Source organism: Pinus tabuliformis, chromosome J, assembly GCF_031772625.1.
Source record: "Pinus tabuliformis cultivar Carrire ecotype Pingquan chromosome J, CPIR1, whole genome shotgun sequence".
In the NCBI taxonomy this organism is placed as follows: Eukaryota; Viridiplantae; Streptophyta; class Pinopsida; order Pinales; family Pinaceae; genus Pinus; species Pinus tabuliformis.
The window spans coordinates 1,062,213,727-1,062,285,815 of NC_142295.1; the positions used below are offsets into that span (position 1 = coordinate 1,062,213,727).

At 28.6% G+C, this 72,089-nt stretch overlaps 2 protein-coding genes across 2 annotated transcripts; both read left to right on the forward strand.

Annotated features, from left to right (window-relative positions):
* Positions 1-39,753: 39,753 nt before the first annotated feature.
* On the forward strand, positions 39,754-40,275 carry LOC149230622 (uncharacterized). The gene has a single exon (XM_089381362.1). It carries the CDS (start codon positions 39,754-39,756, stop codon positions 40,273-40,275), a length of 522 nt encoding a protein of 173 aa, XP_089237488.1.
* Positions 40,276-50,498: 10,223 nt separating this feature from the next.
* On the forward strand, positions 50,499-51,164 carry LOC149230623 (uncharacterized). Its single transcript, XM_089381363.1, has one exon. It carries the CDS (start codon positions 50,499-50,501, stop codon positions 51,162-51,164), a length of 666 nt encoding a protein of 221 aa, XP_089237489.1.
* Positions 51,165-72,089: the final 20,925 nt, after the last annotated feature.

Genomic DNA, 72,089 nt, shown 5'->3' on the forward strand with positions numbered 1-72,089 from the left:
ATTCTTATTCTATGGATATTTTATTCGAAATTTATTTATTTTAATTCGGGTTTTCATTTGGATTATTTTTTAGAAATATATCTCATTGAACATGTGTGAATCTATGTGTATCTTTTATTAGAAATTTATTTATTTTAAATCGGGTTTTCATTTGGTTTATTTTCTATGAATGTATCTCATTGAACATGTGTGACACTATGTGGATCTTTTATTAGAAATTTATTTATTTTAAATCAGGTTTTCATTTGGTTTATTTTCTATAAATGTACGTCATTGAACATGTGTGACTCTATGGAGGAATATTTTCTTGGTTATTTATTTTACCGTCAATCATATTTGCGTAAAGAGATTTAGGCAATTTTTTGTAAACAACACTCGAACACTTGATGTTGAGTAATATTTATTTAAATATTTTAAAATGAATATATTACAAATATTTCATAATTATATGGATTCCGTTTCAATGAACTCTTTGTTGTTGCCATTTTACATTTGTTTTGGAATTAGTCTTTTTTTAACAATTTTTTTTCCTTTCCACTAAAACTTTATAAGCAACACAAGGTAATTTATTGTGTAGGTGAACAAACCTAGATCTATCTTAAATCCAAATCATATATTTTTACGCACAACACTCCTTAATAGATTCAGATTGAGAGAATGCATTGATGTCTTCTAACATCTAATGTTAATTTATATAACTATTAGAATGTTAAGGGTGTTGAATATAATTTTTTTTTTTTATCACATAAAATCGTACAAATAATATGATAAATATTGCTACATAGAAATAGATATTCCTCATATTTGTTTTCCCCACAACATTAGATAGTGAGCAAAATGCAAAAATTGTTACAAAATTCTAGATAATATTGTTTAAATATATATTTTATTGTTTTACAATTATAAATTCTAAAATACTCATGAAATTTTGATTTGAGTAAATGATCAAAATTATAATTCAAATAACAACATAAATAACTAACTAACAATATATTTTCTTTACCCGACCTTCATAAAAACGTTAAAAATGTATATGTTAATTGTTTTAGAGAAGAGGCATAAAATAAAAGGTTTTGTTTGGTATTATATTAGTTTATACTAATATAAATATATTTGAACAAAAAAATTATCCTTTAAAGATAGGGGAGCAATTTAATTTGTCTGTGGACATTTCAACTAAACTAGATCTATGACTAGTTGAAAACAACAGAGTGACAATTAGCTTTCATTACCTCAAACAATCCCTACATTGCACAATGTGGACCAAGATCCATGTTTAAATCTCTATTCATCCCTCTACATTTTTATTCGTTACAGATACATATATGATTGATATAATCTTCCCCCATTCAACTTCTATTGCTAGCAGGTAGATATTTCTTGAAAACACATAACTAATGGCCTCTAAGTTCAAAGATCTAGAGTTTACTATAAGTTTTACATCACTCATAAGTTTGTGTGTTTTTTTACACTTGATGGAATCAAGCATAGTAGTATACATGAAAGCACTAGTTAATAAGGTGATAGTTCCCCAAATAATTTTTAAGAACTTTTCTACGTTTTTTTCTATATCTTAACGAGGATCTTATATATTTTCAATGACGGTATATCTTCTTTATATCCATAGCTCTATGAATATGGAACTATATAAAATAGTGTTACAATTCATGGATTCAAATTGTCACATGTAGATAAAGGTTGGAAAAAACATCTTTCGGACAGAGACAAACAATATCCTTAAGAGAATACTTAAATCTAGGATCCATTACTTACACTTCTCCATTATACAGGGGATGTAGAGCACCAATCATGCAATCATTAGATTTAGAAATTAAAACTTAAAAACAAAAATAAATAATATATCTTCTATTATGCTTATCCCAAACAACTAATTCCAAACATCTAATTCATGACAACCAATTCCTAGAAGCAAGTTCATTATTAATAAAAATTTACAATACAAAAAATTAAAATTATTAATATAGTAATAACATGAATTAAATAATGATAATGATTTGTATAATAGTAAAACATAAAGCATAAATAGTGTTACAAAATAGTGTTACAATTCATGGATTCAAATCGTCACATGTAGATAAAGGTTGGAAAAAGTATGTCACGGACACGGACAAATAATATAGTAATAACATGAATTAAATAACGATAATGATTAGTACAATAGTAAAACATAAAACATAAATAGTGTTACAATTCGTGGATTCAAATCATCACATGTAGATAAAGGTTGGAAAAAGCATGTTACGGAGAGAGACAAACAATATAGTAATAACATGAATTAAATAATGATAATGCTTATTATAATAGTAAAACATAAAACATAAATAGTGTTACAAAATAGTGTTACAATTCATGGATTCAAATCGTCACATGTAGATAAAGGTTGGAAAAAACATGTTACGGACAGAAACAAACAATATAGTAATAACATGAATTAAATAATGATAATGATTAGTATAATAGTAAAACATAAAACATATATAGTGTTACAAAATAGTGTTACAATTCATGGATTCAAATCGTCACATGTAGATAAAGGTTGGAAAAAACACGTTACGAACAGAGACAAACAATATAGTAATAACATGAATTAAAATTATTAATATAGTAATAACATGAATTAAATAATGATAATGATTTAGTATAATAGTAAAAAATAAAACATAAATAGTGTTACAAGATAGTGTTACAATTCATGGATTCAAATTGTCACATGTAGATAAAGGTTGGAAAAAACATGTTATGGACAGAGACAAACAATTTAGTAATAACGTGAATTAAAATTATTAATATAGTAGTAACATGAATTACATAATGATAATGATTAGTATAATAGTGTTACAATTCATGGATTCAAATCGTCGCATGTAGATAAAGGCTCGAAAAAACATGTTACGGACAGAGACAAACAATATAGTAATAACATGAATTAAAATTATTAATATAGTAATAACATGAATTAAATAATGATAGTGATTAGTATAATAGTGTTACAAAATAGTGTTACAATTCATGGATTCAAATCATCACATGTAGATAAAGGTTGGAAAAAAAATGTTACAGACAGAGACAAACAATATAGTAATAACATGAATTAAAATTATTAATATAGTAATAACATGAATTAAATAATAATAATGATTAGTATAACAATGTTACAAAATAGTGTTCCTCGGATGAGAAATCTTCTAACTCCCATGCTTTCCATCCTTGAAAACCTCATTCCATCCATTATCTTGTCATTGGGCAAGTCTAATGTTCGGTCCATTATCTTGTCATTGGGAAAGTCTTACGCTGGGTCACACCATGGACGAATTATATTTCATTACCTTTTTTGTTTTACAAATGGAGTTACATTTTTTTTTACAAATGGAGTATGTATTTGGGGCCTTGTTACAACATTCATTAAATAGTTTCTCCATTATTAGTTTTACTTTAGTTTGTTTAACCCTGCCATTTTTAATATGAAATATTGTAGGGAAACAAATCTAAAATTCTCTTATTGTCTCTTGTATAGATATTAAAAAAGTATTTTGTGAATATGATTAATTTTTTATTTTCTATAATCATATATATATATATATATTTATCATTATAAAGCTCATTTAATTGAGTTTATGGTGAAATATAGATTTTGCGTGTAATGTAATATTAATTTATTAATTAATTTATGTTATTTATTTATTTATTTTTGTGAATATCTCTCCTTTTAAGTATGAAAATGTACATTTATTTAATATATATTTAAATAATGTATTATTATTGTTTTATAGAAAATACTCATGTTATAATGTATTTTTTTTAAATTGCTAGAATGTATATCTCTATTTTTAATTTTTTAATTTGCACTTCAAATATCATAATGGGGTGTAATTATTATATTAATATTTTAAAACATATTTCAAGTTTATAATGTCTACAAAATTGTATATTATGACTATATATGTTTGTTAAAAGAATTAGTTTCACTTAATGCTAAGTAACCTTAAGTCAAGTCAAGTTTATAAATTAGATTTAAGTTTTTAGGCTTTTAGGATTACAAGTGAGACGGGGGGTGGTGATGGTGACATAGAGGGATAGCAGGAGAGGAGAGAATTAGAAAGCGAGTGACGAGAATGTGAGAGACTGGGATATAGATTTTATGATGTTATGTTAAGATAAGGAGAGAGTAAGGGGGGAGAGAGAATGAGAAAGAGGGGAGAGAGTTAGGGGAAGAGAGAATGAGAAAGAGGATGAGAGGTAAAAAGATTGAGAGAGAGAGGATAGAGAAAGGGGGAGAGAAAGTGGGAAAGACAAAGAGAGGGAGATGGGGAGAGAGAGATGGGGCGGTATTGAGAGAGGAGGGTGGATATTGAGAGAGAGGGGGAGAGAGAGAAAGAATGAGAGAGGGGGAGAATGAGAGACAGAGGGAGAGAGTAGGAAATTGAGGGAGACTGAGGGAGGAGGAGGGGGGGGAGAGAGGGAAAGGAGAGAGAGGGAAAGAAATACTTAAAATGTAGAGAGTGGGGAGAGAGAGGCAGTGAGAGTGAATGTGAGAGAGAGAGAAAAAAGAGTGACGTAGAGAGATCGAGTGAGGGAAAGAGAGAAAAGGAGAGAGGGATGGAGAGAGGGAATTAGAGAGAGGGTGGAGACAGAATGAGAGAGGGAGTGGAAAAGAGAGAGTGGGAAAAGGAGAGAAGGGCAGAGAGGGGAAGAGTTTTACAAAGAGAGAGAGTGAGGAGGATATAATGTCAGCGAGTGTATGTGAAAGAGCCATTTTGAGAGTGAGAAAGACAAATATTGGGAGATAATGAGAGAGGGAGATACGAAGAGTGAGGGAGAGAAAGTGAGAAATAGAGAAAGAGGGAGAGAGAGGGGGGGGATGCAAGAGAGAGAATGATACAAGGGGGGAGGGAGGAGGAGGTAGAAAGGGAGTGAGGGTGAGAGATGAAGAAAGAGAGGGGAAGAGAGAGTAAGAGAGAGTAAGGGAGAGAATGAGATGGTCATATATTGATAGAGACAAAGATAGAGAATGATTGAGAAACAATGTGAGAGAGAGAGATAACAAGAGTTAGAGGGAGTAAGAGAGAGAAAGATAGAGGGACGGAGGGATGGAATGAGGGAGGTTCTATTTTGACCCTTAAATTTTTTTTCACAATATGCATACACATTTTTAATTTATTTATCATTTGAAGAAATATTCTCATTGGAATTTATTGCAAAATGGATTTTTTCAACTAGCATCTCTCATCTTTGCTCATGAATATCTATTGCCTAAGTTCCATTGGGAGAACCATGAATTTATGCTAAAACCTTTAGAGCATTGAATCTTTAAAACTTGTGTTGTTTTCCACATAGATTTTTCACAGATAACGAAGTGGATAAGGGGGTTGTATTTTTTTTTAATAGATCATTGAAAATTTTAAATGAGAAGGAAAACAAATATGGGGTTTCATTTGATTCATTTGATGCTAATTCGAGTGTTTTTGCATTTAATTTTCATTGAGAATTACTTCCCATGATTTTATTTTGATAGCATGTATGACTACGATAGGAAAATTTTCTATATATTATATTATTGTTTTACATTGTTTAAATAGATTCTTAATAATTTTAAATTAGAAGGGGAAAAGTTAGGGTTTTATTTAATTTATTTGTTTATATATATATATATATATATATATATTAATTTCACTGTATATAGGAAACATGGCCCTTTTACGAGATATATAGATTTTTATTTAAAAAAATATTGTGTGAATACCAATTGATCTATTTTATGTAAATTTATATCAGTAAATATATCTTTGGAAAAGGAATGGTCTAACTTGGTTAATGATTCTGTAGGTCATATATATGACTATACACCATGAAATGCTTATTCTGTGGATCTTTTATTAGAAATTTATTTATTTTAAATCAGGTTTTCATTTGGTTTATTTTCTATAAATGTATCTCATTGAACATCTATGACTCTATGGAGGAATATTTTTTTGGTTATTTATTTTATCCTCAATCATATTTGTGTAAATAGATTTAGGCCATTTTTGTAAACAAAACTGGAAGACGACTTGATGTGTAGTAATATTTATTTAAATATTTTAAAATGAATATATTACAAATATTTCCTAATTATATGGATTCCCTTTCAATGAAGTGTTTGTTTTTGCCATTTTACATTCGTTTTGGAATTTGTCTTTTTTTAAACAACTTTTTTTTCCTTTCAACCAAAACATTGTAGGCAACACAAGGTAATTTATTGTGTAGGTGAACAAACCTAGATCTATCTTAAATCCAATTCAAAAGGTGTAACCAATTTATTAGCATAATAGATTCTGATTGAGAGAATGCATTGATGTCTTTTGACATCTAATATTAAATTATATAACTATGACGATGTTAAGGGTGTTGAATATAATTTTTTTTTATCACATAAAATCATACAAATAATATGATAAATATTACTACATAGAAATATATATTCCTCATATTTTTCCCCACAACATTAGATGGTGACCAAAATGCAAAAACTATTACAAAATTCTAGATAATATTGTTTAGTTCTAAATAACCTTGATAAATGTTTAAATCTATATTTTATTGTTTTACAATTATAAATTCTAAAATACTCATGAATTTTCAATTTAAGTAAATGATCAAAATTATAATTCAAATAACGACATAAATAACTAAGAAGATATTTTTTTACCTGATCTTCATAAAAAAGAATTAAAATTGTAGATGTTAATTGTTTTGGAGGAGAGGCATCAAGTAAAAGGTTTTGTTTGGCATTATATTATTTTATACTAATATAAATATATTTGAGCAAAAAAAACATCCTTTAAAGATAGGGGAGCAATTTAATTTGTATGTCGACATTTCAACTAAACTAGATCTATGACTAGTTGAAAACAACAGAGTGACAATTAGTTTTCATTACCTCAAACAATCCCTACATTGCACAATCTAGACCAAGATCCATGTTTGACTCTACATTTTTATCCATTACAGATAGATATATGATTGGTATAATCTCACCCCCTTCAACTTCTATTGCTAGTGTGTGGATATTTCTTTGAAACACATAAATAGTGGCCTCTAAGTTCAAAGATCTAGAGTTTCCGATAAGTTTGAAATCACTCATAAGCTTGTGTGTTTTTTTACTCTTGATGGAATCAAGCATAGTAGTATACATGAAAGAACTAGTTAATAAGGTGATAGCTCGCAAAACAATTTTTAAGAACTTTTCTATATCTTTTTTCTATATCTTAACGAGGATCTTATATATTTTCAATGATAGTATATCTTCTTTATATCCATAGCTTTATGAATATGAAACTATACAAAATAGTGTTACAATTAATGGATTCAAATCGTCACATGTAGATAAAGTTTAGAAAAAACATGTTTCGGACAGAGACAAACAATATCCTTGAGAGAATACTTAAATCTAGCATCCATTACTTACACTTCTCCCTTATACAGGGGATGTAGAGCACCAATCATGCAATCAATAGAATTTAATATTTAATTCCATTTATTGATATTATATTTTGGGATGTTTTTATAAAAAAATAGTTGAAAGATTGTTGATCTCAATTTTTCTCTCAATGTTACATTTGTCCATACTGCAATGCTTAATAACAACATAAATGAAACTAGAAACTAGTCGTTTCCTATATATGATAGATGCTCGTTAGTCTATATCTTGGTTTAATAAGAGTGCAAGGGAATTTTTATTTTTATTTTAGTGCTATATTTTTATAAACTTCCAACAAAACGTGATTAGTCTCCAACAATATTTCTTTAAAAAATTCTTAAAAACATAAATTTAATTTATAAATTTTATAAGAATGGTAATGTGATTGCAGAAATTATTTTCAAATTATCTTGTTTTAATTATAATTTATTTGAAATTTTGAATCCAATTCTATCCACTAACTTTAGAAACGTATATATATGAATCCAAATATTATTTACAACTATAAATTATATATTGAGAATGCATGATTCTTTAACTATTTTATACCAATCTAACTCGGAGTTGCATATAATAAGTCAATCCATATATGTATATTACTTGTTTTTAAGTACTTATAATTTTTTTTTTTTTGTATGTTTTCAAATTTATAGTAAAATATCATAGAAAACATTTCATCGTTTATTTTCTTATCATTCTCTAATCCAAATAGTGTTTTTCACAAATTTAGCACCCTCATTCCATTTTGTTGTTCGGTCATTAAAATTTTCCGCATGTATCATTCTTTATAAACTAGTGATCTCTCTTGCATGGATATAGATGTTTTTTTCTTTTTTTGTTAATTTAATAACTTTCATTATATCATAAGTGCTCACCCATACCATATTTGTTGGCCAGTAGGTAATTATCAAAAAATATAATGAATTACCAAAAAAAAAAATTACTAGAACCAAGAAGACACATTATATTAGAAGACCTTCAAGAACATGATGTAGCTTACTATCATTACAAATCATATGAATTTATAGGGGCAAGATGCTACAATCTAGATTGTAGTGATGGAGGAGGCCTAATGTCACAGTAGATGTGCTTAAAAGTGATCCAATTTATGTTATAAGAGCTATTGTCCCCTTTTCATGCTATGAAAACAATCAAGCATATGTGAATGGTTTCTTTCCAAATCATTCATCAAAATAATAGTTGTATTCTTCTCTTCAAATTGGTCATTATTGAGATTCTCCATAGGATTGTTGATATGTCTCAATTTACCAATAAGGTTGTATTGGGATGAACTAAGTCCTAGCCTCCAAGGATGCAGGTTGGAATTGGGCCCAGGGTCTCACGATGCCCCGAACCTCCCTCAAAGTAATATTTATTGTTGAACCCTCTCTGGAATTCCACTTCTATATCTACCTCATTAATAAAGCATTGCACTCCAAGCAATATAACAATACTTCCTACAAACCAAAAAACTATTGCCACAAAAACAAACATCAATACACCTAGATATAATACCCCCATAACCCAAATGTGTATATCAAAGAAATATACAAGGTGTCAGGGCTAAGATTCACAACCTGAGAGGATAACCACACCCAATCCTCCATCAAAACCTCGATAAACCTTTAAAATAAGGACGACCCTATGTATTCTAGTTCACCCACTACTAGAATTCACCCCATCACAAAAAATAAACTCTGAGCTAATCCAAAGCCTCGTAAACAACCATAATATCGATCAAGAAAATGAAAGAGTGAATGTTCATGGGTAATTAAGAATACGGCTAAGACTAGTTAATTATTGTAGTTCCTAGACCCCATAAAGACTAACACGGAGTTGATGACATCAACACATAGATAATGAACCTAGATTAGTGATGTATAAACAATTTACATACTCCTCTATGCCAAATACATCCTCGCACATCTCATTGTTTCTCTACTATGTAACATTTGACTAAGAGCATTATTTTTTCTACCATTTAGCATTGTAAAACTGCAAGGAAATTTCTTTTAAAGAGCTAAAGGGGTGCTTTGATTAGACAAGATGGGAATGATCCTAGACTTTCCCTATACCATGTCAACTTGATTAGTGTAAAACCTCATAGAAGTCATTATAGAAGGTAAAATCTCCCATATTAATGCTCAGTTGATCCCCAATTCAAGCACACAATGCCAGAGGTGCCATGCATGAACAAACATAGCTACTACCACCTCCATCATCTTTTTGTAATTAATAAAAATTCCTCTCACCAGTTAGCATAAATTCACATGTTCTTGCATAGTTTTGGGGTCACAAGCCACCAATCATTAATTATAATTAAGGTCAAATTAATGGCATGGACCTCCTTGAGTCTCACTTCGTGATGTTTTTTCAACCCCAATGGGAGGCTATAGATGTTTGTTACTTGAATGTCTATTTTTATCTTAATTATTGATTTAAATATACACCATATTAAGGGGAGCACCTATTGGGAAAAATTGGAATGAGGAATGTGACATGTAAGCAGATGGTGGAGATTTAAAACACATTTGACATTTTTTATCTACATCGTACTTATTTAATTTTTAGTATTTCTATGTAATCCATTATTATGAAGGTATACTCTCGTAACTAATTGTATGTTAATTTTTTATTTTAATGTATTTGCATGATAGTGGGATGGATTACATTTATACATTGAAAACAACATTGATTGCATGGTGGTATGGATTGAACGATGGAAAAAAACAATTTATGGTAACTTATCATGGCTTATCATGGCATGGTGTGCCTACATTGGTTAATGAAGTTGAACGTGAGAGGGATACCAATAATACAAAGAAACAAATTGATTTATAAAATGACTTAAAAAATAAATAGGATGGCATATCCCCCCATACTATTTGGTTTTTTTAATACTATATTGGTTTATTTTGTGTGTCTTTTCTCAATTTCCATATATTCTAGTTATAAATATTTTTATGAATTGAGAATTCTCTTTTTACATCTGTGATATTACGTAATTGAAACACTATGAGTCTATGTGGTGTAATGGCCACAAATTCCATGACAAAAGGTTAGATGAAAAGATGAAAACTTCTAATATTGGGAATTTCAAAGAATTTCAGATTACTAATGTTTCCTTTAGAAGTGATATATATCAAGAAGTATCTCAAAATAGATACTAGTATTTGCAAGATATACTTGAGTGTGACTTAAAATCCTTCAAAACGTTTTTGTTCGATGTTAAAAGGTAAAAGTTACAAATGAATGAATGTGATATGAGTAGAATTTTTGTTGAAAATGCTAATGGACTTACCATGGTTAATACAATGAATATTAATATTCCATGTGGTGTTGGTAGTTCATATCATTGTTTTTCCCCAACCCCCATTCACATCACTCTCAATTTCCAAATACCCAATTTCTCTACTATAAATCATAAAATAGGTGCAATCCTTAGAAGTGCAACACATAATTTTAGAAAACAAGGGTACACTTCAAATTACAACATGAATTAGGATAAAATACAATTCCTTAGACATTCTAAGTTATTACAATATTTATTTCTAGTGCACCCAAGAAGAGATGATATATCTCATTCCAAATCCTAGCTAGAGAATTTACAATATACAATTTATGGGCAACAATATTGTAGGTTATTAAGGAATCTCACTAAGCTATCCTAGGTGCATCAAAGGCTCCACTACAAGCTAGAATAACACAAATAATTTCATAGTTGGAAAATTTTCTTTCATAAAATGAGTCTTAAAGGATATTTAGCTAAACTTGCATGACACAATCTCCATTAGCCTCAAATGTTGCAGTTATTTTATAAGGATTTATCTCACGAACCTTAGTTCTTGCAACATGTCAGTTCTAGTGCTCTAATACTTCTATAAATTTTATCTCACACAAACCCTTGTGCCCATAGTCTAGATAATCTATAACCCTTTTATCACAAAAGAAAAGGATTACAATATGATAACAACAAGAAGACATGGATTATCTAGTGACTACGTTCCAAGAATGAGGACACTCTCCTCATTTTATAAGGTATGTGAGTTATGCCGACAATATGAAATGGACCAAGTGCACAAAAACCTAATATAATTTATTAGGGTATATCCACATTAATGGTAGTTTATCGAATTTTTACATGCATCATGTAGTGATTGGAATCCACCTCCAAAGTGGTGGGGTCTCGAAGATAAAGCTCCACATTTCAATCCCTCCTCATTAGATGGCTTTTTACTCTCTAAAAAAGGCTCCAACATTTAATGCTCCTCAACATGTCCTAATTTGAAACAAACTCCATGCATTACACTCTACATGCAATAAAACCTCAATACAACCACTCAACATCTTAGACTATCACATGTGCTTGTGGTGTTCGTAAGGGGAAGTGCCTTTACTCCTAGTGCATGTTAATATAATGTAGATGACAATGAAACATATGATATCTTCCCAAATCTAGATGGGTTTAGGGCCAAAATCCACCTCTACAAGTATAAGGAAAATATAAATCTACAGTAAGATATCTAAATGTTTGCAACCAAAATAGTCTAGCATATAACAAAGGTATTAAGGTTTCATGATTAACTCCACATAACATTAATTTTACCATTAACATAGTTTAAACACTTTGATAGAAACACAAAATATAATACTTCTTCTCAATGAGGAAAATATTTTTAGGAAAAAGAGTATTCTCCATCTAAATATCCATTGCACTTTCTTTTGAAATTTTTTAGCTAGAATACTTCTGAAATAAATACATAATGACCTGCAAAGAACCATATCCCCAACACCACTCCACATTAAGGGACCACAATAGACCACTTCTAAAATATTTGAATGCTCACTGATGGAATAATTCCATGAAATATGGTTAACATATATCGCAAGAGGCATACATAGCCTCATAAATATTTTGGATGCTCTTAGATGTTCAATTAAATATTCAATGTTTAAATCATCCATATTTGTATCTTCTACGATTAAATAAAGGGTAAAGTTGTAACCTTTAGTCATCTTTCAATTTGTGGGTATATATCTAACCCATATTTTACATCCATATCATATTTTTTCACAACCACCTTCTCACTCCCCTAAGTAACCAAAGTAATTTCTCGTGATCTTGAGGACCATGCATCCTAATCAAAATTCACATATTCATTCACTATAATCCTTTGCTTTTCTTGATTGTGGATCTTGTAAGTTTTAGAAGTCACAATATATGCAACAAAAAGATTGTTGATACTCGAGGATTCCTACTTATCCTCTTTTGCATAGGAACATGAATATATAATAGACATTGAAATACACGGAAATATGATACATTTGGTTTCATACCAATGGATTCCTTCTCTAGCTTTTTTTCTTTATTTCATGGAAAACTATTCAAAGTATAAATTATGGAGGAAACCTAGCATCTAATCCTGTGTTATTTTAGTGAAAGATTGTATGGATTTGTGTGTCATAGTTTGACTATTTATAGTAGTACCCTTTCCAATATGTGCATGGTTCCTATGCATTGGACTTTGGAAAAGGGAATGCTTATTGCATGCAAAAATATGTTCTTCATATGCACGAAAAGTAGAAGTATTTTGTATGATTTCTTGGAAAGAGATGTGTCACTACATGCGTAAAAGAATAACTACCCTACCTAACCCTACCATCTCCGTCTCATTTTTTGTTTGCTTTGATGGTTATATAGATATCTCCTTCGTTACCTCCACTCCTTTTTAGCTATCACTTCAACTCAGAAAAAATTCATCATTCTACCTTTAAATTCTTCAGGACTATGTGTAAAAAATTTCAAGGGAAACCATAAAGTATAATATGAATTTCATTCTAATAAGATCCATGCAAGCAGTCATGATATGACCTTCATGGAATATTCATAAATTTTTCAAAATATAATTGAAGAACAAAGGTTGTATACTTTATGACTCTATGGAGAAAACCCCTCTAACCCTAAGATGTAAAAATTATTTTAAACCAAACATGCAGGGCATGACATTTTCTATGTCATGGCAGTAAGCATGCCATACTAGCACCTTTACAAATTTAACCTAGAAAAAAATAAGGTCACTTAGAACCTCAATAATTCTTATTAGAGTGTCAGAAGGATGCTAAAGATGATGAACATGAAACCCTTGAACCAAGATGGAATTTTGAAATGCCTATATACCTACAAGAAATTATTGCAAGATAATTAGTAAACATATTCTCTTGTGACTACATAAAGGAATGAAGAAAAACATATATTTTTTGAGGGATTTTGGTTATACCTTTAAGAAGAATGTAGAAGAAGGACACACTACCCATGTGACCACCTGATAGAGGATTAGAGATAAGGTTATAGAGAAAAGAGAAATGAAAACACTTAATTTGTAGTGATAACAACTGAGGGTTTGAGGTTTTACCTTGCAGCTCCATTGGAAACACTTAAATATTACTTCCGTTAGTAATGGTTGTAGTAACTGTGGAAAAAGATTGAATCATGCAACCCTCCTTCCAAAAAGAGAACTTGAGAGTCATATCAATGCATAGAAAAAGGATTAGGAATGCAACAAAAGTAATCGCTAATAAAAATGCAGCAATAAATTAAACATTATGGACAAGTAATTACCAGAAGTTGAATTTCGACACTCAGAATACAAAATTGCAGAAAGTGGATGTTAAAATCTTAATGAAAACCTACTCGCAAGAACTATTGAAGAATTTAATGGTTGCCATCCAAGCAAATGGAAAGTGAGATAGAGATGATAGGGTTGGGTAGGGTAGTTACCATAACCTCCTCACCATAAAATCCATACTATCCAATATGAAGAAGTAATGTTGATCGCCAAATGATACGAGATCCTGAAAGGAGGTAGATCTGTTATTTCAATAACCCTCCTCAAAAATAAAAGCCTCCCATAGCTAGACTCAACATGATATTTGTCATTAATCAAGAGAGCCAACAAGTGGGATTCATGTATAAGGACTTCAAAACCTGTGACATATATGTTTATATGTGTTGAGTGATAGATAGACCACATGTAACAAGAAAAATTCCACAACAAAGTGTTATATAAATCAACGTTATATTATGTATTTTCCCATCAAAATGGCGTGTCATATATTCACTCAAAATGTGATTAGGTGCTCAAAAAATTTCATAAGTGTTTAAATTTCAAAGGTTCAAACGCATAAATTTCAAAGGTTGTAAAGTATCAGCTTAGTTGTCTGGTTGAATAAGAACAATATAGAAAACACTTGTTGTAAGCGAGGCATGAATACTTTCAAGTGGGGTATTGCAAAAAATAAATATATATATATATATATATATATATATATATATATATATAGTATATTCATGTGAAGAAGGAAAGTCTTATGACTAAATAGGGAAAATGATACAAAAACTAAGGGTTAGGTGTACCTGTGTTCGTATTTATAATTACAATTACTTAAAGTATGTTTTAAGTGACTTAACTTAAAGGTTGAATGATAACTATGGTTTGAGAGAGTTGTTAAAAGAAAATATTAAATTAAAAAAAAAAGAAAAGAAATTTGAGCAATGTGTGAGATTTCAATCTCTTTATTTTTTTACAGTTATTCTATGAGAAAAGTTGGGATGTCGCAATTTTTATCGGGTGTCTTTTATTTTTAAGTAAAACAATAAAATCTATTTTACATTTTATTATAGAAAGATATTTCTAATACATTTTATGTTTAATAAAATTAAAAATTAATATATACAATATACCAATATTGAGATTATTAATATAATAATAATATAACTTAACAAATAATTATTATTAGTTAAAAGAAAATATTAAATATGTGTCAATGTGTAATTTTTTAAATGTTTATAATATATAATTTAACATCTTAACTTTTTAATTTTATATGATAAATTAAATTTAAAATAAGTTTACAATTTTTGAAAAAAAAACACTCAAATTTGAAAACCAAAACACTAAATGCATAAATTCCAACCAATAAAATTAATATAAATTAAATAGACATTTAAGTAAGTATATATTTACTTTTAGAAAATAAAAAAATGTTATGAAAACAAAAAATAAAAATAAAAAGATAACAGTGAGAAAATGAAGAATGCACAAAAGCGAATGGGCTAGGATTTTGAAAGCCTTCTAAGTAGCCGCAGATACAAATATTACAATACGTTATGTGGGTTTAACACTTTTTTAAAGGCTATAACATTTATATGAAGCCTTTCTCTTTGGATTTCAATAATGCCTTACGATTGAAGCCTTCTCTATCTTTGCAGAGATGTTTATTTTGTCAAGAGATGGATTTATAAATCTACAATGAAGATTTGAAAGTAAAATTCCTTACAATTTCCATATGCTTTCTAGTTTTTTTGGGCAATATATTCTTCTATTTCTTCCATTGTTTTATTATTTAGAGTATATTGTCATAGGTGCTTTCCACTTTTTTATTATATTAAGTCTGGCAAATTTGCAGGCATTATTGCTAATTCATGTTTTTTAAAAAGGTTACTAGATTATAGAATGATATTTTTGATCTAGTATCTCTTAGCTCTGCCAAAGAATTTGAGCTAGTATCTCTCATCTTTGCTAATGTATTTTTATGGCCGACTCTAGTGCAGAGAGACATGATTTTATGGTTAGACCAACTTACTCTTTGATTAACGTTATGTTGTGTTTGTGGATGTAGATGTTTTCAATTTCTTTCTATTTTTCTTTTGGAATTTTCACAAAATTGAAAAGGAGAAATATGAGTTGTACTTTGTTTCAATAGATTATTGAAAATTTTAAATGAGGAGGAAAAAATATTTAGATTTCATTTGATTAATTTGTTTTTAACTTGTCTATTTTATTTTCATGACAAGGATGAGTATGATAGGAAATACATCTATATTTTCATAGAATGGGTGAGTATGGGGTTTTGCTTAATATTCTCCATTTTTATTTATAAGACTATAAACAAAATTTTGGTTGGGATTTTTTTGTTTTTGCATAACATAGTAAAATGTGTTTTACATTTTATTATTAAACATACTCATAAATATATTTTATGTCAAACTGAATCAATACTATATATTAAATTAAATTAAAAATAAAATAAAATAAAATAAAAAATTAGGCACAATCTCAGGCCATCACAAGAGCCGCCAAAATTAAGAAGAGGTGGACAATACTTGGAAATTGAGCAAGAGGTGGATTCCTGGCCTGTCCTCTTCATGACCTTTAATTACTTTTATTTTTATTTTTATTTCATTTTATCTTACTTTATTCTATTTTATTTTTATTTATTTAAATAAATTATTTTAATCCTTTTTAGATTTTATAACTAATTATTGTCTTATGGTGTAATATTTGATAATAATATTAGAATTATTTTTGAATTTCTTTTTCTTATATTAAATGTTAATTTTATCTAATCTTAAAAACAAATTGATAATTATAATAATAATAATTAATTAAATAGTTTTCTATAATTCCAATTCCCCATAGTTAATTCTTAACCAACACCAATGACTTTTTATTTTTTCTATAATTAAATATTACTTTGTTCTATTTTAATAAAAAATTACAATACAAAAAATTAAAATTATTAATATAGTAATAACATGAATTAAATGATAATAATGATTAAAATTTGTGTCTTTTGTGATCCATAAATTAAAATTTATATTCAAATTTCTGTGATTATTATAATAATAAAACATAGAAAATAAATATTTCAAACACATTTTTTTTTATTTTTGTAATATTTAATAAATTGAAATTAAAATCAATTTAAAATTAAAAATATATATATGAAAAAAAATAAAGAAATATATAATTAATAAATAAAATTATATATATATATATATATATATATAGATATATAATTTAAAGAAAAAAATTATATAAAAAAATGGAGAATATAACAAAATTACTTAAAAGGAAAAACATCCTGAAAACAAAGTGACGAGCCCAACAAAAAAACAGTAAAGAAAACAAGAAATACACCAGAAAATCAAGAAAAAAAAAACACAAAAGTTAATAATCTTGTCATTATAAAAAAAGAAAGCAAAAAAATTGATAATCTTGTCGTTATAAAAAAGTAGATAAGTCAACTCACAAAAGCTGATGAGCTTGCCCTTATAACAAATAAAAAGATGAGAAATCACAAAAGTTGATGAGCTTGCCCTTATAACAAAGGTAAAAACCTTAAATTCTCACGGAGCCATTACATTAGATTTTGAAGCTCATACCACCATTACAAATCTCATACAACCACTACAATGGGTCCCACGCATTTATGAAGGCCTTAAAATCTATGCATCTACTAGTTTCCACAAAAAGAGACAAATTTTCACGCCATTTTGTTCCATAATTAATTTCCTTAACTCTCATATGTAAATTGGGGATTGAATCTCACATCTAAGAACCCTCCTTAATGGTAATTTTTTTATTTATAATTATCCCTTCTACTTTTTAGGTATTAGTTTTCTATTTAAGGGAAATGGAGAAAAACATGTGTTGAATTATTGTTTTGTTTACAACATAAAGAAAAATGGTAATTAATGAGAAGTTACGTCTCTCATAAATATGTTGGAGGGTAACATCAGAGATTAACCTCTAATTGTTAGGGAAAACTAATTGAGTAATTATGCCGAAGGAGACACAAAAAGTTACAAGAGGAAAAGAACTCTGTGTTGTCTTTTTGAATCAAAAAGAAATAGTAGTTATATATGAAAAGGAAAGAGAAGATACACATTGATAATATAGGGTGAGAGATAAATACCATCTAGTGTAAATGATATAAAAACTAAGGGTAAATGATATAAAAACTAGCGGCGAGATATACCACAATGAATATATATAATGCCAATTAGTTAAAATATGTTTTAAATAATTTAACTAAAAGGGTGACTGATAACCATGATTTGAGGGGACTTTTAAAAGAAAATATTAAATTAAATAAAAAATGACCAGTGTGTGATATTTCAATCTCTTTATTTTTTTACAATTACTTTATTAGGAAAGTTAGGATGTCCGAGTTTTTATTGGGTGTTGTTTATTTTTAAGTAAAATAATAAAATATATTTTACATTTTTTATTAAAGATATTCCTAAATATGACTTATCATAAATAAAATAAAAAATTAAGATATACATGATATCAATATTACGATTATTAATATAGTAATAATATAAATTAACAAATAATTATTATTATTATATTACAAAAAAATAAATAAATTATTATTATATTACTAAAAGATAATATTTAATATGTTTCAATGTGTAGTTTTTTTTAGATGTTTACAATATATATTTTAGTATCTTAATTTTTTATTTTACCTCATAAATTTAAATTTAAAATAAATTTATATTTTTGGAAAAACCCAATGAAATATAAAAACCAAAACACTAAATACTTAAATTCCATTAATTAAAAAAACTTTTAAATAATTATATATTTACTTTTAAAAATCAAAAAGTCTAAACTAGATCCATTTTTTTTTTTAAATAGAACAAAAATTAAAAATAAAAGCAACAAGATTGAGAAAATGAAGAATTCCGAAAATCCAATGGGTGAGTTTTATAAAACAACTTTAAAAGTTTAGAAAAAGATAAAGAGAGTATTTTGAAAACCTTTTAAATAGCGAAATACAAACATTACAATAGCTTATGTGGTTGAACACATTTTTAAAGCCTATAACATGTATGCGTCTACATATTTAAATATAGATGAAGTATTTCTCTTGGGCCTTGTCATGTCTCCCAAAAACTACTCCGTAAATTTTTTTAGGAATAACACTATGGAGTTAATAAGCCCGCACTCTTTTACTATTCCGGTCATCAGTGAAGTTTTCCAGCTTCTAAACTATTGTTTCACGGCGGAGTTACTGACTGGTACATTAGGCTCTGGGTTCATTAACTCCAAGTGTACCTAGAAATATCCCGCCTTTTTGTTATCAGTATCATAGTGGATGTTTATTACACTTGGGAGTTTTATTGAGTACATTTTGGTTAATTCTACGTGGCACTACTCGGCCCTCTACATGGCACGAGCAAGTTCCTCTACCCGCAGTCGATTACCTTGATCCCATCGCCACACTATCCGATGGTACAATCCCTTACATGGTTTGGTTCATTCGTCGCTTGGTTATCGGGTTGCATTATCGCCTCCACCGTTTGGATTGGCTCTGCTCCTCCTCATGGTTTTCTGCAGTTCTTCTTTGTCTGTCACCAGACCTTGGAATGATTTGGAAAACCACTTGGCAAGAGCATATCGTGACTCTTTCATGTTGAAAATTTTAGGTATATATATTTCTGTTTTACTGCATTGTGGCATTTTCATAACTAGAGTTGTTTTACTGCTGAAAGCTTCAATTTTTTTACCTGCTAACCAAATTCGTAATGATGTGCAACTGGTTGTAGAGCTTGTCTCCCACATCCTAGAACCTCAGGCAAGGCCACGGGGCAGCATCTCACTGGTTTTCCTTGCTCACGAAACTTAGGTAAGGATTTGCTACCACCTGGTTAATCTTTTTGGAATGAGTTTGATTCTTCAGAGGATGTGAGTCTGAGATGGTTGGCTACACTAGTTCTATTGCACAGCCTTCCATGTTCCAAGGGTTTAATGGCTGGTTGAGTTATCAGAGTAATTTTTTTGTACAGCCACGAGCTGTCGGGGTTGAGAGTTGTTCCCATTTTACTCGGCAGAGGGTTTTGTTATAGGTTCTTGACATCGGTTGAACAGTGTTGTTCTGATGTAACTTGTGTATATTTGGTTACCCATCATGAACCTTTCCGGGACCTACTGGGTTGTATCAAATGTGCTTACCAGGTGCTATGAAGCACTCTCAAGAACACCTGGAGTGTAGTTTCTAGAGGCGCCTTAGTTAATTACTCTCTTTGCAATGTTTATTTGTATAACCCATCATCACAGAGTTATCCCCAACTATTCTTAAATGATGATTTCAAGCTATGTACAATTGTGTATTTAATGATATGGATTTCATTCATGTTTACTGTTTAAATGTTTTAGTTCTATGAATTATAACAGTCCCTGCTCAGACTGTTATATGATTTAATGAATCAACTGAATTTGAAATAAAGGTTGAAATGTATGGCATTGTTTCCACTTCTCTGTGCTTATCGTCTTTGGTTCCTTTCTGGTACTTCCACCCCATGCTTATGTCAGTTGATTAAATCTAGTGTTCTAAATTAATTATTTGCAGTAAAAATAGTTGTGGAACCCCACCCAGCGTAGTCTTGGCGGTCTATGTACACGGTGACCCTTGACAGGCTGGTTTACCTATTATGGGGTTTCCTCCCTTCACAGCTCTCTATGGCCTGACGGTTACAATCTGTAGCCGAGGATTTTTCTTTACGTTTTATATACTGTATATGTACATATTTTTCCACCTATCCACCTGTTAGTTGTAAGAGCTGTGTGCAGTTTATTAATCGGTGTTTATGCCATACCATACCTTCATATAGTACTCGACGAATGTTATGAACTGGTATGATTTGGTTTCTACCCTCCTCGTTCTGGTTAGCACTATCAGGAGGTTCTCGCCTCTTAACTCATTTGCTGACTATGAAATTTATAATAATAGTTTCAAAATTACACCCACTCACCAGGGTTTCAAATTGTGAATTGTCAATCTACTACAACGACCGCTTCCTAGGGTCACTTTTCTCCCCTCAACAGAGTTTAGCGTAGACACCCTGTCTCAGATGTTAAACAGTTTATATATATCTTCTTCTCTCCCTAAATCCTCTATAAGGGATCACTCATGTTTCTTTTTGTTAACGGGTACATTTTAATTACAAAGTTAATCTTGTACAGAGGCTTAATGTTTTCCTTCTGCTACAATTCTTTCTTTTATTTCCAAGAATAATACAAAACTTACAGAATTAATTCTAATTCTTTCTTTCTACTATAGTTCTTTTTTTCAATAATAATACAGAACTTACATAGTTAGTTCTAATGTCTTCTTTCTGCTATAGTTCTATCTTTCATTTCAAGAATAATACAGAACTTACATAGTTAACTCTAATGTCTTCTTTTTGCTACAGTTCTTTCTTTCATTTCAAGAATAATACAGAACTTACAGAGTTAACTCTAATGCTTTCTTTCTACTACAGTTCTTCTTTTATTTCAATAATAATACAGAACTTAATCGTGCATAGCAATTAGAGTTTTTGTTTGATACCTGTGATGTGCTTATTTCACTGAACAATTCACCTCTGTCCCTTCGGAGCTTCGGCCACTCGTAACGCCTTCCAAATTCTGAGCTTTCCTATGTCTCCTGCTTCAATTTTCCACCCAACCTTGAGATTTGTCTTTCGAGACTAGAATCTCCCCCCGTGCTCTCTTGCAGGACCACTGTCCCCTGCAAGATATCTGCACTCAGTGCTTGGCTATCTGGTCCTTACTGGATTTAGCCATTTTCTTTTTTTTTGTTTTTCTGTCTGTCCTCTACAGCACAGTCTAACTTCCTTTTTTTTCTCCCTCTCCCCCAGAAACCTTTCCTGTCAGAAGAGATAGTTAGGGTTGCATCCACCGCAACTGTTTCTCCCAACTTCCCATTCAGAAGTTTCCAACATTTTCCAAAAACATTTCTTATGTTATAAAAAAAAAAATAACAATATTATTAAATTCCAAAACATTTAACAATGTCATATTCAGTTTTTAACCACAGTAAATTTAAATATTTACATCTTCCTAGGGCATTACATCTGCCCCTCCTGAAATTAGACATCGTCCCGATGTCCGTTGACCAAGAACAACTCCGGGTAAGCTTTCCTCATGAACTCTTCATCTTCCCAAGTGGCCTCATCAGGCCCATAGTGTTGCCATTGCACTTTAACTTGGATAATAGCTCGCTTCCGCAACTGTACTTCTCTCTGGTCGAGAATGCTCAGCGGCTCGACCAAGACTTCTCCTTCCGGTTTGACCTGCAACGTGGAATATTCTAAGTCAGTTTCTTAAAAGGAAAACTTTTAGACTGGTCTACTGGAAATAATCCTCACCTGTATATCCTGCCATATGATCACATGTTTAGGGTCATAAACATATTTTTTTAATACAAGTACATGGAAGACATTGTGGACCAGAATGTGACTTGGCAGGGGGAGCTGGTAAGCCACCGACCCAATTCTTGCCAAGACCTGGAATGGTCCACAATATCGAGGTTCCAACTTGGTACACCTACTCCATTGCAATGTACTCCTTCTTGCTTGAATTCTCACATACACATGGTCACCGACTTGGTATTCTTTAAACCTCCTCTTTCGGTCGACAAAGTTCTTTTTCCTATCCTGAGCAGCTTTCAAATTAGACCACAGCTTTTTGACCATTTCCTTAAGCATTTCTAGCCCTAACCTTAATTTATCTTCAGGCCCACCCTAGCTTGAGGGTGTGCGGTACATCCGCCCCTACAAAACCTCAAAGGGGCTCATCTGTAACGAGGTATGATAGCCGTTATTGTATGCAAACTAAAACAAGTGTAAATACTCCTCCCATTGCATTGGTTGATGCATTACATACGCCCTTAACATGTCTTCTACCACTTGGTTCACCGGCCCTATTTGTTCGTCGGTCTGGGGGTGATACGCTGTACTGAATTTCAGCTGTGTTCCTAATTCCGCAAATAATGTCTTCCAAAAGGCCGACGTGAATTTCATGTCCTGGTCTGAAATTATCGTCTTCGGGAGTCCATGCAATTTAAACACATTTTGCATGAAGATATGGGCAATATATACAACTCTGTAGGTAGATTGCATAGGTATAAAATGTGCTGCCTTACTCAGTTTGTCCACCACCACCATAATAGAATCGTTATTCTTCTTTGTCTTAGGCAACCCCGTTATGAAATCCATGGAAATGGTTTCCCACTTCCACTTCGGAATGGGTAATGGCTGCAATAGCTCCGCTGGATGTTGATGCTCTGCCTTAATTTGTTGGCACTCTAAACATCATGCCAGATACTTGGCCACATTCTTCTTCATACCTGGCTAGTAATATTCTTTTCGAAGTGCAGTGATCATTTTCTAATATCCTGGGTGTCCAGCATAGTGGCTGATGCGAAATTCATCCAGAATCAGGTTTTTAACGTTGTTTTGATTAGGTACATATAGCCTTTTCTTGTAGTACAATGTTCCAACATCATCCACCTCGTAGCCTTGCCATTTTTCCTTGTTGGTAAACTGTTGTACTTGTTGTTTTACTTGTTGGTATACAGTGTCTTGTTCTGCTACCTTCTTTATCATTTCCTCGAAGGGATTTTTCCATTCGCTGAAGGAAATTGCGTACAAACATTGTAATTTCCGACTTAACGCGTCGGTCACCCTGTTTTCTTTCCCCTTCAGATGTTTGATTTCAAAGTCAAAACCACTTAAGAAATCTACCCACCGTGCTTGCCTAGCAATTAAAGTGGGCTGGCTAAAATAATTGGCCAGGCTGTGGTGGTCTGTTAGTAACAAAAATTTCCTTCCCATAAGATAATGTCGCCACATCTTCAAAGCGTGTATGATAGCTACCAACTCTAAGTCATAAGAAGAATATTTATGCTCATGCTATTTTAGTTTCCTTGACTCGTAAGCAATTACTTTCCCTTCTTGCATCAACACGCCTCCCACACCTTCCTTGCTTGCATCAGTGCACACCACATAGTCCTTATTAGGATCAGCTATGCTCAAAATGGGTGCGGTGGTGAGCAGGCGCTTAAGCTGCTCAAAACTTCTCTGACATTCCGGGGTCCATCTGAATGCTCTTCCTTTCTTTTGTAAGGAGGTGATAGGATACGCTACCCTTGAGAAACCTTCCACAAATCGTCTGTAATAACCAGCTAGCCCCATAAAGGACCTGATGTCTGCTACATCTTTCAGTATGGGCCACTCCATTATGGTCTTTATCTTTTCAGGGTCCACTTCGATCCCTTCCTTTGTGATTATATGGCCCAGATACTATATTTCTTCCTTGAAGAAGTCACACTTGCTGAACTTGGCATATAACTAGCGTTCTCGGAGAGTTTGCAGCACCAATCTGAGGTGCTCCTTGTGCTCTTCCATGGTACAGGAATATATCAATATATCATCGATAAATATCAGCACAAATCTGTCCAAACATTGATGAAATATGTTGTTCATCAAGCACATGAAATTTGCGGGGGCGTTAGTCAACCCAAAGGGTAGCACCACAAACCCGTAATGCCCATACCTTGTTCTAAAAGTTGTTTTAGCGATGTCCTCTTCCTTAATCCTAATTTGGTGATAACCTGATCACAAATCGATCTTGGAGAATACTGTGGCACCTTTCACTTGGTCGAACAATTCATCAATCTGAGGTAGAGGATACTTGTTTTTGATTGTCAGTTTATTCACCTGACGATAATCTATACACATGCGAAGAGTCCTGTCTTTTTTCTTAACAAACAATATTGGAGCTCCCCAAGGAGACACGCTGGGACGAATATAGTTTTTGTCTAACAGCTCCTGTAGCTGCATTTTTAACTCTGTCAACTCAGGTATACTCATTCTGTAGGGTGCTCGGGATACTGAGGCTGCCCCTAATACCAATTCGATAGTAAAGTCTATATCCCTCTTAGGTGGCAGTCTAGGAATCTCTTCCGGAAACACATCAGAAAATTCTTGTATGACTAGGATGTTGTCCAATGTGGCTGTCTTATCCTTCGAGTCAGCATTGCCCACTTGGATGGCATAAATATGACATCCCTTCCTGATTCATTTCGCTAACTAAGATGTGGTTATTGGTCGAACCTATACTGGCCGCTTAATTCCTGGCATCTCTTGCCTAGCTCCAAGTTCATCCCTATAATAAATAGTCTTTGTCTTGCAATTGACCATTGACCAGTGCTTTTCTAACCAGTCCATACCGATTAGAACATCATATGAACCAAGGGGAAGCACATTCAAATCTGCCATTACTGGCTGCCCTGCTATTGTTGAAGAGCAGTTATTGACTTTTGCCCGCACTCGCCTCTTGGCCCCTCTAGCCAACTGTACTAGCCACAGATTCTTGAATTTAATAGGTTGCAGTTTACAATGTTCTACTACCTTAGGACTAATATAACTTAATATGGCTCCAGGGTCAATTAAAATAGCTACAGTAAGGTCTGAAATTTTACCTTCAAATTCCACCATGGTCGGCTGGTACTTCGCCTAACGATCATCCATGACTGCATTAATCCTTGGTATGCTATGTCCTACATCACCGACTGTCAATGCTTCATGGATTTGGGATAACTGTTCAGTTCCCTTTCGCTGCAGACAGTTTTTGACATAGTGAGGCCCTCCACAACCCCAACACTGTACTGGGGGTCTTGCTATACCTTCGCTGTCCAATCTTGCAAGCTATTCGTCGACTCTGGACTCACTGTTTTGCTTGGATCTGAATGCGTTTTTCTATATAGTCTGTTGTTCTGCCCCTTGCCAAATCCCTTGCTTCCACCACTGCGATTTCCTTTACTGTTTCCAGTTGACTTATTACCTCTTTTCTCATTCCATCTTTTGCCTGGAACTTCTCCTTTTTGTTTACTCTGCTGGTAACAAATCCTGGCTTTACGGATAGCTTCATCCATTGTCTTTGGATTGTCAAACTCAATCCTTTCCCGCATATACAGTGGTAAACTACTAACAAATCTTTGCACCTTAGCTTTTTCTTCTCTAATATAAGGCACATAACGAACTAAGGAAGTAAATCGGGTGATAAATTTGTCCATGATCTGCTGCCCCAACCGCAAGTCATTGAATTCCCTTGCCTTTTTGTCGTAAAAACACTCAGTCAGGTATCTTTCTTTGAAGTACCTTTGAAATTTCTCCCAAGTTATGGTATGTTTGCTTACTGCTTTTACGATCTTAACTTCTTCCCACCATAGGGTAGCTTTTCCTTGCAGTTGGAAAATGGCCATCCGTGCCTTAAGGTTGTGATCATATTCGTATAACTGGAAATATTTGTTCATATTAATCAACCATGCCTCAGCTGCTTCCTCCTATTCCCCATTGAAGTGCGGCGGTTTAATCTTATGAAACTCTCCTTGCAACTCTATTCGTTGCCTTTTTGAGGTTTGTTGTTCAGATGCATTATCAGATCGTTCCTCCCTCTCTTCGGACCCTTCAGGTTCTATATGGTGGTTCTATTCTTCTGATATTCTCTGTTGTTCCACACTGGGATTAACTGGCGGCTGGTTCTATCTGTCAGATAGGCTTTTCATAATTCTTTCTTGTTCCATCGTTAGTCATTCATTATCTTCACGTAACCGGGCCATTTCTTTTTTCAATTCGTGCACCATTTCCAAAGTAGCCTGGTTTGTATTGCAAGCTTCCTCTCTGAGCTGTACCCATAGCTTGGATTACTCTCAGGAGTAGGTATGGGTCCCTGACCCATCCCATACCTATGTGATGTACTGTCCGCTCTTCTCATACTGGCAGTCTCCTGATTTCCTGTTCTGTTTCTTGACAGAAAGAAGGTGACAGAAAGAAAAAGTTAACACACTCACTGTTTTCTTGAATTGCACAAATAAAGTCAAAATAAATTGTATATGTTATTTTCTGTAGTCAACCTTCCATTCCCAGAGGCCTCAATTTTGTAACTGGGCTCTGATACCAACTGTCATGTCTCCCAAAAACTACCTCGTAAATTTTTTTAGGAATAACACTATGGAGTTAATAAGTCCGCACTATTTTACTATTTCAGTCATCAGTGAAGTTTTCCAACTTCTAAACTATTGTTTCATGGCGGAGTTGCTGACAGGTACATTAGGATCAGGGTTAATTAACTCCAAGTGTACCTAGAAATCTCCCGCCTTTTCATTATCAGTGTCATAGCAGATGTTTATTACACTTGGCAATTTTATTGGATAAATTTTGGTTATGTTGTACATATTGCTATTAAGGCTCTGGCTATCGATGTTAATTCTCCCTACTCAGCCCTCTACGTGGCACGAGTAGGTTCCTCTACCCAGAGTCGATTACCTCGAGCCCATCGCCACACTAACTGATGGTACAATCCCTTACATGGTTTGGTTCATTCATCTCTTGGTTATCGGGTTGCATTATCGCCTCCACCATTTGGCTTGGCTTTGCTCCTCCTCATGGTTTTCTACAGTCCTGCTCTATCCGTCGCCAGACCTTGGAATGATTTGGAAAACCACCCAGCAGGAGCATATGGTGACTCTTTCATGTCGAAAATTCCAGGTATATATATTTCTGTTTTACTGCATTGTGGCATTTTCATAACTGGAGTTGTTTTACTATTGAACGCTTCAATTTTTTTACCTGCCAACCAAATTTGTAATGCTGTGCAATTGGTTGTAGAGCTTGTCTCCCACGTCCGAGAACCTCAGGCGAGGCCACGAGGTGGCATCTCACTGGTTTTCCTTGCTCACGAAACCCAGGTAAGGGTTTGCTCCCACATGGTTAATTTTTTTGGAATGAGTTTGATTCTTCAAAGGATGTGAGTCTGAGATGGTTGGCTACACTGGTTCTATTACATAGCCTTCCACGTTCTAAGGGTTTGATGGCTGGTTGAGTTATCATAGTAATTTTTTTTGTACAGCCACGAGCTGTCGGGGTTGAGAGCTATTCCCCTTTTACTCGGTAGAGGGTTTTGTTATAGGTTCTTGACATCGGTTGAATAGTGTTGTTCTGATGTAACTTGTGTATATTTGGTTACCCATCATGAACCTTTCTAGGACCTACCAGGTTGTATCAAATGTGCTTACCAGGTTCCATGAAGTGATCTTAGGAACTCCTGAGTGTAGTTGCTAGAGGCGCCTTGGTTAATTACTCTCTTTGCAATGTTTATATGTATAACCCATCGTCACAGAGTTATCCCCAACTGTTCTTAAATGATGATTTCAAGCTATGTACAACTGTGTATTCAATGATATGGATTTCATTCCTGTTTACTGTTTAAATGTTTTAGTTCTATGAAGCATAACAGTCCCTGCTCAGACTGTTATACGATTTAATGGTTGAACTGAATTTGAAATAAAGGTTGAAATGTATGGCATTTTTCCATTTCTCTATGCTTATCATCTTTGGTTCTTTTCTGGTACTTCCACCCCATGCTTATGTCTGTTGATTAAATCTGGTGTTCTCAATTAATTATTTGTTGTAAAAATATTTGTGGAACCCCACCCAGCGTAGTCTTGGTGGTCTATGTACATAGTGACCGTTGAAGGGCTGGTTTACCTGTTATGGGGTTTCCTCCCTTCGTAGCTCTCTGTGTCCTGACGGTTACAATCCGTAGCTGAGGATTTTTCTTTACGTTTTATATACTGTGTATGTACATATTTGTCCGCGTATCCACCTGTTAGTTGTAAGAGCTGTGTGCAGTTTATTAATCGCTATTTCCGCCATACCATACCTCCATATAGTACTCAACTAATGTTATGAACCAGTATCGTTTGGTTTCTACCCTCCTCTTTATGGTTAGCACTATCAGGGAGGTTATCGCCTCTTAACTCATTTACTGAGTATGAAATTTATAATAATAGTTTCAAAATTACACCCACCCACCAGGGTTTCAAATTGTGAATTGTCAATCTACTACAACGACTGCTTCCTAGGGTCGCTTTTCTCCCCTCAATAGATTTTAGCATAGACACCATGTCTTTGATGTTAAACAGTTTATATATATCTTCTTCTCTCCCTAAATCCTCTAGAAGGGATCGCTCATGTTTCCTTTTGCTAACGGATACATTTTAATTACAGAGTTAATCTTGTACAGAGGCTTAATGTTTTCCTTTTGCTACAGTTCTTTCTTTTATTTCCAAGAATAACACATAACTTACAGAATTAATTATAATGCTTTCTTTCTGCTACAGTTTTTTTTCCAAGAATGATATAGGACTTACAAAGTTAGTTCTAATGTCTTCTTTCTGCTACAGTTCTCTCTTTCATTTCAAGAATAATACAGAACTTACAGAGTTAACTCTAATGTCTTCTTTCTGCTACAGTTCTTTCTTTCATTTGAATAATAATACAGAACTTACAGAGTTAACTCTAATGCTTTCTTTCTACTACAGTTCTTCTTTTATTTCAATAATAATACAGAACTTAATCATGTACAACTATTAGAGTTTTTTTTTATACCTGTGATGTTCTTATTTCACTGAACTATTCACCTCTGTCCCTTCAGAGTTTCGGCCACTCGTAACGCCTTCCAGATTCTAAGCTTTCCTATGTCTCCTTCAATTTGCCACCCAACCTTGAGATTCATCTTTCGAGACCAGAATCTCCCCCCTTGCTTTCTTGCAGGACCACTGTCCCTAGCAAGATATCTGCACTCAGTGCTTGGCTATTTGGTCCTTACTAGACTTAGCCATTTTCTTTTTTTTTTTGTTTTTCTATCTATCCACTACAGCACAGTCTAAGTTCCTTTTTTTTCTCCCTCTCACCTGGAAACCTTTCCAGTCAGAAGAGATAGTTAGGGTTGCATCCACTACAACTGTTTCTCCCAACTTCCCATTCAGAAGTTGCCAACATTTTCCAAAAACATTTCTTATGTTATAAAAAAAATAATAACAATATTATTAAATTCCAAAATAGTTAACAATGTCATATTCAGCTTTTAGCCACAATAAATTCAAATATTTACATCTTCCTGGGGCATTACAGGCCTAGTAATTCCTTAAGACTGAATCACTTATCCATTCTTTGTAGCAGTGTTTATTAGGCCAATGGATGGATTTCTAAATCTACAATGAAGATTTGAAAACATTTTTTTTAGAATTACCATGTGTTTTCTAGTTTTTTGGCAATATATTTTTCTTTTTCTTCACTTTGTTTATTATTTAGAGTAGTATTGTCATCGATATACTATTTTTAATTGCACAGCCTAAGAAACAATTGTGGGGGTCCAAATGGGATAGGTGGGTGGCCACCAACACCCACCTAGATCACAATGATTAGTATAATAGTGTTACAAAATAATAAAACATAAAACATAAAACAAACAAACAATATAGTAATAACATGAATTAAAAAATGATAATGATTAGCATAATAGTGTTACAATATAGTAAAACATAAAACAAACAAACAATATAGTAATAACATGAATTAAATAATGATAATGATTAGTATAATAGTGTTAGAAAATAGTAAAACATAAAAAATAAAGCAAACAAACAATATAGTAATAACATGAATTAAATAATGATAATGATTAGTACAATAGTGTTACAATATAGTAAAGCATAAAACATAAAACAAACAAACAATGTAGTAATAACATGAATTAAAATTATTAATATAGTAATATCATTAATTAAATAATAATAATGAATAGTATAATAATGTTACAAAATACTGTTACAATATACTAAAATATAAAACATAAAACATAAAACAAATAAACAATATAGTAATAAGATGAATTAAAATTATTAATATAGTAATAACATGAATTAAATGATGTTAATGATTAGTATAATAGTGTTACAAAATAGTAAAAAATAAAACAAACAAACAATATAGTAATAACATGAATTAAATAATAATAATGATTAGTATGGTAGTGTTACAAAATAGTGTTACAATATGGTAAAAAGTAAAACATAAAATAGGCAAACAATATAGTAATAAAATGAATTAAAACTCTTAATATAGCAATAACATGAATTAAAATTAATAATATAGTAATATCATGAATTAAAATTATTAATATAGTAATAACATGAATTAAATAATGATAAGATTAGTATAATAGTATTACAAAATAGTAAAAAAAAAAACAGAAAACAAACAAACAATATAGTAATAACATCGATTAAAATTATTAATATAGTAATAACATGAATTAAAATTATTAATATAGTAATAACATGAATCAAATAATGATAATGATTAGTAAAATAGTGTTACAAAATATTGTTACAGAATAGTAAAACATAAAACATAAAACAAACAAACAATATAGTAATAACATGAATTAAAATTATTAATATAGAAATAACATGAAATATATAATTATAATGATTTGTATAATAGTGTTACAAAATAGTAAAACATAAAGCATAAAACAAATGAACAATATACTAATAACATGAATTAAATAATGATATTGACTAGTATAATAGTGTTACAATATAGTAAAACATAAAACATAAAACAAACAAAAAATATAGGAATAAGATGTATTAAAGTAATTAATATAGTAATAACATGAATTAAAATTATTAATGAAGTAATAACATGAATTAAATAATTATAATGATTAGTATAATAGTGCTACAAAATAGTGTTCCAATATAGTAACACATAAAACATAAAAGAAACAAACAATATAGTAATAACATGAATTAAATAATCATAATCATTAGTATAATAGTGTTACAACATAGTGTTAAAAAATAGTAAAACATAAAACATAAAACAAACAAACAATATAGCAATAACACTATGTTGTAGCACAAGTGTTACAAAATTCATAGTGTTACAAAATAGTAAAACACAAAACATAAAACAAACAAACAATATAGAAATAATATGAATTAAATAAGGATAATGATTGCTATAATAGTGTTACAAAATAGGGTTACAAAAAACATAAAACAAACAAACAATATAGTAATAAAATGAATTAAATGATGTTAAAGATTAGTATAACAGTGCTACAAAATAGTAAAACATAAAACATAAAACAAACAAACAATATAGTAATAACATGAATTAAAATTATTAATATAGTAATAACATGAACTAAATAATGATAATGAATAGTATAATAGTGTTACAAAATAGTATAACATAAAACATAAAACAAACAAACAATATAGTAATAACATGAATTAAATAATGACAATGATTATTATAGTAGTGTTACAAAATAGTGTTGCCAAATAGTAAAAGATAAAACATAAAACAAATAAACAATATAGTAATACCATGAATTAAATAATGATAATGATTAGTATAATAGTGTTACAAAATAGTAAAACATAAAACATAAAACAAACAAACAATATAGTAATAAAATGAAGTAAAATTATTAATATAGTAATAACATGAATTAAATAACTATAATGATTAGTATATTAGTGTTACAAAATAATGTTACAATATAGTAAGACATAAAACATAAAACAAACAAACAATATAGTAATAACATGAATTAAATAATGATAATGATTAGTATAATATTGTTACAAAATATTGCTACAAAATAGTGTTACAAAATTGTAAAACATAAAACATAAAAAAAACAAACAATATAGTAATAACATGAATTAAATAATGATAATGATTAGTATAATATTGTTACAAAATATTGCTACAAAATAGTGTTACAAAATTGTAAAACATAAAACATGAAACAAACAAAAAAGATAGTAATAGCATGAATTAAAATTATTAATATAGTATTAACATGAATTAAATAATTATAATGATTAGTATAATAGTGCTACAAAATAGTGTTGCAAAGTAGTAAAACATAAAACATAAAACAAACAAACAATATGCTAATAACGTGAATTAAATAATGATAATGATTAGTATAGTAGTGTTACAAAATAATAAAACATAAAACATAAAACAAACGAACAATACAGTAATAACATGAATTAAATAATGATAATGATTAGTATAATAGTCTTACAAAATAGTAAAACATAAAAAATATGACAAACAAACAATATAGTAATAACATGAAGTAAATAATGATAATGATTAGTATAATAGTGTTACAAAATAGTGTTACAATATTGTAAAACATAAGATATTAAAAAAACAATATACTAATAAAATGAATTAAAATTATTAATATATTAATAACTTGAATTAAATAATGATAATGATTAGTATAATAGTGATACAAAATAGTGTTACAGTATAGTAAAACATAAAACATAAAACAAACAGACAATATAGTGATAACATGAGTTAAATAATGTTAATGTTTAGTATAATAGTGTTACAATATAGTTTTACAAAACAGTAAAACATAAAAGATAAAACAAATAAAAAATACAGTAATAACATGAATTAAATAATGATAATGATTAGTATAGTAGTATTACAAAATATTAAACATAAAACATAAAACAAACGTACAATATAGTAATAACATGAATTAAATAATGATATTGATTAGTATAATAGTGTTACAATATAGTAAAACAAAAAACATAAAACAAACAAACAATATAGTAATAACATGAATTAAAATCATTAGTAATAACATAAACTAAAGAATTATAATGTTTAGTATAATAGTGTTACAAAATAATGTCACATAAAACATAAAAAAAACAAACAATATACTAATAACATGAATTAAAATTATTAATATAGTAGTCACATGAATTAAATAATTATAATGATTAGTATAAAAGTGTGCAAAGTAGTGTTACAATATAGTAAACATAAAACATAAAATAAACAAACAATATAGTAATAACATGAATTAAATAATGATAATGATTAGTATAATAGTGTTACAATATAGTAAAACACAAAACATATAACAAACAAACAATATAGTAATAACATGAATTAAATAATGATAATGATTAGTATAATAGTGGTACAGAATAGTGTTATAATATAGTAAAACGTAAAACATAAAACAAACAAACAATATGGTAATAACATGAATTAAAATTATTAATATAGTAATAACATGAATTAAATAATTATAATGATTAGTATAATATTGTTACAAAATAGTGTTACAATATGGTACAACATAAGACGTAAAAAGAGACTCAATATAGTCATAACGTGAATTACATAATGATAATGATTATTGTAATAGTGTTACAAAATAGTGTTACAAATTAGTAAAACATAAAATATAGAACAAACAAGCAATCTAGTAATAAAATGAATAAAAATTATTAATATAGTAATAACATGAATTAAAAAATGATAATGATTAGTATAATAGTGTTACAAAATAGTGCTACAAATTAGTAAAACATAAAGCATAGAACAAGCAAACAATTTAGTAATAACATGAATTAAAATTATTAATATAGTAATAACATGAATTAAATAATGATAATGGTTAGTATAATAGTGTTACAAAGTAGTGTTACAAAAAACACAAAACAAACAAATAGTATAGTAATAACATGAATTAAAATTATTGATATAGTAATAATATGAATTAAATAATGATAATGATTAGTATAATAATGTTACAAAATAGCGTTACAAATTAGTAAAACATAAAACATAGAACAAACAAACAATATAGTAGTAACATGAACTAAAATTATTAATATAGCAATAACATGAATTTAATAATGATAATGATTAGTATAATAGTGTTACAAAATAGTGCTACAAAATAGTGTTACAAAATAGTAAAACATAAAACATAAAACAAACAAACAATATCGTAATAACATGAATTAAAATTTTTAATATAGTAATAACATGAATTAAATAATGATAATGATTAGTATAATAGTGTTACAAAATAGTAAAACATAAAACTTAAAACAAACAATATAGTAATAACATGAATTAAATAATGATATTGATTAGTATAATAGTGTTACAAAATAGTAAAACATAAAACATAAAACAAACAAACAATATAGTAATAACATGAATAAAATAATTATAATGATTAGTATAATAGTTTTACAAATAGTGCTACAATATAGTAAAACATAGAACATAAAACAAATAAACAATATAGTAATAACATGAATTCAAATTATTAATATAATAATAACATGAATTAAATAATTATAATGATTAGTATAGTAGTGTTAAAAAATAGTGGTACAATATAGTAAAACACAAAACATAAAACAAACAAACAATATAGTAATAACATGAATTAAAATTATTAGTATAGTAATAACATTAATTGAATAATGATAATGATTAGTATAATAGTGTTACAAAATAGCGTTACAAAATAGTAAAACATAAAACATAAAAGAAACAAACAATATAGTAATAACATGAATTAAATAATGATAATGATTTGTATAGTAGTGTTATAAAATAGTAAAACATAAAACATAAAACAAACAAACAATATTGTAATAACATGAATTAAAATTATTAATATAGTAATAACATGAAATAAATAATGATAATGATTAGTATAATAGTGTTACAAAATAGTAAAACATAAAATATAAAACAAACAAACAATATATTAATAACATAAATTAAATAATTATATTGATTAGTATAATAGTGTTACAAAATTGTGCTACAATATAGTAAAACATAAAACAAGCAAACAATATAGTAATAACATGAATTAAAATTATTAATATACCAATAACATGAACTAAATAATGATAATGATTAGTATAATAGTGTAAAAAATAGTGTTATAGAATAGTAAAACATAAAACAAACAAACAAACAAACAATATAGTAATAACATGAATTAAATAATTATAATGATTAGTATAATAGTGTTACAAAATAGCATTACAAAATAGTGCGACAATATAGTAAAACATAAAACATGAAACAAACAAACAATATGGTAATAACATGAATTAAAATTATTAATATAGTAATAACATGAATTAAATAATGATAATGATTAGTATAATATTGTTACAAAATAGTGTTACAAAAAACATAAAACAAACAAACAATATAGTAATAACATGAATTAAATAATTATAATGATTATTATAATATTGTTACAAAATAGTGTTACAATATAGTAAAACATAAAACGTAAAAAGAGAAACAATATAGTCATAACATGAATTACATAATGATAATGATTATTGTAATAGTGTTACAAAATAATGTTACAAATTAGTAAAACATAAAACTTAGAACAAACAAGCAATCTAGTTATAAAATGACTAAAAATTATTAATATAGTAATAACATGAATTAAATAATGATACTAATTAGTATAATAGTGTTACAAAATGGTAAAACATAAAACATAAAATAAACAAACAATACAGTAATAACATGAATTAAATAATGATACTAATTAGTATAATAGTGTTACAAAATGCTAAAACATAAAACATAAAACAAACAAACAATATAGTAATAACATGAATTAAAATTATTAATATAGTAATAACATGAATTAAATAATGATAATGATTAGTATAATAGTGTTACAATATAGTAAAACATAAAACACAAAACAAACAAACAATATAGTAATAACATGAATTAAATAATGATAATTATTCGTATAATAATGTTACAAAATAATGTTACAAATTAGTAAAATATAAAACATAGAACAAACAAACAATATAGTAGTAACATGAATTAAAATTATTAATATAGTAATAACATGAATTTAATAATGATAATGATTAGTATAATAGTGTTACAAAATAGTAAAATATAAAACATAAAACAAACAAACAATATCGTAATAACATGAATTAAAATTTTTAATATAGTAATAACATGAATTAAATAATGATAATGATTAGTATAATAGTGTTACAAAATAGTAAAACATAAAACTTAAAACAAACAATATAGTAACAACATGAATTAAATAATGATGTTGATTAGTATAATAGTGTTACAAAATAGTAAAACATAAAACATAAAAGAAACAAACAATATAGTATTAACATGAATAAAATAATTTTAATGATCAGTATAATAGTGTTACAAAATAGTGCTACAATATAGTAAAACATAGAATATAAAACAAACAAACAATATAGTAATAACATGAATTCAAATTATTAATATAATAATAACTTGAATTAAATAATTATAATGATTAGTATAATAGTGTTAAAAAATAGTGGTACAATATAGTAAAACATAAAACATAAAACAAACAGACCATATAGTAATAACATGAATTAAATAACGATAAGATTAGTATAATAGTGTTACAAAATAGTGTTATAAAATAGTAAAAAATAAAACATAAAACAAACAAACAATATTGTACTAACATGGCTTAAAATTATTAATATAGTAATAACATGAATTGAATAAAGATAATGATTAGTATAATAGTGTTACAAAATAGCGTTACAAAATAGTAAAGCATAAAACATAAAAGAAACAAACAATATAGTAAAAACATGAATTAAATAATGATAATGATTAGTATAGTAGTGTTACAAAATAGTAGAACATAAAACATAAAAGAAACAAACAATATAGTAATAACATGAATTAGATAATGATAATGATTACTATAATAGTGTTATAAAACAGTGATACAAAATAGTAAAACATAAAACATAAAACAAACAAACAATATTGTAATAACATGAATTAAAATTATTAATATAGTAATAACATGAAATAAATAATGATAATGATTAGTATAATGGTGTTACAAAAAAGTAAAACATAAAATATAAAACAAACGAACAATATAGTAATAACATGTATTAAATTATTATATTGATTAGTATAATAGTGTTACAAAATTGTGCTACAATATAGTAAAACATAAAACAAACAAACAATATAGTAATAACATGAATTAAATAATTATAATGATTAGTATAATAGTGTTACAAAATACTATTAAAAAATAGTGCGACAATATAGTAAAACATAAAACATGAAACAAACAAACAGTATGGTAATAACATGAATTAAAATTATTAATATAGTAATAACATGAATTAAAATCACCTTTAATATAGTAATAACATGGAATAAATAATGAGAATGATTAGTATAATATTGTTACAAAATAGTAAAACATAAAATATAAAACAAGTGAACAATATAGTAATAACATGAATTAAATAATGATATTGATTAGTATAATAGTGTTACAAAATAGTGCTACAATATAGTAAAACATAAAACCTAAAACAAACAAACAATATAGTAATAAGATGAATTAAAATTATTAATATAGTAATAACATGAACTAAATAATGATAATCATTATTATAATAGTGTTACAAAATTGGGTTACAAAATAGTATAACATAAAACATAAAACAAACAAAAAATATAGTAATAACATGAATTAAAAAATGATAATGATTATTATAATAGTGTTAGAAAATAGTATTACAAGTTAGTAAAACATGAGGCATAGAACAAACAAACAATTTAGTAATAACATGAATTAAATAATGATAATGATTAGTATAATAGTGTAACAAAGTAGTGTTACCAAAAACATAAAACAAACAAACAATATAGTAATAACATGAATTAAAATTATTAATACAGTAATAACATGAATTAAATAATGATAATGTTTGGTTTAATAAAGTTACAAAATAGTGGAACTTTTGTTAAGGTTGCTGAGTCAACAAAGAGGGGAAAGTATACTTTGTATGCAAGGATATGTGTTTACATGAATATAGCAGAGCCACTGCCGGAGTATATAGAGCTAGAATACCATGACAAAATATGGCAGCAACCAATCGATTTTGAGCACATTCCCTTCAGGTGTAGAAGATGCCATGAGTATGGACATCTATACAGGAAATGCCCACTAAACAAAGAAACGAAAATAATAAGGACACAGGTTGAAGAACAAAGGAGAACATAAGGAGTGGATACCGGGGATGAGGGCTTTCAGGAGGTCCAAAGGAAAAAAACTAGGCAAGGAAGGAACAAGGATCCAACAGAAGGGGAAATCTATAGTACTCGAAAACAAAAACAAGTTTCAGGTCCTCCAGCTGGAGGAAGACGAAAACGAGGGAGAAAGGAAAGAACAGGAAGATAATGAGAATGAACCAATGGAAATTATAAAAGAGACAAAAGACAGGGCATAACTCAGAACACGGAGATGGAAGAAGAGATGGGAGAAAGTCAGGGGAATACAACAGGGCAAACACAGATGGGAACAGACTCTCAAAAGGATAATGGGAACGAAGAAGAAAGAATTATGAAGAAATTGCTTCAAGAATGGAAAAATTTAGATGAGAGATTCATCACGGAAAAATAGAAACAATTATACAAAGAAACATTCCAGAAATATAAGGAGAAGAAAGGTAGCACCTCAGAGATTCAAATGGATCAAGTAGGGACGCAAGGGAACCAGAGCCTGGGAATGGACGGTACTGGCAAGGGGGGCAGAAAGAGAGGAAGACGAACATTAAATGAAACCATAGAAGCAGTCGGAGAAATATTGGTAAATTCAGGAAGGCTTATACCTCTATCAGAGGTATTTCAACAACCACCAAAGAAGTTATAAATGATAGTCACGAGCTGGAATATCAGAGGGCTAAATAGTAAGGGTAAGCAGAGGTACTTAAAGGAAAGACTGAAGAAAGATAAACCGAGCATAATGATAATCCAGGAAACGAAAATTAGGCATCAATAGATGGTAGAAATTATGAAAAGAAATAAACTACAATATGAGGTAATGGCTCAAGATGCGGATGGAACAACAGGGGGTTTGGCAATCCTCTGGAACCCTGAGGAGGTATTATTTGAAAATTGGATCAGCTTCCCCAGAATCCTCACAGGCCTGTTCAGATTGATAGGATCAGAGGAGCGAATACTCATTTCAGGAGTCTATGGACCGCATATCCCAAGAGAACGGAAGAACTTTCTCAAGGATATGCAAGCTATTAGAAGAATTCTCCCTAGAACACTGTGGATAGTAGGAGGAGATTTTAATATGATTAGAATGATAGACAAAAAGAAAGGTGGCTTAAGGAGACTGTATCAGAACATGGAGGAGTTTAATGAGATGATCACAGAACAGAGGCTGGTGGATATACCTACAACTAATGGTGTACACACATGGAACAATAGGAGGGGAGGAAGAAATCAAATTGCTTCTAGATTAGACAGGTTCCTTCTATCTGAACAAATTTTTAACCGGGATGTGTTTATAGAAGCTAAAATTCTACCGGCTTTAGGCTCAGACCACTGGCTTTAGGCTCAGACCACTGGCCGATTAGATTGGAAATTGATATCAAGAAGAACACTGGTAAGAAACCATTCAGATTCGAGACATTTTGGCTTAGAAACCCTCAATTCTTACAGAAAATAGAAGAATGGTGGACCCAGAGTAAAGTGAAAGGGAACGGGAAGATGCATACTATCCATCTGAAACTCAAAGAACTCAAAGGGAAAATAAAAAAATGGAATAAGGAAGAGTTTGGGAACATCATGGAGGAAAAACAAAAATTAGAGAAAGAAATGGAGGAAATACAACAAAAAATAATTCTAGAAGGGAGGGATGAGGAAAGAAGCAAAGAGGAAGGAAGAATAATAGGCCAGGTTGAAGAAAGAAGGAAACAGGAAGACATTTTGTGGAGACAAAAATCTAGGATAAGCTGGTTACGCGAAGGAGAAAGAAACACTACGTTTTTCCATCAAGCCATGATCCAGCATAGACAAAGGAACATGATCTTCTCCATTAAATATGCAGAGGGGGAAAGGATAATAGAACAAGAAACAATTGAGAAAATATTGGTGGAACAAGAAACAATTGAGAAAATATTGGTGGAACACCCCAAAGAGATACTCACAGAACCACAAAAAGATCGGGTATTAGCCATAGAATGCACTTGTAAGGAAATCCCTAAAATAATAACAGATGAGCAGAATAAGGCTTTGATGAGGGCAGTTACTTTAGAAGAGGTGGAAGAAATTGTGATGGATATGAGTAAGAACAAAGCTCCAGGACCTGATGGATATACCGTGGAGTTTTATCAAGCAGGGTGGCACTTTCTTGGCAAAGAAGTCCTGGAGGCAGTAGAGGAATCACGAATGAAGCAAAAGGTATGGCCAGGTATCAATTTGACCTTTATTACCCTAATCCCTAAGAGTGATAATTCATAAAATGCTCAAGGTTTTCACCCAATAGCCCTATGCAATGTCATATATAAAATCTTAGCCACTCTGATAGCAAAAAGATTAAAGCCTCTACTTCCGAATATAATTTCACCAGAGCAAACTAGATTTGTGGAGGGGCGACAAATTCTTGATGGGTTAGTAGTATCACAGGAAACGATACACTCACTAAAACAGAAAAAGAAGAAAGGAATGATGATGAAGCTGGACTTGTCAAAAGCATATGATCGTTTAAGCTAGAAATACCTCAAAGCGGTTCTTGGAGCCTATGGATTTAGCAGCAGGTGGATAGAGTGGGTATACAGCATGATATCGACCCCGAACTTCTCAATATTATTAAATGGGGTTCCTACGGCAACCTTTAGAGCTACCAGAGGAATTAGGCAAGGGGATCCTATTTCTCCATTCCTATTCATAATGGCAGCAGAAGGTCTCGGAAGATACTTCAAAAAAGAGTTGAGGGAAAAGAAAATCAAAGGCTTAAAGCTATGGGGAAACAATTTTCCTATCACTCACCAATAGTTTGTTGACAATATTATGCTATTCTGTGCGGTCTCAGTAAAAGAGGTGAGGAACATTAAAAGAATACTAGAGCTGTTTATGGAAGCATCGGGTATGGAGATTAACAAAGAAAAATCATGCACCTTCATATTCAATACTCCATAATCAATCAAGGCTCATTTGACCAGAACTTTAGGATTCAGGCATGGGGAACTTCCTACAAAGTACCTGGGGAATCAGCTAGATACAAATCCCACACGAATGAAAAATTGGCAAAATACTTTAGAAAAAATAAAGAACAAATTGGCAAGTTGGTCATTTAGATCTCTGAACATTGCTAGCAGAATTGTCCTATTGAAATCTGTCCTTCAAGCAATACCTATTTACTCCTTATCCATTATTACAACCCCCAAAGGGGTTTGCACAAAATGAAAGAAATATTTGGAAAATTTATTTGGGGAGGTCCAAGTCAACAAAGGAAATGGGCTCTGGTTTCATGGGAAAATATAATGAAAAGAAAAGAGGAAGGGGGTCTAGGCCTGAGAGACCCAGAGACGTTAAATAAGGTGCTTGGAGCAAAACTATGGTGGCGGTGGATGCAAGGGGGAAATGATCTATGGAAGAGAATCTGGACTCAGAAATATAATATGCCTGCAACAACGACGGAAAGACTGAGAGTTGAAGAAATCCCAAAAGGATCTTCAATCTCGGAATTGGCAAGTCAGAATAGGCATATAGTAAATAATCATGCTTTCTGGGAAATACGTGAAGGAAGCAGTGCTATATTTTGGGAGGAGAGGTGGCAGCAAAGAGATAAATTGATCGAGATACAAACTCTGCAAGAAGTACAACAAAAAGCAATCAGGGCAGGACGGGAATATGTGAGAGATTATTGGAAAGAAGGAGAAACCAATGAAATATGGAGAGTATGGAGAAAGCCAGAAGAATGGGATGAAGACACAAATCAAGAGCTGGGGAAAATATATACCAAAGAGTTAGAATCGAGGAAGATAAAAGCGAGATCAGGGGTGGATATTCTCAGATGGGGAAAAGCAATGAAAGGAACCTTTATAGTAAAAGAAGCCTACTATTTGACAAGGTATCAAGAAAGTGAGGAAGAAACTACAGATTGGAGAATTATTTGGGACAGCAAGTGGTGGCCGAAGATAACAATATTCGCATGGTTAGTGAGCAAAGAACGAATCCTAACATGGGACAAAATCCAGAAAAGGGGTTTCTATGGACCATCGAGATGCAGTCTCTGTAACAAAGGAAATGAAACCTAGGAGCACATACTGAATAATTGTCCATTCGCCCGAAATCTATGGGAGGAGATTAGAACACTCTTTGGCAAGTCAAATAGAGACCCCAACAACATTAAAAATACCATATTGCAATGGGGCAAAGGAAAATTCTCCTGCAAGGTGGTGAGGAGAATCTGGAAATTGTCAGTAGGTTTTGTGATATGGTCTCTGTGGAAGGAATGTAATAGAAGGATCTTTCGGGATAAAAGCAACCAACTTGCAAGAATTTGGGAGGAAATTTGTAAATCTATAAAAGAAACTGTTTTGACTGAGGCCTGGGATGAGGAGGATTGGAAAACAAACGAGGAGGAAAGGACAATAGTATCTAAATTAAATTTGGGATATGACATGATCTATCCCAGAAAAGAGAATCAGCAGAGAACTCAAATTCAGAGTCCTAACCAGTTCAGATACCCCGGAGAGAATTTCATCAAGCTGAACTTTGATGGGGCTTCCAAAGGAAACCCAGGGCCGGCAGGCTTTAGGGGAATGTTTAGGGATAGTAAGGAAAACACAAGATGGGTGTATGCGGAATGGGGAGGAGAAATGACTAACAACGAAGCAGAGTTATGGGCGGTGCATCAAGGATTAAGGATAGCAGTGAGGAACAGATACATGAATTTGGAGATAGAAGGCGACTCGCAGGTAACAATAGAGATGCTCCGTAAACTAAATGATGGGAGGAGCTGGGAGCAGGTTGCTAGGAGCTGGAGGACAGCTGGGATTATCCAAGATGTGGCAGAATTACTAAAGAGAATAGAATACAAAATTATTAACCACGTTAGACGAAAAGGAAACAAGGCAGCAGACCTTTTGGCTAACTGGGGGAGTAAGGATTCGGATAGAAGAATGGACAATAGCTGGACTACAATAGAGAATAACCCGAGATGGGCAGAGCTTAAAAACGTAATCACCCAAGACCATAATGAATTTGCAACCAGATAAAGATGACAACAAGCGACTCCCGATCGGGATGTTAATGGCACCGTATAGGATAATAAATGCAGAGCAGGTAAGGGAGCACGACAGAGCAAGAGAGTTTCAGGTAATGATGATCAAGGACAAGTGGATCACCGCAAGGGATATCATCTCAAGGCAAGCGGATGATAGAATTACGACGGAGGAGGATGGAACTGTCAGGATGTTAGAGATTGGACAAGAGTATGATAGTACGGAGAGAAGGCGAAGAGAGGTGAGTAGGGAGGTAGACAATAAGTGGCAAAAGAAGAAGGTAAATAAAATAGAAAGTAGGTGGAGGAGACGGCGGCATAAGAAAGGTTCATGCAGCCGGTTGAGGCAAATTCGTATTGAAGTGTTGAAGACAGAGCGAAGAAACAAGGAGGCCAGGGAACTGGAAGGGAGAACAACAGTGCAAAGGAGGTCGAAAAAATGAAGAGCCAACATGGCAGAGGAGAAAAGAATGGCTACGAGGAGATGGATGAGGAGTGATGAAGAAGGAGGAAACTGAGGTCGAGGAGACAAAGAAAAAAAAGGGAAAGGAATAATGGAAGAAGCCACAGCTAAGGAAATCCTCACGGTTCAAGAGGACTCAGAGGAGGATGTTGAAATGTTTGACTCGGACGGAGAGGAAGGACAACCAAGGCGCATATGGACAAGCCGGTTGGCAGAGGCAGGGAGGTTTAATGTCCAGGGTCGCAGGGAAGAAGCTGCCTGGGGTAACCAGGAACAAGAAGGAGAAGGGGTATTCGGAAGCCCATTAGGAGAGAAAAGAAGGAGAGGCAGAGGAAGTTATAGGCGAAGGGGAGGCGCAAGAGGGAGACGCAGGCAATACAGAAGAGGGGGAAATGGAGGGGCTGGAAACAAGGAAGAACGTGCAACAGGATCAATTAGGAAAATAAGGAAATCCATAGGGAAGAAAGTCCAGTTCGCTGAACAGGCCTACTGTGAAAGCACTAACCAAAATATCAGAAAGATTATTCAGCAGCAAGAAGAGGAGGCAATTCAGGGTCAATCAGACTTAGAATTGGAAGACTGGGAATATCTCCTCCCGGATCCAGGCAACACGCGAGGATGCATGACATTATATAAGCATACCCTTCATGTCTACTGGATAATGAAGAGACTGCTAGCTAAGGCAATGGAAAAAGTAGCCATGGAAATGGCTGAATTATCTCAGGGAATTCCAAATCTGAAGGAGTTATGGAACATTCAAAACACCTTGTTAATGCAGGATAAGAAGATGGAAGAAATACAGCAACAGTTAAAAACCAGCAGTCCCGGTATCAAGAAAGAGATGGAGCAGCAGGCAGGCACAACAGACCATCAGATGAAGACATGTTAATTAGAGGTTTTTAAAAATCTTTTTGACTTATAGTTAGTTAACTGTAGCTTCTTTTTGTAATACAGAATGTAGACAAGAAACTATGATAATCTCTATGAATGTTTAGTTTATAAAGCATGGACAGACAGAATCAGGACTTTTTATTTTTGGATGGCCATTAAAAACTTAAGGTGGCCAATAAACCCAGTTTCCCCTCGGGGCGGGTTGAGGTCACCACGATTATGTAGTGGTTTCAATTCGAATTAATAGAAAAAGAAGGTCTCTCCCTAGCTTACAAAAAAAAAAAAAGTTACAAAATAGTTACAAAAATAATAAAACAAGCAAACAATATAGTAACAACATGAATTGAAATTATTAATATAGTAATAACATGAATCAAATAATGATAATGATTAGTATAATAGTGTTGCAAAATAGTGTTACAATATAGTAAAACATAAAACATAAACCAAACAGACAATATAGTAATAACGTGAATTAAAAAATGATAATAATTAGTATAATAGTGTTACAAAATATTGTTACATATTAGTAAAACATGAATCCTAGAGCAAATAAACAATATAGTAATAACATGAATTAAATAATGATAATGATTAGTATAATAATGTTACAAAATAGTGTTACAAAATAGTAAAACATATAATATAAAACAAATGAACAATATAGTAATAACATGAGTTAAATAATGATATTGATTACTATAATAGTGTTACAAAATAGTGCTACAATATAGTAAAACATAGATCATAAAACAAACAAACAATATAGTAATAACATGAATTAAAAATATTAATATAGTAATAACATGAAATAAATAAATAAATTTAGTAATAACATGAATTAAAATTATTAAAACAGTAATAACATGAATTAAATAATGATAATGATTGGTATAATAAAGTTACAAAATAGTGTTACAAAAAAAATAAAACAAGCAAACAATATAGTAATAACATGAATTGAAATTATTAATATAGTAATAAAATGAATCAAATAATGATAATGATTAGTATAATAGTGTTGCAAAATAGTGTTACAATATAGTAAAACAAAAAACATAAAAGAAACAAACAATATAATAATAACATGAATTAAATAATGATAATGATTAGCATAATAGTGTTACAATATAGTAAAACATAAAACATAAACCAAACAAACAATATAGTAATAACGTGAATTAAAAAATGATAATAATTAGTATAATAGTGTTACAAAATACTGTTACATATTAGTAAAACATGAATCCTAGAGCAAATAAACAATATAGTAATAACATGAATTAAAAATATTAATATAGTAATACCATCAAATAAATAATGATAATGATTAGTATAATAGTGTTACAAAATATTAAAACATAAAATATAAAACAACGAGCAATACAGTAATAACATGAATTAAATAATGATATTAATTAGTATAATAGTGTTACAAAATAGTGCTACAATATAGTAAAACATAAAACATAAAACAAGCAAACAATATAGTAATAACATGAATTAAATAATGATAATGATTAGTATAATAGTTTTACAAAATAGAGATACAAAATAGTAAACCATAAAACATAAACCAAACAAACAATATAGTAATAGCATGAATTAAAATTATTAATATAGTAATAAAATAAATTAAAATTATTAATATAGTAATACCATGAATTAAATAATTACAATGATTAGTATAACAGTGTTAGAAAATAGTATTACAATATAGTGCTACAATATAGTAAAACATAAAAAATAAAACAAACAAACAATATGGTAACAACATGAATTAAAATTATTAATATAGTAACAACATGAATTAAATAATGACAATATTAGTATAATAATGTTACAAAATAGTAAAAAATAAAACATAAAACAAACAAAAAAAAATATAGTAATAACATGAATTAAATAATGATAATGATTAGTATAATAGTGTTACAATATAATAAAACATAAAACATAAAACAAACAAACAATATAGTAATAACATGAATTAAAATTATTAATATAGTAATAACGTGAAATAAATAATGATAATATTTAGTATAATACTGTTACAAAATAGTACTACAATATAGTAGAACATAAAACATAAAAAAATAAACAATATAATAATAACATGAATTAAAATTATTAATATAGTAATGACATGAATTAAACAATTATAATGATTAGTATAATAGTGATACAAAATAGTGTTACAATATATTAAAACATAGGGCGTAAAGAAAAATAGCAATATAGTAACAACACGAATTAAAATTATTAATATAGCGACAACATGAATTAAATAAGGATAAGATTAGTATAATAGTGTTACAAAATAGTGTTATAAAATAGTAAAAATAAAACTTAAAACAAACAAAGAATATAGTAATAACATGGATTAAAATTATTAATATAGTAATAACATGAATTATGTAATGTTAATTATTACTATAATAATGTTACAAAATAGTAAAACATAAAACATAAAACAAACAAACAATATAGTAATAACATGAATTAAATAATGATAATGATTAGTATAATAGTGTCACAAAATAGTGTTCCAAAATAGTAAAACACAAAACATAAAACAAAAAAACAATATAGTAATAACATGAATTAGATAATGATAATGATTAGTTTAATAGTGTTATAATGTAGAAAAACATAAAACATAAAACAAACAAACAATATAGTAATAACATGAATTAAAATTGTTAATATAGTAATAACATGAATTAAAATTATCAATATAATAATAACATGAATTAAATAATGATAATGATCAGTATAATAGTGTTACAAAATATTGCCACACAATAGTGTTACAAAATTTTAAAACATAAAAAATAAAACAAACAAACAATATATTAATAACGCGAATTAAATTTATTAATATCGTAATAACATGAATTAAATAATAATAATGATAAGTATAATAATGTTACAAAATAGTGTTACAATATAGTAAAACATAAAACAAATAAACAATAAACAATATAGTAATAACAAGAATTAAATTTATTAATATATAAATAATATAAATCAAATAATGTTAATTATTAGTATAATAGTCTTACAAAATAGTGCCACAAAATAGTGTTACAAAATTGTAAAACGTAAAACAAACAAACAATATAGTAATCACATGAATTAAAATTATTAATATAATAATAACATGAATTATATAATTATAATGATTAGTATAATAGTGTTACAAGATAGTAAAACATAAAAAATAAAACAAACAAACAAATATAGTAATAACATGAATTAACTATTGATAATGATTAGTATAGTAGTGTTACAAAATAGTGTTGCAAAATAGTAAAACATAAACATAAAACAAACAAACAATATGCTAATAACATGAATTAAAATTATTAATATAGTAATAACATGAATTAAATAATGATAATGATTAGTATAACAATGTTACAAAATAGTGTTACAGAATAGTAAAATATAAAACTTAAAACAAACAATATAGTAATAACATGAATTAAATAATGATAAGATTAGTATAATAGCGTTACAAAATAGTGTTGTAAAATAGGAAAAAATAAAACATAAAACAAACAAACAATATAGTAATAACATGGATTAAATTATTAATATAGTAATAACATGAAATAAATAATGTTAATGATTAGTATAATATTGTTACGAAATAGTTTTACAAAATAGTAAAACAAAAAACATAATACAAACAAACAATATAGTTATAACATGAATTAGATAACGATAATGATTCGTATAATAGTGTTACAAAATACTGTTATATAGTAAAACATAAAATAAACAAACAATATAGTAATAACATGAATTAAAATTATTAATAGAGTAATAAGATGAATTAAATAATGATAATTATTAGTATAATAGTGTTACAAAATAGTGTTACAGAATAGTAAAACATAAAACATAAAACAAACAAACAATATAGTAATAACATGAATTAAAATGATTAATATAGTAATAATATGAATTAAATAATGATAATGATTAGTATAATAGTAATACAAAATAGTGTTACAATATAGCAAAACATAAAACATAAAACAAACAAACAATATACTAGTAACATGAATTAAAATTATTAATACAGTAATAACATGAATTAAATAATGATAAGATTAGTATAATAGTGTTACGAAATAGTAAAAGATAAAACATAAAAGAAACAAACAATATAGTAATAAAATGGATTAAAAATATTAATATAGTCATAACATGAATAAAATAATGATAATGATTAGTATAATAGTGTTACAAAATAGTGTTACAATACAACAAAACATAAAACAAACAAACAATATATTAATAACATGAATTAAATAATGATAATGATTAGTATAATAGTGTTACAGAATAGTAAAACATAAAACATAAAACAAACAAACAATATAGTAATAACATGAATTAAAATTATTAATGTAGTAATAACATGAAATAAATAAGGATAATGATTTGGATAATAGTGTTACAAAATAGCAAAACATAAAGCATAAAACAAACGAACAGTATAATGATAACATGAATTAAATAATGACATTGATTAGTATAATAGTGTTACAAAATAGTGTTACAATATAGTAAAACATAAAACATAAAACAAACAAACAATATAGTAATAACATGAATTGAAATTATTAATACAGTAATAACATGAACTAAATAATGATAATGATTAGTATAATAGTGTTAAAAAATACTATTACAATATAGTAAAATATAAAACATAAAATAGACAAACAATATAGTAATAACATGAATTAAATAATTCAGATTGACTGAAGGACCGGACGAGCTCATATGGGCCATTGCCAAACACGGCCTTTACTCTCCTAAAATGGGATACCTGAAGTTAATGGAACCACAGAAGCCTCCTGACATCCTACCGCACTGGAAAAAGATCTGGAAACTCCAGGCCGCCCCTCGTTGTCATTTATTGATGTGGAACATCATTTTTGATAAAATTCCCACTGGAAAAAATCATTTGAAACGATCTTTCAACAAACCCTTCAGATGTCATATTTGTTGTTGCGAAGAGGAGAGTACTGATCATCTTTTCATACACTGCTCAGTCACTAGAGATTTCTGGCACAGTATATCATCTTATATTACCTCCCTTAAAGCTTGGCAAGGGACAAATATTTTGGATGCTTGGAACAATTGGACAAGAGAACACACAGGCAAGCCCATTAACATGCCCCTCCTCGTATGCTGGGCTATCTGGATAGCTCGGAATCAAATCATATTTAACAACAAGGCTCCCCACTGGCCGACAATTCTGAGTCACACCATTGCTGATTATAATATGCTCCCTGAGATAGACCGCACTACGCCAACACGTTCTTTTGCTCCTATTATCATAGATAAATCTAAGCCCTGGGCCTATTTTGATGGCTCTGCTCAGGATGAGGGATGCGGCGGGGGAGCAGTTTTATATATAAATGAGTCCCATTGCTTTAAGATCCAGATTAAGCTTGAAAATGGCACCAATAACTTTGCAGAATTAAGTACTGCAAAACACATCATACTTTTTGCAATCCAAAAACAATGCAGACACCTTCAACTATTTGGAGATTCACAGATAGTTTGCAATTGGCTAAATTCTGCATCTCATTGTTCTGCTTTCTCTCTGAGACATATTCTTGACGAAGCCAAAAGACTGATAACATCTTTTGAATCTTTTGTCTGTCGCCATATTTACACGGAACAGAACACTGAAGCTAACCAACTTTCCAAAGAAGCAGCGCACAGCCATCTAGATCAATGGCTGATACAGGAGGAGATTGATGGAACCTTCCATCAATACTATCACAGGCCTTATATGGATCTTAATAGAAATGGGTCTCAGACCCGTACATAATCAGTCACAGCTGATATGTTTCTTTTTGATACACATACTCATGACTGTACAGTCTATATAAAGTAACTGTCTATAACAGTGCTCTCTGCGTAGAGCAAGTTTTGATATTAAATTTTGGTTTTTATAGCAGATCTACAAGACTCCCTGCGTGGAGATCCAGATCACTCAGGATCATTTTTGATAACATGATTGGCCTATGGCCACAAACGAATATGCGACCAGCATCTACAAAATGTAATTTCTTTCTTTTAATAGAAATTACGACTTTTTCCTTATGGAAAAAAAACATGAATTAAATAATGATAATGATTAGTATAATAGTGTTACAAAATACTGTTACAATATAGTAAAACATAAAACATAAAACAAACAAAAAATATAGAAATAAGATGAAATAAAATAATTAATATAGTAATAACATGAACTAAATAATGTTAATGATCAGTATAACAGTGTTAAAAAATAGTAAAACATAAAACACAAAACAAACAAACAATATACTAATAACATGAATTAAGTAATGATAATGATTATCATAATAGTGTTACAAAATAGGGTTACAAAAAACATACAACAAATAAACAATATACTAATAACATGAATTAAAATTATTAATATAGTAATAATGTGAATTGAATAACGATAATGATTAGTATAACAACGCTACAAAATAGTGTTCCAATATAGTAAAACATAAAACAAACAAACAATATAGTAATAAAATTAATTAAATAATCATAATTATTAGTATAATAGTGTTACAACATAGTGTTAAAAAATAGTAAAACATAAAACAAACAAACAATATAGAAATAATATGAATTAAATAATGATTATGATTGGTATAATAGTGTTACAAAACAGGGTTACGAAAAACATAAAACAAACAAACAATATAGTAATAAAATGAATTTAATAATGTTTATATTTGTATAATAGTGTTACAAAATAGTATTACAAAATAGTAAAACATAAAACACACAAACAATATAGTAATAACATGAATTAAAATTATTAATATAGTAATATCATGAACTAAATAATGATAATGATTAGTATAATAGTGTTAAAAAATAGTGTTACAAAATAGTATAAGATAAAACATAAAATAAACAAACAATATTGTAATAACATGAATTAAATAATGATAATCATTAGTATAATAATGTTACAAAATAGTAAAAAATAAAAAAATAAAACAAATAAACAATATAATAATAACATGAATTAAAATTATTAATATAGTAATAACAAGAATTAAATAATGATAATGATTAGTATAGTATTGTTACAAAATAGTGTTACAATATAGTAAAACACAAAACATAAAACAAACAAACAATATAGAAATAACATGAATTAAATAATGATAATGATTAGTATAATAGTGTTACGATATAGTAAAACATAAAACATAAAACAAAAAAACAATATATTAATAACATGAATTAACTAATGTTAATGTTTAGTACAATAGTGTTACAAAATAGTTTTACAAAATAGTAAAACATAAAACATAAAACAAACAAACAATATAGTAATAACATGAATTAAATAATGATAATGATTAGTATAATAGTGTTACAAAATAGCAAAATATAAAACATAAAAAAACAAACAATATAGTAATAACATGAATTAAAATTATTAATATGGTAATAACATGAATTAAATAATGATAATGATTAGTATAATAGCGTTACAAAATAGTGCTACAAAATAGTGTTACAAAATTGTAAAAAATATAACATAAAACAAACAAACAATATAGTAATAACACGAATTAAAGTTATTAATATAGTAATAACATGAATTAAATAATGATAATGATTAGTATAATAGTGTTACAAAATAGTGTTACAGTATAGTAAAACATAACACATAAAACAAACAAACAATATAGTAATAACATGAATTAAAATTATTAATATAGTAATAACTTGAATTAAATAATGATATTGATTAGTATAATAGTGTGACAATATAGTAAAACATAAAACATAAAACAAACAAACAATATAGTAATAACATTAATTGAAATTATTAATACAGTAATAACATGAATTAAATAATGATAAGATTAGTACAATAGCGTTACAAAAGCCATAAAACAAATAAACAATATAGTAATCACATGAATTAAATAATGATAATGATTAGTGTAATAGTGTTACAAAATACTGTTACAATATAGTAAAACATAAAATACAAAACAGACAAACAATATAGTAATAACATGAATTAAAATTATTAATATGGAAATAACATGATTTAAATAATGATAACGATTACTATAATAGACATAAAAGAAACAAAAAAAATAGGAATAAGATGAATTAAAATAATTAATATAGTAATAACATGAATTAAATAATGTTAATGATTAGTATAATAGTGTTACAAAATAGTAAAACATAAAACATAAAAAAGAAACAAACAATATAGCAGTAATATGAATTAAATAATGATAATGATTAGCATAATAGTCTTACAAAATAGGGTAAAAAAAACATAAAACAAACAAACAATATGGTAATAACATGAATTAAAATTATTAATATAGTAATATCATGTATTAAATAATGATAATGATTAGTATAATAGTGTTACAAAATAGTAAAACATAAAACATAAAACAAACAAACAATATAGTAATAACGTGAATTAATAATCATAATTATTAGTATAATAGTGTTACAACATAGTGTTAAAAAATAGGGTTACAAAAAACATAAAAAAAACAAACAATATAGTAATAACATGAATTAAAATTATTAATATAGTAATAACGTGAACTAAATAATGATAATGATTAGTATAATAGTGTTACAAAGTAGAATAACATAAAACACAAAACAAACAAACAATATAGTAATAACATGAATTAAAATTATTAATATAGTAATAGCATGAAGTAAAATTATTAATATAGTAATAACATGAATTAAATTATTAATATATTAACAACATGAATTAAATAATGATAATGATTAGTATAATAGTGTTACAAAATAGTTTTGCAAAACAGTAATACATAAAACATAAAACAAACAAACAATACAGTAATAACATGAATTAAATAATGATAGTGATTAGTATGATAGTGCTACAAAATTGTCTTACAATATAGTAAAATGTAAAACATAAAACAAACAAATAATATAGTAATAACATGAATTCAAATTATTAATATAGTAATAACACGAATTAAATAATGATAATGATTAGTATAATAGTGTTAGAAAATAGTGCTACAAAATAGTGTTACAAAATTGTAAAACATAAAACATAAAACAAACAAACAATATAGTAATAACATGAATTAAAATGATTAATAATAATAACATGAATTAAATAATTATAATGATTACTATAATAGTGTTACAAAATAGTAAAACATAAAACATAAAACAAGCAAACAATATAGTAATAACATGGAAAAAATTATTAATATAGTAATAACATGAATTAAATAATGATAATGATTAGTATAATAGTGTTACAAAATAGCGTTACAAAATTGTAAAACATAAAACAGAAGACAAACAAACAATATAGTAATAACATGATTAACTAATTATTAATATATTAATAACATGAATTAAATAATGATAATGATTAGTATAATAGTGTAACAAAATAATGTTACAATATAGTAAAACATAAAACATAAAAAAAAATATATAGTAATAACATGAATTAAATAATGTTAATGTTTAGTACAATAGTGTTACAAAAACAGTAAAACATAAAACATAAAACAAACAAACAATACACATAAAACAAACAAACAGTACAGTAATAACATGAATTAAATAATGATAATGATTAGTATAATAGTGCTACAAAATAGTCTTACAATATAGTAAAATGTAAAACATAAAACAAGCAAACAATATAGTAATAACATGAATTAAAATTATTAATATAGTAATAACATGAATTAAATAATGATAATGATTAGTATAATAATGTTACAAATTGTAAAACATAGAACAACAAACAATATAGTAATAACATGTAATAACATGAATTAAATAAAATGATAGTATAATAGTGCTACAAAATAGTAAAACTTAAACATAAAACAAACAAACAATATAGTAATAACATGGATTAAAGTTATTAATTTAGTAATAAAATGCTAATAACATGAAATAAATAATGATAATGATTTGTATAATCATGTTACAAAATAGTAAAACATAAAGCAATGAACGAATAGTATACTAATAACATGAATTAAATAATGATATTGATTAGTATAATAGTGTTACAAAAGTGTTACAATATAGTAAAACATAAAACATAAAACAAACAAACGATATAGTAATAACATGAATTGAAATTATAAATACAATAATAAAATGAATTAAATAATGATAAGATTAGTATAATAGTGTTACAAAATAGTGTTATAAAAAACATAAAAAAAACAAACAATATAGTAATAACATGAATTAATAATGATAATGATTAGTATAATAGTGTGACAAAATATTGTTACAATATAGTAAAACATAAAACATAAAACAAACAAACAATATAGTAATAACATGAATTAAAATTATTAATATGGCAATAACACGAATTAAATAATGATAATGATTAGTATAATAGTGTTACAAAATACTGTTACAATATAGTAAAACATAAAACATAAAGCAAATAAAAAATATAGGAATAAGATGAATTAAAATAACTAATATAGTAATAACATGAATTAAATAACGTTAATGATTAGTATAATAGTTTTACAAAATAGTAAAGCATAAAAAATAAAACAAACAAACAATATAGTAATAACATGAATTAAATAATGATAATGATTAGCATAATAGTGTTACAAAATAGGGTTACAAAAAACATAAAACAAACAAACAATATAGTAATAACACTATGTTGTAACACTAGTGTTACAAAATTCATAGTGTTACAAAATAGTAAAACATAAAACAAACAAACAATATAGAAATAATATGAGTTAAATAATGATAATGATTGGTATAATAGTGTTACGAAATAGGGTTACAAAAAACATAAAACAAACAAACAATATAATAATAAAATGAATGAAATAATGTTAAAGATTAGTATAATAGTGTTACAAAATAGTAAAACATAAAACATAAAACAAACAAGCAATATAGTAATAAAATGAATTAAAATTATTAATATAGTAATAATGTGAACTAAATAATGATAATGATTAGTATAATAGTGTTACAAAATAGTATACCATAAAACATAAAACAAACAAACAATATAGTAATAACATGAATTAAAATTATTAAAATAGTAATAACATGAATTAAATAATGATAATGAATAGTATAGTAGTGTTACAAAATAGTGTTGCCAAATAGTAGAACATTAAACATAAAACAAACAAACAATATAGTAATAACATGAAGTAAAATTATTAATATAGTAATAACATGAATTAAATAATGATAATGATTAGTATAGTACTGTTACAAAATAGTGTTACAATATAGTAAAACACAAAACATAAAACAAACAAACAATATAGAATTTAATATTTAATTCCATTTATTGATATTATATTTCGGGATGTTTTTATAAAAAAAAAAAGTCGAAAGATTGTTGATCTCAATTTTTCTCTTAATGTTACATTTGTCCATACTTCAATGGTTAACAAATACATAAATGAAACTAGAAACTGGTCTGTTCCTATATATGATAGATGCTTGTTAGTCTATATATTGGTTTAATAAGAGTGCAAGGGAATTTTTTTTATTTTAGGGCCATATTTTTATAAACTTCCAACAAAACGTGTTTAGTCTCCAACATTATTTCTATAAAAAATTCTTAAAAACATAAATTTAATTTTATAAATTTTATGAGAACGGTAATGTGATTCCAGAAATTATTTTCAAATTATCTTGTTTTAATTATAATTTATTTGAAATTTTGAATCCAATTGTATCCACTAACTTTAGAAAAGTATATCGATGAATCCAAATATTATTTACAACTATAAATTATATATTGAGAATGCATGATTCTTTAACTATTTTATACCAATCTAACTCAGAGTTGCATATAACCATTCAATCCATATATGTATATTACTTGTTTCTAAATACTTATAATTTTTTTTTTGTAAGTTTTCAAATTTATAGTAAAATATCATACAAAACATTTCATCGTTTATTTTCTTATCATTCTCTAATCCAATTAGTGTTTTTCACAAATTTAGCACCCTATTTATGTCATTCCATTTTGTTGTTCGGTCATTAAAATTTTCCACATGTATCATTCTTTGTAAACTAGTGATCTCTCTTGCATGGATATAGATGTTTTTTTCTTTTTTTTGTTAACTTAATAACTTTCATTATGTCATAAGTGCTCACCCATACCATATTTGTTCGCCAGTAGGTAATTATCAAAAAATATAATGAATTACCAAAAAAAAATTTACTAGAACCAAAAAGACACATTATATTAGAAGACCTTCAAGATAATGATGTAACTTACTATCATTACAAACCATATGAATTTACAGGGGCAAGATGCTACAATCTAGACTGTAGTGATGGAGGAGGCCTAATGTCACAGTAGATGTGCTTAAAAGTAATCCAATTTATGTTATAAGAGCTATTGTCCCCTTCCCATGCTATGAAAACAATCAAGCATATGTGAATGGTTCCTTTCCAAATCATTCATCAAAATAATAGTTGTATTCTTCTTTTCACATTGGTCATTATTGAGATTCTCCATAGGATTGTTCATATGTCTCAATTTACCAATAAGGTTGTATTGGGATGAACTAAGTCCTCAACTCTGAGGATGCGGGCTGGAATGGGGTCTAGGGTCTCATGATGCCCCGAACCTCCCTCAAAGTATATTTATTCTTGAACCCTCTCTAGAATTTCACTTCTATATCTACCTCATTGATGAAGCATTGCACTCCAAGCAATATAACAATACTTCCTACAAACCAAAAAACTATTGCCACAAAAACAAACATCAATACACCTAGATATAATATCCCCATAACCCAAATGTGTATATCAAAGAAATATACAAGGTGTCATGGCTAAGATTCACAACCTGAGAGGATAACCACACCCAATCCTCCATCAAAACACCAAAAACTTGATAAACCTTTAAAATAAGGACGACCCTATGTATTCTAGTTCACCCACTAATAGAATTCACCCCATCACAAAAAATAAACTCTGAGCTAATCCAAAACCTCGTAAACAACCATAATATCGATCAAGAAAATGAAAGAGTGAATGTTCATGGGTAATTAAGAATAAGGCTAAGACTAGTTAATTATTGTAGTTCCTAGAGGCCATAAAGACTAACATGGAGTTGATGACATCAACACATAGATAATGAACCTAGATTAGTGATGTATAAACAATTTACATACTCCTCTATGCCAAATACATCCTAGCACATCTCATTGTTTCTCTACTATGTAACATTTGACTAAGAGCATTAGTTTTTCTACCATTTTAGCATTGTAAAACTACAAGTAAATTTCTTTTAAAGAGCTAAAGGGGTGCTTTGATTAGACAAGATTGGAATGATCCTAGACTTTCCCTATACCATGTCAACTTGATTAGTGTAAAACTGCATAGAAGTCATTATAGAAGGTAAAATCTCCCATATTAATTCTTAGTTGATCCCCAATTCAAGCACACAACACCAGAGGTGCCATGCATGAACCAACATAGCTACTACCACCTCCATCATCTTTTTGTAATTAATAAAAATTCCTCTCATCAGTTAGCACAAATTCACATGTTCTTGCATAGTTGGGGGTCACAAGCCACCCATCATTAATTATAATTAAGGTCAAATTAATGGCATGGACCTCCTTGAGCCTCACTTCGTGATGTTTTTTCAACCCCAATGGGAGGCTATAGATGTGTGTTACTTGAATGTCTATTTTTATCTTAATTATTGATTTAAATATACACCATATTAAGGGGAGCACCTATTGGGGAAAATTGGAATGAGGAATGTGACATGTAAGCAGATGGTGGAGATTTAAAACACATTTGACATTTTTTATCTACATCGTACTTATTTAATTTTTAGTGTTTCTATGTAATCCATTATTATGAAGGTATACTCTCGTAACTAATTGTATTTTAATTTTTTATTTTAATATATCTGCATGAGAGTGGGATGCATTACATTTATACATTGAAAACAACATTGATTGCATGGTGGTATGGATTGAACGATGGAAAAAAACAATTTATGGTAACTTATCATGGCTTATCATGGCATGGTGTGCCTACATTGGTTAATGAAGTTGAACGTGAGAGGGATACCAATAATACAGAGAAGCAAATTGATTTATAAAATGGCTTAAAAAATAAATAGGATGGCATATCCCCCCATACTATTTGGTTTTTTTAATATTATATTGGTTTATTTTGTGTGTCTTTTCTCAATTTCCATATATTCTAGGTATAAATATTTTTATGAATTGAGAATGCTTTTTTTACATCTATGATATTACATAATTGAAACACTATGAGTCTATGTGGTGTAATGGCCACAAATTCCATGAAAAAAGGTTAAATGAAAAGATGAAAACTTCTAATATTGGGAATTTCAAAGCATTTTAGATTACTAATGTTTCCTTTAGAAGTGATATATATCAAGAAGTCTCTCAAAATACATACTAGTATTTGCAAGATATACTTGAGTGTGACTTAAAATCCTTCAAAACATTTTTGTTCAATGTCAAAAGGTAAAAGTTACAAATGAATGAATGTGATCTGAGTAGAATTTTTGTTGAACATGCTAATGGACTTACCATCATTAATACAATGAATATTAATATTCCATGTGATGTTGGAAGTTCATATCATTGTTTTGCCCCAACCCCCATTCACATCACACTCAATTTCCAAATACCCAATTTGTCTACTATAAATCATAAAATAGGTGCAATCCTTAGAAATGCAACACATAATTTTAGACAACAAGGGTACACTTCAAATTACAACATGAATTAGGATAAAATACAATGCCTTAGACATTCTAAGTTATTACAATATTTATTTCTAGTTCACCCAAGAAAAGATGATATAGCTCATTCCAAATCCTAGCTAGAGAATTTACAATATACAATTTATGGGCAACAATATCATAGGCTATTAAGGAATCTCACTAAGCTATCCTAGTGCATCAAAGGCTCCACTACAAGCTAGAATAACACAAATAATTTCATAGTTGGAAAATTTTCTTTCATAAAATGAGTCTTAAAGGATATTTAGCTAAACTTGCATGACACAATCACCATTAGCCTCAAATGTCGTAGTTATTTTATAAGGATTTATCTCACGAACCTTAGTTCTTGCAACATGTCAATTCTAGTGCTCTAATACATCTATAAATTTTATCTCACACAAACCCTCATGCCCATAGTCTAGATAATATATAACCCCTTCATCACAAAAGAAAAGGACTACAATATGATAACAACAAGAAGACATGGATTATCTAGTTACTACATTGGAAGAATGAGGACACTCTCCTCATTTTATAAGGTATGTGAGTTATGCCGACAATATGGAATGGACCAAGTGCACAAAAATCTAATATAATTTATTAGGGTATATCCACATTAATGGTAGTTTATCGACTTTGTACATGCATCATGCAGTGATTGGAAGCCACCTCCAAAGTGGTTGGGTCTTGAAGATTAAGCTTCACATTTCAATCCCTCCTTATTAGATGGATTTGTGCTCTCTAAAAAAGGCTCCAACATCTAACGCTCCTCAGCATGTCCTAATTTGAAACAAACTCCATGTATTACACTCTACAAGCAATAAAACCTCAATACAACCACTCAACATCTTAGACTATCGCATGTGCTTGTGGTGTTCGTAAGGGGAAGTGCCTTTACTCCTAGTGAATGTTAATATAATGTAGATGACATTGAAACATATGATATCTTCCCAAATCTAGATGGGTTTAGGGCCAAAATCCACCTCTACAAGTATAAGGAAAATATACATCTACAGTAAGATATCTAAATGTTGAGCAACCAAAATAGTCTAGCATATAACAAAGGTATTAAGGTTTCATGATTAACTCCACATAACATTAATTTTACCATTAACATAGTTTAAACACTTCGATAGAAACACAAAATCTAATACTTCTTCTCAATGAGGAAAATATTTTTAGGAAAAGGAGTATTCTCCATCTAAATATCCATTGCACTTTCTTTTGAATTTTTTTAGCCATAATACTTTTGAAATAAATACATAATGGCCTACAAAGAACCATATCCCAAACACCACTCCACATTAAGGGACCATAATAGACCACCTCTAAAAAATTGAATGCTCACTAATGGAATAATTCCATGAAATATGGTTAACATATATCGCAAGAGGCATACATAGCCTCATAAATAATTTGGATGCTCTTAGATGTTCATTAAAATATTCAATGCTTAAATCATCCATATTTGTATCTTCTACGATGAAATAAATGGTAAATTTGTAACCTTTAGTCAACTGTCCTTTTGTGGGTATATATCTAACCCATATTTTACATCCATATCATATTTTTTCACAACCACCTTCTTAGTCCCCGAAGTAACCAAAGGAATTTCTTGTGATCTTGAGGACCATGCATCCTAATCAAAATTCACATATTCATTCACTATAATCCTTTTGTTTTTTTGAATTTGGATCTTGTAAGTTTTAGAAGTCACGATATATGCAACAAAAATATTGTTGATACTCGAGGATTCCTACTTATCCTCTTTTCCATAGGAACATGAATATATAATAGACATTGAAATACACAGAAATATGATACATTTGGTTTCATACTAATGGATTCCTTCTCTAGATTTTTTTCTTTATTTCATGGAACACTGTTCAAAGTATAAATTATGGAGGAAACCTAGCATCTAATCCCATGTTATCTTAGTGAAAGATTGTATGGATTTGTGTGTTGTAGTTTGACTATTTATAGTAGTACCCTTTCCAATATGTGCAAGGTTCCTATGCATTGGACTTTGGAAAAGGGAATGCTTATTACATGCAAAAATATGTTCTTCACATGCACGAAAAGTAGAAGTATTTTGTATGATTTCTTGGAAAGATATGTGTCACTATATGCGTAAAAGAATAACCACCCTACCTAACCCTACCATCTCCGTCTCATTTTTTGTTTGCTTTGATGGTTATATAGAGCTCTCCTCCATTGCCTCCACTCCTTTTTAGTTATCACTTCAACTCAGAAAAAATTCATCATTCTACCTTTAAATTCTTCAGGACTATGTGTAAAAAAATTCAAGGGAAACCATAAAGTACAATATAAATTTCGTTCTAATAAGATCCATGCAAGCAATCATGATATGACCTTCATGGAATATTCATAAATTTTTCAAAATATAATTGAAGAACAAAGGTTGTATACTTTATGACTCTATGGGAAAAACCCCTCTAACCCTAAGATGTAAAAATTATTTTAAACCAAACATGTAGGGCATGACATTTTCTATGTCATGGCAGTAAGGATGCTATACTAGCACCTTTACAAATTTAACCTAGAACAAAATAAGGTCACTTAGAACCTTAATAATTCTTATTAGAGTGTCAAAAGGATGCTAAAGATGATGAACATGAAACCCTTGAACCAAGATGGAATTTTGAAATGCCTATATACCTACAAGAAATTATTGCAAGATAATTAGTAAACATATTCTCTTGTGACTACATAAAGGAATGAAGAAAAACATATATTTTTTGATGGATGTTGGTTATACCTTTAAGAAGAATGTAGAATAAGGACACACTACCCATGTTACCACCTAATAGAGGATTAGAGATAAGGTTATAGAGAAAAGGGAAATGAACACACTTAATTTTTAGTGATAACAACTAAGGGTTTGAGGTTTTACCTTGCAGCTCCATTGGAAACACATAAATATTACTTCCCTTAGTAATGGTTGTAGCAATTGTGGAAAAAGATTGAATCATGCAACCCTCCTTCCAAAAAGAGAACTTGACAGTCATATCAATGCATAGAAATAGGATTAGGAATGCAACAAAAGTAATCGCTAATAAAAATGAAGCAATAAATTAAACAATACGGACAAGTAATTACCAGAAGTTGAATTTCGACACTCAGAATACAAAATTGCAGAAAATGGATGTCAGAATCTTAATGAAAACTTGCTTGCAAGAACTCCTAAAGAATTTAATGGTTGCCATCAAAGAAAATGGAAAGTGAGACAGAGATGGTAGGCTTGGGTAGGGTAGTTACCATAACCTCCTCGCCATAAAATCCATACTATCCAATATGAAGAAATAATTTTGATCGCCAAATGATACGAGATCCTCAAAGGAGGTAGATCCGCTATTTCAATAAGCCTCCTCAAAATTAAAAGCCTCCCATAGCTAGACTCAACATGATATTTGTCATTAATCAAGAGAGCCAACAAGTGGGATTCATGTATAAGGGCTTCAAAACCTGTGACATATATTTTTATATGTGTTGAGTGATAGATAGCCCACATGTAACAAGAAAAATTCCACAACAAAGTGTTATATAGATCAACTTTATATTATGTATTTTTCCATCAAAATGGTGTGTCATATATTTAATCAAAATGTGATTAGGTGCTCGACAAGTTTCATAAGTGTTTAAATTTCAAAGGTTCTAATGCATAAATTTCAAAGGTTGTAAAGTATCAGCTTAGTTGTGTGGTTGAATAAGAAAAATATAGACAACACTTGTTGTAAGTGAGGCACGAATACTTTCAAGTGGGGTATTGCTAAAAAAACAAAGAAATAATATATATAAGTATATTCATGTGAAGAAGGAAAGTCTTATGACTAAATAGGGAAAATGATATAAAAACTAAGGGTTAGGTGTATCTGTGTTCATATTTATAATTACAATTACTTAAAGTATGTTTTAAGTGATTTAACTTAAAGGTTGAATGATAACCATGGTTTGAGAGAGTTGTTAAAAGAAAAGATTAAATTAAAAAAAATAAAAGAAATTTGAGCAGTGTGTGAGATTTCAATCTCTTTATTTTTTTACAGTTATTCTATGAGAAAAGTTGGGATGTCGCAATTTTTATCAGTTGTTTTTTATTTTTAAGTAAAACAATAAAATCTATTTTACATTTTATTATAGAAAGATATTTCTAATACATTTTATGTTTAATAAAATTAAAAAATAATAAATACAATATACCAATATTGAGATTATTAGTATAATAATAATATAACTTGGGCATAGGCAACACCTTGGGCAGCTTTTTAATGGGAGATTTCAAGCGGGAACTTCAAGGTCTCTACACATATGCTAGAATATGTGTGGAGCTAGATCTAAGCAAGGGACTGCCAGAGAAAATCAATCTCAAGATCAGTGACTCTGTCTGGACCCAGAACCTGGATTACGAAAACACTGCCTTCCGCTGCTGCCACTGTCACCTAGCAGGGCACCTGTAGAATTCCTCCCCATCGCTAACTGCAAAATCGAAAAAGGGCAACTTTGCAAAGACCAAACCCAAGTGTTGGACCCCTTGTTCTCCGCCGCCAGCAGTTAACTCTGGTTCCTCAAGCTCCGAAGATGAGGAGAGCGATTCAGAACCAGACCAAGCGCCTCAGACGATGGATCCATCCACAGATACTCCTGCGCACACCACTATCACAGCAATCTCCGAGAAGCGCGTCCATGAGACCTCCTCTTCTGAATCAGATAAGGAGATCCCCCTGATGGAGAATTCCAGTCTTCAAGTTGTTTTAGCTCATACTCCCCAGGATGGCTGGATAAAAGTCAATAAAAAGAAAGGGAAAAAACACCGTGTTGAGGTTTCTGCCTGTGTGGGGTAATAGTCAGTTTTTTCTCTCAAGTTTTTTGTTGTAGCTCCGTGATTGGTTCACTCCTTCTCCGGGACTGAGGCTGATAGTTTCATCATTTTTGGTCTGCCGGTTTCTTGTCTCTCATGATTGTACTATATTTTACTCAATAGAAATAGTTCAATTTTACTGAGAAAAAAAAATAATATAACTTAACAAATAATTATTATTATTTAAAAGAAATATTAAATATGTGTCAATGTGTAATTTTTTAAATGTTTATAATATATATTTTAACATCTTAACTTTTTAATTTTATTTGATAAATTAAATTTAAAATAAATTTACAATTTTTGAAAAAAAACACTCAAATTTGAAAAACAAAACACTAAATGCATAAATGCCAATAAATAAAATTAGTATAAATTAAATAGACATTTAAGTAAGTATATATTTACTTTTGGAAAATAAAAAAAATGTTATGAAAACAAAAAAATAAAAATAAAAAGATAACAGTGAGAAAATGAAGAATGCACAAAAGCGAATGGGCTAGGATTTTGAAAGCCTTCTAAGTAGCCGTAGATACAAATATTGCAATACATTATGCGGGTTTAACACTTTTTTAAAGGCTATAACATTTATATGAAGCCTTTCTCTATGGATCTCAATAATGCCTTACGATTGAAGCCTTTCTCTATCTTTTGCAGAGATGTTTATTTTGTCAAGAGATGGATTTATAAATCTACACTGAAGATTTGAAAGTAAAATTCCTTACAATTTCCATATGTTTTCTAGATGTTTTGGCAATATATTCTTCTATTTCTTCCATTGTTTATTATTTAGAGTATATTGTCATAGGTGTTTTCCACTCTTTTATTATATTAAGTCTAGCAAATTTGCTGGGAGTATTAATAATTCATGTTTTTTAAAAAGGTTACGAGATTATAGAATGATATTTTTGATCTAGTATCTCTCATCTTTGCCAAAGAATTTGAGCTAGTATCTCTCATCTTTCCTAATGTATTTTTATGGCCCGACTCTAGTGCAGAGAGACATGATTTTTTGGTCAGACCAACTTACTCTATGATTAAGGTTATGTTGTGTTTGTGGATGTAGATGTTTTCAATTTCTTTCTATTTTTCTTTTGGAATTTTCACAAAATGGAAAAGGAGAAATATGAGTTATACTTCGTTTCAATAGATTATTGAAAATTTTAAATGAGGAGGAAAAAATATTTAGATTTCATTTGTTTCATTTGTTTCTAACTTGTCTATTTTATTTTCATGACAAGGATGAGTATGATAGGAAATACATCTATATTTTCATAGCATGTGTGAGTATGGTGTTTTGGTTAATATTCTCCATTTTTATTTATAAGAATGTAAACAAAATTTTGGTTGGGATTTTTTTGTTTTTGCATAACATAGTAACATGTGTTTTACATTTTATTATCAAACATACTCATAAATATATTTTATGTCAAACTAAATCCATACTTTGTATTAAATTAAATTAAAAATAAAATAAAATAAATAAAAAATTAGGCACAATCTCAGGCCATCACAAAAGCCGCCAAAATTAAGAAGAGGTGGATTCTTGCCCTCTCCTCTTCATGGCCTTTAATTAATTTTATTTTTATTTCTATTTCACTTCATCTTACTTTATTATATTTTATTTTTATTTATTTAAATAAATTCTTTTAATCCTTTTTAGATTTCTTAAATAATTATTGCCTTATGGTGTAATATTTAATAATAATATTAGAATTCTTTTAGGATTTCTTTTTCTTATATTAAATATTAATTTTATCTAATTTTAAAAACAAAATGATAATTATAATAATAATAATTAATTAAATAGTTTTCTATAATTCCAATTCCCCATAGTTAATTTCTAACCAACACCAATGACTTTTTATTTTTTTCTATAATTAAATATTACTTTGTTCTATTTTAATAAAAAATTACAATACAAAAAATTAAAATTATTAATATAGTAATAACATGAATTAAATGATAATAATGATTAAAATTTGTGTCTTTTGTGATCCATAAATTAAAATTTGTATTCAAATTTTTGTGATTATTATAATAATAAAACATAAAACATAAATATTTCAAACATATTTTTATTTATTTTTTTAATATTTAATAAAATGAAATTAAAATCAATTTAAAATTAAAATATATATATATATATATGAAAAAAAAAGAAATATCTAATTAATAAATGAAATTTATATTTGTTATATCTGTATTTAAAATAAATAAATAAATAAATAAATAAATAAATATATATATATATATATATATATATATATATATATATATATATATATATATATATATATATATATATATATATATAGATAAAAGTTAAAGAAAAAAATTATATAAAAAAATGGAGAATGTAACAAAAATAATTAAAAGAAAAAACATCCTGAAAACAAAGTGACGAGCCCAACAAAAAAAAACGGTAAAAAAACAAGAAATTAGAAAAGTAGATGACTGTGACTAAAAACACCAGAAAATCAAGAAAGCAAAAAACACAAAAGTTGATAATCTTGTCATTATAGAAAAAAAAAGAAGCAAAAACTCATAAATATATTTTATGTCAAACTGAATCAATACTATATATTAAATTAAATTAAAAATAAAATAAAATAAAATAAAAAATAAAAAAAATAGGCGCCATCAAGAGCCGCCAAAATTAAAAAGAGGTGGACAATACTTGGAAATTAAGCAAGAGGTGGATTCCTGCCCTCTCCTCGTCATGGCCTTTAATTACTTTTATTTTTATTTCTATTTCATTTTATCTTGCTTTATACTATTTTATTTTTATTTATTTAAATAAATTCTTTTAATCCTTTTTAGAGTTCTTAAATAATTATTGCCTTATTGTGTAATATTTAATAATAATATTAGAATTATTTTTGGATTTCTTTTTATTATATTAAATATTAATTTTATCTAATTTTAAAAACAAATTGATAATTATAATAATAATAATTAATTAAATAGTTTTCTATAATTCCAATTCCCCATAGTTAATTCCTAACCAACACCAATGACTTTTTATTTTTTCGATAATTAAATATTACTTTGTTCTATTTAAATAAAAAATTACAATACAAAAAATTAAAATTATGAATATAGTAATAACATGAATTAAATGATAATAATGATTAAAATTTGTGTGATCCATAAATTAAAATTTGTATTCAAACTTTTGTGATTATTATAATAATAAAACATAAAACATAAATATTTCAAACATATATTTATTTATTTTTGTAATATTTAATAAATTGAAATTAAGATCAATTTTAAATTTACAAAAAAAAACATGAAAAAAATATAAAGAAATATCTAATTAATAAATAAAAAATATATATATATATCTATCTATATATATATATATATATATATATATATATATATATATAATTTAAAGAAAAAAATTATATAAAAAAAATGGAGAAACTAACAAAAATACTTAAAAGAAAAAAAACATCCTAAAAACAAAGTGACGAGCCCAACAAAAAAATAATAAAAAAACAAGAAATTAGAAAAGTAGATGACTATGACTGAAAACACTAGAAAATCAAGAAATCAAAACACACAAAAGTTGATAATCTTGTCATTATAAAGAAGAGAAGAAAAAAGCAAAAAAATTGATAATCTTGTCGTTATAAAAAAGTAGAAAATTCAAATCACAAAAGATGATGAGCTTGCCCTTATAACAAATAAAAAGATGAGAAATCACAAAAGTTGATGAGCTTGCCCTTATAACAAAGGTAAAAACCTTAAATGCTCACAGAGCCATTACATTAGATTTTGAAGCTCATACCACCATTACAAATCTCATACATCCACTATAATGGGTTCCACACATTTATGAAGGCCTTAAAATCTATGCATCTGCTAGATTCCAAAAAAAGAGACAAATTTTCATGCCATTTTGTTCCATAATTAATTTCCTTAGCTCTCATTTGTAAATTGGGGATTGAATCTCACATCTACGAACCCTCCTTAATGGTAATTTTTTTTATTATTAATTTTATTATATAATTTTTTTATTTATAATTATCCCTTCTACTTTTTAGGTATTAGTTTTTTATTTAAGGGAAATAGAGAAAAACATGTGTTGAATTATTGTTTTGTTTACAACATAAAGAAAAAAGGTAATTAATGAGAAGCTACGTCTCTCATAAATATGTTGGAGGGTAACATCAGAGATTAACCTCTAATTGTCAGGGAAAATTAATTGAGTAATTATGCTTAAGGAGACACAAAAAATCCAAGAAGAAAAAAACTTTGTGTTGTCTTTTTGAATAAAAAAGAAATAGTAGTTATATATGAAAAGGAAAGAGAAGATACACATTGATACTATAGGGTGAGAGATAAATATCATCTGGTGCAAATGATATAAAAACTAAGGGTAAATGATATAAAAACTAATGGTGAGGTATACCACAATGAATATTTATAATGCCAATTAGTTAAAGTATGTTTTAAATGATTTAACTAAAAGGGTGACTGATAAGCATGATTTGAGGGGACTTTTAAAAGAAAAGATTAAATTAAATAAAAAATGACCATTGTGTGATATTTCAATCTCTTTATTTTTTTACAGTTATTTTATTAGGAAAGTTAGGATGACCCAATTTTTATTGGGTGTTGTTTATTTTTAAGTAAAATAATAAAATATATTTTACATTTTTTATTAAAGATATTCCTAAATGTGCCTTATGATAAATAAAATAAAAAATTAAGATATACAAGATATCAATATTACAATTAATAATATAGTAATAATATAAATTAACAAATAATAATTATTATTATATTAAAAAATAATAATAAATTATTATTATATTACTAAAAGATAATATTTAATATGTTTCACTGTGTAGTTTTTTTAGATGTTTACCACATTTAGTATCTTAATTTTTTATTTTATCTCATAAATTTAAATTTAAAATAAATTTATATTTTTGGAAAAACCCAATGAAATATAAAAACCAAAAAACTAAATACTTAAATTCCAATAATTAAAAATAATATTAATTAAATAAACTTTTAAATAATTATATATTTACTTTTAAAAATCAAAAAGTCTAAACCAGATCCCATTTTTTTTTTAAAATAGAACAAAAATTAAAAATAAAACTAACAAGATTGAAAAAATGAAGAATTCTGAAAATCCAATGGGTGAGTTTTATAAATCCACTTCAAAAGTTTAGAAAAAGATAAAGAGAGTATTTTGAAAACCTTTTAAGTAGCCAAACACAAACATTACAATAGTTTATGTGGGTTGAACACATTTTTAAAGCCTATAACATGTATGCGTCTACATAGTTAAATTTAGATGAAGCACTTCTCTTGGGCCTCAGTAATTCCTAAAGACTAAAGCACTTCTCCATTCTTTGTAGCGGTGTTTATTAGGCCAATGGATGGATTTCTAAATCTACAATGAAGATTTGAAAACATTTTTTTTAGAATTACCATGTGCTTTCTAGTTTTTTGGCAATATATTTTTCTTTTTCTTCACTTTGTTTATTATTTAGAGTAGTATTGTCATCAATATACTATTGTTAACTGGATAGAGTTTCATATTTATTTTGGAATTTTTACAAAATGGGAAAGGAGAAATAGGATTTACACATTGTTTCGATGAATTATTGGAAATTTAAATTAGAATGAAAAAATATTTGGCTTTCATTGCTTTCTTATGTTTTTAACTTCTTTATTTTATTTTCTTACCAATTAATTTATTTTACATTTTATTATTAAGCATACTCATAAATATATCTATGTAAGTTTGAATCAACGAGATATATTAAATTAAAAAAAAAATTAGTCATAATCAGCATAATCATTCCCGTTACTCAACTTTAGTGAAATCTAAGCACCATGCATCGCAAGAGTTGATCATTTCCATAATATGAAGTTAAGAGAGAGCATCGCAATTGAGAAGCATGTGATCAATCTCAAGCACCGTATCTGCAGGGTTGATCACTTCCATCATATGAAGTTAAGAGAGACCATTGAGATTGAGAAGCATGTGATCAATCTCAAGCACCATGTCTTGATTCTTACGTCATCCTAAGGGCTTATAACTTCCTTCATATGAAAGTAAGAGAGACCATTGAGATTGAGAAGCATGTGATCAATATCAATGGTTGGAATTGGTATTACTTTTATTTTTATTTTTATTTAATTTTATCTAAATTTAATCTACTTTATTTTTATTTATTTATTTAACTAATATATTTTTTTTTAGCTTTTTTAAAACCATTATTCCATATTTCATAATAATATTACAATTATTTTTTGATTTCTTTTAATCTATTACATATTAATTTAATTTAAAAATAATGATATTAAAAATAATAATTAATTAAATATTTTTTTCATAATTTTAGAATTCCAATTCTCAATTGTAACCAATAGTGAGTTCAACCGGCGAATTTTTCTTATTTCTATAATTAAATATTACTTCATTCTCTTTTAATTAATTTAGTTTTATTCTATTTTATTAACAACAAAAATTAAAAATTAAATAATAAAATTAAAAACAAAAATAAATAATAAATCTTCTATTATGCTTAAGCCAAACAACTAATTCCCAACATCTAATTCATGACAACCAATTCCTAGAAGCTAGTTCATTATTAATAAAAATTTACAATACAATAAATTAAAACTATTAATATAGTAATAACATGAATTAAATAATGATAATGATTAGTATAATAGTAAAACATAAAACATAAATATTTCAAAGATATATTTTGTTTATTTTCTTGATATTTGATAAATTCAAATTCAAATCAATTCTAAAATTTATAAGAAAAATCATAAAAATGTTTAATTAATAATTAAAAGTTTTATTTGTTATATCTATATTTAAAATAAATATATATATATAATTAAAAAAAGTAGATATATAAAAAAATAAAAAAAAAACACTTTAAACAAGAAAAACTACAAAGTTAAAAAAAAAAATTCAAAAAAGAAGATGAGATGAGCGCGTCGTTATAATAAAAATTTAAAATAAAACCAAGAGAAAACAAACATCAAAAAATCAA

Excerpts from the sequence above, each read along its gene's own strand:
- LOC149230623 (XM_089381363.1), top strand. The coding sequence starts at position 50,499 with ATGCCCCTCCTCGTATGCTGGGCTATCTGGATAGCTCGGAATCAAATC.
- LOC149230622 (XM_089381362.1), top strand. The coding sequence starts at position 39,754 with ATGGCTCAAGATGCGGATGGAACAACAGGGGGTTTGGCAATCCTCTGG.